The sequence below is a fragment of the Triticum urartu genome, chromosome 5 (genome assembly GCF_003073215.2).
Source record: "Triticum urartu cultivar G1812 chromosome 5, Tu2.1, whole genome shotgun sequence".
In the NCBI taxonomy this organism is placed as follows: domain Eukaryota; kingdom Viridiplantae; phylum Streptophyta; class Magnoliopsida; order Poales; family Poaceae; genus Triticum; species Triticum urartu.
The window spans coordinates 386,510,965-386,582,151 of record NC_053026.1 but is presented as its reverse complement, the minus strand read 5'-3'; the positions used below and the strand labels follow the sequence as shown (position 1 = coordinate 386,582,151).

At 45.6% G+C, this 71,187-nt stretch overlaps 5 protein-coding genes across 5 annotated transcripts in view; 3 read left to right on the top strand and 2 right to left on the bottom strand.

Moving 5' to 3' along the window:
* Nucleotides 1-18,338: 18,338 nt before the first annotated feature.
* On the bottom strand, nt 18,339-20,773 carry LOC125509206. The gene is made up of 3 exons (XM_048674119.1): nt 20,580-20,773; nt 19,853-20,055; nt 18,339-18,811 (listed from the first exon to the last, which is right to left on the bottom strand). The coding sequence occupies exons 1-3, from the start codon at nt 20,756-20,758 to the stop codon at nt 18,609-18,611; spliced, it is 585 nt and encodes a 194-aa protein (XP_048530076.1). The 5' UTR covers nt 20,759-20,773; the 3' UTR covers nt 18,339-18,608.
* On the top strand, nt 20,774-25,732 carry LOC125509204 (putative hydrolase C777.06c). Its single transcript, XM_048674118.1, has 12 exons — nt 20,774-21,212; nt 21,300-21,463; nt 21,584-21,696; nt 21,953-21,994; nt 22,075-22,130; nt 22,317-22,393; nt 22,590-22,709; nt 23,232-23,308; nt 23,396-23,459; nt 23,718-23,768; nt 23,845-23,893; nt 25,369-25,732. Exons 1-12 carry the CDS (start codon nt 20,789-20,791, stop codon nt 25,485-25,487), a joined length of 1,356 nt encoding a protein of 451 aa, XP_048530075.1. The 5' UTR covers nt 20,774-20,788; the 3' UTR covers nt 25,488-25,732.
* Nucleotides 25,733-25,970: 238 nt separating this feature from the next.
* LOC125509203 (protein HOTHEAD-like) lies at nt 25,971-30,796 on the bottom strand. Its single transcript, XM_048674117.1, has 6 exons — nt 30,572-30,796; nt 29,600-29,966; nt 27,703-28,016; nt 27,184-27,572; nt 26,292-26,866; nt 25,971-26,206 (listed from the first exon to the last, which is right to left on the bottom strand). The coding sequence occupies exons 1-6, from the start codon at nt 30,654-30,656 to the stop codon at nt 26,152-26,154; spliced, it is 1,785 nt and encodes a 594-aa protein (XP_048530074.1). The 5' UTR covers nt 30,657-30,796; the 3' UTR covers nt 25,971-26,151.
* A 28,409-nt stretch (nt 30,797-59,205) lies between these two features.
* LOC125556052 lies at nt 59,206-59,772 on the top strand. Its single transcript, XM_048718854.1, has one exon. It carries the CDS (start codon nt 59,297-59,299, stop codon nt 59,645-59,647), a length of 351 nt encoding a protein of 116 aa, XP_048574811.1. The 5' UTR covers nt 59,206-59,296; the 3' UTR covers nt 59,648-59,772.
* Nucleotides 59,773-65,253: 5,481 nt separating this feature from the next.
* LOC125509202 (disease resistance protein RPM1) overlaps nt 65,254-71,187 on the top strand; it is a 10,361-nt gene continuing 4,427 nt past the window's right edge. The window contains 3 exon segments of the mRNA XM_048674116.1: nt 65,254-65,616; nt 67,435-69,325; nt 69,327-70,166. Coding sequence (XP_048530073.1) covers nt 67,472-69,325; nt 69,327-70,166 — 2,694 coding nt within the window. The 5' untranslated portion in view covers nt 65,254-65,616; nt 67,435-67,471.

The window sequence follows — 71,187 nt, the reverse complement described above, 5'->3', positions numbered from 1 at the left end:
ATAAGTCTGAAACATTTGAAAAGTTCAAAGAATTTCAGAGTGAAGTTGAAAATCATCGTAACAAGAAAATAAAGTTTCTACGATCTGATCGTGGAGGAGAATATTTGAGTTACGAGTTTGGTCTTCATTTGAAACAATGCGGAATAGTTTCGCAACTCACGCCACCCGGAACATCACAGCGTAATGGTGTGTCTGAACGTCGTAATCGTACTTTACTAGATATGGTGCAATCTATGATGTCTCTTACTGATTTGCCGCTATCATTTGGGGGTTATGCTTTAGAGACGGCTGCATTCACGTTAAATAGGGCACCATCGAAATCCATTGAGACGACGCCTTATGAACTATGGTTTGGCAAGAAACCAAAGTTGTCGTTTCTTAAAGTTTGGGGCTGCGATGCTTATGTGAAAAAGCTTCAACCTGATAAGCTCGAACCCAAATCGGAGAAATGTGTCTTCATAGGATACCCAAAGGAAACTGTTGGGTACACCTTCCATCACAGATCTGAAGGCAAGACTTTTGTTGCTAAATTTGGATCCTTTCTAGAGAAGGAGTTTCTCTCGAAAGAAGTGAGTGGGAGGAAAGTAGAACTTGATGAGGTAACTGTACCTGCTCCCTTATTGGAAAGTAGTTCATCACAGAAACCGGTTCGTGTGACACCTACAGCAATTAGTGAGGAAGTTGATGATATTGATCATGAAACTTCAGATCAAGTTACTACTGAACCTCGTAGGTCAACCAGAGTAAGATCCGCACCAGAGTGGTACAGTAATCATGTTTTGGAGGTTATGTTACTAGACCATGACGAACCTACGAACTATGAAGAAGCGATGAAATCTGAGATGGGATCCATGTATGAGAACAAAGTGTGGACTTTGGTTGACTTGCCCGATGATCGGCAAGCCATTGAGAATAAATGGATCTTCAAGAAGAAGACTGATGCTGACGGTAATGTTACTATCTATAAATCTCGACTTGTTGCAAAAGGTTTCGACAAGTTCAAGGGATTGACTACGATGAGACTTTCTCACTCGTAGCGATGCTTAAGTCTGTCTGAATCATGTTAGCAATTTCGCATTTTATGATTATGAAATTTGGCAAATGGATGTCAAAACTGCATTCCTTAATGGATTCCCTAAAGAAGAGTTGTATATGATCCATTTATGTTTTGTCGATCCTAAAGGTGCTAACAAAGTGTGCAAGCTCCAGCGATCCATTTATGGACTGGTGCAAGCCTCTCGGAGTTGGAATATACGCTTTGATACTGTGAACAAAGCATGTGGTCTTATACAGACTTTTGGAGAAGCCTGTATTTACAAGAAAGTGAGTGGGAGCTCTGTATCATGTGTGATTTCTGGAAGAAGAGTTGTATATGATGCAACCGGAAGGTTTTGTCGATCCAAAGGGAGCTAACAAAGTGTGCAAGCTCCAGGATCCATTTATGGACCGGTGCAAGCCTCTCAGAGTTGGAATAAACGTTTTGATAGTGTGATCAAAGCATATGGTTTTATACAGACTTTTGGAGAAGCATGTATTTACAAGAAAGTGAGTGGCAGCTCTGTAGCATTTCTGATATTATATGTGGATGACATATTGCTGATTGGAAATGATATAGAATTTCTGGAAAGCATAAAAGGATACTTGAATAAGAGTTTTTCAATGAAAGACCTCAGTGAAGCTGCTTACATATTGCGCATCAAGATCTATAGAGATAGATCAAGACGCTTAATTGGACTTTCACAAAGCACATACCTTGACAAAGTTTTGAAGAAGTTCAAAATGGATCAAGCAAAGAAAGGGTTCTTGCCTGTGTTACAAGGTGTGAGGTTGAGTAAGACTCAATGCCCGACCACTATAGAAGATAGAGAGAAGATGAAAGATGTTCCCTATGCTTCAGCCATAGGCTCTATCATGTATGCAATGCTGTGTACCAGACCTGATGTGTGTCTTGCTATAAGTTTAGCAGGGAGGTACCAAAGTAATCCAGGAGTGGATCACTGGACAGCGGTCAAGAACATCCTGAAATACCTGAAAAGGACTAAGGATATGTTTCTCGTTTATGGAGGTGACAAAGAGCTAGTCGTAAATGGTTATGTCGATGCAAGCTTTGACACTGATCCGGACGATTCTAAATCACAAACCGGATACGTGTTTACATTGAACGGTGGAGCTGTTAGTTGGTGCAGTTCTAAACAAAGCGTTGTGGCGGGATCTACGTGTGAAGCGGAGTACATCAAGAGACGCTTTGTGACAATACTGGTGCAATTGCCTTGGCAAAGGAATCCAGATTTCACAAGAGAACCAAGCACATCAAGAGACGCTTCAACTCCATCCGGGATCAAGTCCAGGTGGGAGACATAGAAATTTGCAAGATACATACAGATCTGAATATAGCAGACCCGTTGACTAAGCCTCTTCCACGAGCAAAACATGATCAGCACCAAGGCTCCATGGGTGTTAGAATCATTACTGTGTAATCTAGATTATTGACTCTAGTGCAAGTGGGAGACCGAAGGAAATATGCCCTAGAGGCAATAATGAAGTTATTATTTATTTCCTTACATCATGATAAATGTTTATTATTCATGCTAGAATTGTATTAACTGGAAACATAATACTTGTGTGAATACATAGACAAACAGAGTGTCACTAGTATGCCTCTACTTGACTAGCTCGTTGATCAAAGATGGTTATGTTTCCTAGCCATAGACATGAGTTGTCATTTGATTAACGGGATCACATCATTAGGAGAATGATGTGATTGACTTGACCCATTCCGTTAGCTTAGCACTTGATAGTTTAGTATTCTGCTATTGCTTTCTTCATGACTTATAAATGTTCCTATGACTATGAGATTATGCAACTCCCGTTTATCGGAGGAACACTTTGTGTGCTACCAAATGTCACAACGTAACTGGGTGATTATAAAGGTGCTCTACCGGTGTCTCCGAAGGTATTTGTTGGGTTGGCGTATTTCGAGATTAGGATTTGTCACTCCGATTGTCGGAGAGGTATCTCTGGGCCCACTCGGTAGTGCACATCACTATAAGCCTTGCAAGCATTATAACTAATGAGTTAGTTGCGGGATGATGTATTACGAAACGAGTAAAGAGACTTGCCAATAATGAGATTGAACTAGGTATTGACATACCGGCGATCGAATCTCGGGAAAGTAACATACTGATGACAAAGGGAACAAAGTATGTTGTTATGCGGTTTGACCGATAAAGATCTTCGTAGAATATGTGGGAGCCAATATGAGCATCCAAGTTCCGCTATTGGTTATTGACCGGAGATGTGTCTCGGTCATGTCTACATAGTTCTCAAACCCATAGGGTCCGCACGCTTAAAGTTCGATGACGGTTATATTATGAGTTTATGTGTTTTGATGTACCGAAGGTAGTTCGGAGTCCCGGATGTGATCATGGACATGACGAGGAGTCTCGAAATGGTCGAGATGTAAAGATCGATATATTGGACGACTATGTTCGGACACCGGAATGGTTTCGGGGAGTTTCGGGCATATACCGGAGTACCGGGGGGGTTACCGGAACCCCCCGGGGAGACTAATGGGCCTATTGGGCCCAAGTGGAGAAGAGGAGGGGCGGCCAAGGGCAGCCGCGCGCCCCCTCCCCCCCCCAGTCCGAATTGGACAAGGAGGGGGGCGGCGCCCCCCTTTCCTTTCCCCCTCTCTCTCCTTCCCTCCCCTCTCCTACTCCCACATGGAAGGGGGGAGTCCTACTCCCGGTGGGAGTAGGACTCCTCATGGGAGCCCCTAGGGTGGCCGGCCCCCTCCCCCTCCTCCACTCCTTTATATACGGGGAGGGAGGCACCCCTTGGAGACACAACAATTGATCTCTTGGATCTCTTAGCCGTGTGCGGTGCCCCCCTCCACCATAATCCACTTTGATAATATCGTAGCGGTGCTTAGGCGAAGCCCTGCGTCGGTAGAACATCATCATCGCCACCACGCCGTCGTGCTGACGGAACTCTCCCTCAAAGCTCGGCTGGATCGGAGTTCGAGGGACATCATCGAGTTGAACATGTGCAGAACTCGGAGGTGCCGTGCGTTCGGTACTTGATTGGTCGGATCGTGAAGACGTACGACTACATCAACCGCGTTGTGCTAACGCTTCCGCTTTCGGTCTACGAGGGTGCGTGGACACACTCTCCCCGCTCGTTGCTATGCATCACCATGATCTTGCGTGTGCGTAGGAATTTTTTTTTGAAATTACTACGTTCCCCTACAACTTCGACCTTCTATTGCACCATCGGTACCATCAGAATCTGCATAATTATTTCGCTTCCGTTTCACTACTAGGGAAAAGCCTAGCAGTAGCACGGGTATTAGGTATAGCAGTAGCGCGGGCACCCGCACTACTGATACGGCGCTACAACTAACCTGTAGCAGTAGCGCGTGTCGGCCCGCGCTACTGCTATACATGCATAGCAGCAGCGAGCTCTACAACAACGCACTACTGCTAATAGCTGTAGCGCTTCATGTTATGCCACACTACTGGTAAGTATACGCTGTTGCTAACTTTACTCCCCTCGCTACTGCTAATTTTATTAGTTTTTGATTTTTTTTCCTGCATATTTGTTTTGTATTTGAACAGGCTATATACAATAATCTTTAGCACATACAAATTTCATCATCTTACACATACAAATGGCTGCGAGACCACAAATGTAATCATAGCTTATACATACAAATAGTCTCATCAAATCATGTCATCATCATAATCATCATCCAACACAAAGTGGCACTACAAAAAAAGACACATCCGTGACATTTTGGGCCGAACGAATTTTTTTGTCATGCTTATGACAGTTCTATGATGATAATGTTGGGAAACGTAGCATGCAATTTCAAAAAATTTCCTACGCTCATGCAAGATCTATCTAGGAGATGCATATCAACGAGAGGGGGAGAGTGTGTCCACGTACCCTCGTAGACCGAAAGCAGAAGCGTTTCACAACGCGGTTGATGTAGTCGAACTTCTTCACGCTTCAATCGATCAAGTACCGAACGTACGTCACCTCCACGTTCTGCACACGTTCAGCTTGGTGACGTCCCTCGACTTCTTGATCCAGCAAGACATCGAGGTATTAGATGAGTTCCGCCAGCACAACCGCGTGATGACGGTGATGGTGAAGTGATCTCCGCAGGGCTTCGCCTAATCACTACGAAAATATGACCGAGGTGGTAAACAGTGGAGGGGGGCGCCGCACACGGCTAGGCAATTGTCTGTTGTGTGCTAGGCGCCCCCTCCTCATATATATAGGTGGGAGGGAGGTAGGAGCAGCCATAGGAGACATCCAAGTAGGAGGAATCCTACTTGGAGTCCCTCCCAAGCCGCGTGCGCCCCCTACCATATATAACCGAGGGGGAAGGAGAGAGGGGAGGGGAGAGGGAAGGAAGTAGGAATCCTAATCTACACTTTCCTTGCCCTCCCCTCTTTCCTTCTCCTCCTCGTATGGTTGGCCTCTATAGGGGCGCAACGGGGCTGGTGTGTTCCCTCAATTGGCCCATAAGGCCCATATCTTTGCCGGGGTGCCCGAAACTCCTTTCCGGTGACCCGATAAGTACCCGGTACCTCTGGAACACTTCCGGTGTCCGAATACCATTGTCCTATATATCAATATTTACCTCTCGACCCTTTCGAGACTCTTCGTCATGTCTGTGATCTCATCCGGGACTCCGAACAACATTCAGTCACCAAATCACATAACTCATATAATACTATATCATCATCGAACGTTAAGCGTGCGGACCCTACGGGTTCGAGAACTATATAGACATGACCGAGACACCTCTCCGGCTAATAACCAATAGCGGAACCTGGATGCCCATATTGGCTCCTACATATTCTACAGAGATCTTTATTGGTCGAACTGTTATGACAACATACGTAATTCCCTTTGTCCGTCGGTATGTTACTTGCCCGAGATTCGATCGTTGGTATCTTCATACCTAGTTCAATCTCTTTAACGGCAAATCTCTTTACTCGTTTCGTAATAAATCATCCTGCAACTAACTCATTAGTCACCTTGCTTGTAAGGCTTCTTATGATGTGTATTAACGAGAGGGCCCAAAGATACCTCTCCGATACTCGGAGTGACAAATCCTAATCTCGATCTATGCCAACCCAACAAACACCTTCGAAGATACCTGTAGATCATATTTATAATCACCCAGTTACTTGTGACATTTGATAGCACACAAGGCATTCCTCTGGTATCCGGGAGTTGCATAATCTCATAGTCGAAGGAATATGTATTTGACATGAAGAAATCAATAGCAAAAAACTGAACGATCAATATGCTATGCTAACGGATGGGTCTTGTCCATCACATCATTCTCCTAATGATGTGATCCCGTTCATCAAATGACAACACATGTCTATGGTTAGAAACTTAACCATCTTTGATTAACGAGCTAGTCTAGTAGAGGCTTACTAGGGACATAATGTTTTGTCTATGTATCCACACATGTATCAAGTTTCCGGTTAATACAATTCTAGCATGAATAATAAACATTTATCATGATATAAGGAAATATAAAATAACAATTTTATTATTGCCTCTAGGGCATATTTCCTTCAGAAAACGCTCTACCTAGAGGATAAGGATATAGAAAAAGAAAAATGTTGAAATGAAATGAAAATAATAAATCCAAACAAATAGGTTGAAGATAGCGGGATCCCAACTTCCAAACGAAGAAATCAAAACTAAAAAATGACCATTCTGATTCTCCAAGAATAAGGTTGTGACACATGCTACCTCTTGAGCACTGCGTTGGATTTTCCCGAAGAGGAGAGGATGATGCAACAAAGTAGCGTAAGTATTTCCCTCAGTTTTTGAGAACCAAGGTATCAATCCAGTAGGAGGCTACGCGCGAGTCCCTCGTACCTACACAAAAACAATAGCTCAACGCAACCAACGCACTTAGGGGTTGTCAATCCCTTCACGATCACTTACGAAAGTGAGATCTGATAGAGATGATAAATAATATTTTTGGTATAGAGATGCAAGGTAAAAAGTAAAAGCAAAGCAATAATAAAGTGATAGAGATTGATATGATGAGAAAGAGACCCAGGGGCCATAGGTTTCACTAGTGGCTTCTCTCAAGAGCATAAGTATTCTAGGTGGGTGAACAAATTACTGTTGAGCAATTGACAGAACTGAGCATGGTTATGAGAATATCTAGGTATGATCATGTATATAGGCATCACATCCGAGACAAGTAGACCGACTCCTGACTGCATCTACTACTATTACTCCACTCATCGACCGCTATCCAGCATGCATCTAGAGTATTAAGTTAAAAACAGAGTAACACCTTAAGCAAGATGACATGATGTAGAGGGATAGTTTCATGCAATACGATAAAAACCCCATCTTGTTATCCTCGATGGAAACAATACAATACGTGCCTTGCTGCCCCTTCTATCACTGGGAAAGGACATCGCAAGATCGAACCCAAGGCTAAGCACTTCTCCCATGGCAAGAAAAGCCAATCTAGTAGGCCAAACCAAACTGATAATTCGAAGAGACTTGCAAAGATAACCAATCATACATAAAAGAATTCAGAGAAGATTCAAATATTATTCATAGATAGACTGGATCATAAACCCACAATTCATCGGTCTCAACAAACACACCGCAAAAAGAAGATTACATCGAATAGATCTCCACGAGAGAGGGGGAGAACATTGTATTGAGATCCAAAAAGAGAGAAGAAGCCATCTAGCTACTAACTATGTACCCATAGGTCTGAAGTAAACTACTCACACTTCATCAGAAGGGCTTGGATGAGATGTAGAAGCCCTCCGTGATCGATGTCCCCTCCGACGGAGCTCCGGAACAGGCCCCAAGATGGGATCTCGTGGATACAGAAAGTTGCGGTGGTGGAATTAGGTTTTTGGCTCTGTCCCCGATCGTTTGGGGGTACGTAGGTATATAGGAGAAAGAAGTACGTCGGTGGAGCTTCCAGGGGCCCATGAGGCAGGGGGCGCCCTCCACCCTCGTGACCGCCTCGTGGCTTTCTTGACGGAGGGTCCAAGTCTCCTGGATCTTATCTGATGAGAAAATCACGTTTCCGAAGGTTTCATTCCGTTTGGACTCCGTTTGATATTCTGTTTCTCCGAAACACTGAAATAGGCAAAAAAACAGCAATTCTGGGCTGGGCCTCAGGTTAATAGGTTAGTCCCAAAAATAATATAAAAGTGGAAAATAAAGCCCAATATAGTCCAAAACAGTAGATAATATAGCATGGAGCAATCAAAAATTATAGATACGTTGGAGACGTATCAAGCATCCCCAAGCTTAATTCCTGCTCGTCCTCGAGTAGGTAAATGATAAAAATAGAATTTTTGATGCGGAGTGCTACTTAGCATAATTTTAATGTAATTCTTCTTAATTGTGGTATGAATATTCAGATCCGAAAGATTCAAGGCAAAAGTTCATTTTGACATAAAAATGATAATACTTCAAGCATACTAACTAAGCAATTATGTCTTCTCAAAATAACATGGCCAAAGAAAGTTCATCCCTACAAAATCATATAGTTTAGTCATGTTTCATTTTCGTCACACAAGAATGCTCTCAGCATGCACAACCCCGATGACAAGCCAAGCAATTGTTTCATACTTTAGTAATCTCAAACCTATAAACTTTCACGCAATATATGAGCGCGAGCCATGGACATAGCACTATGGGTGGAATAGAATATAATGAGGGGGGTTATGTGGAGAAGACAAAAAAAGGAGAAAGTCTCACATCAACGAGGCTAATCAATGGGCTATGGAGATGCCCACCAATTGATGTTAATGCAAGGAGTAGGGATTGCCATGCAATGGATGCACTAGAGCTATAAATGTATGAAAGCTCAACAAAAGAAATTAAGTGGGTGTGCATCCAACTTGCTTGCTCACGAAGACCTAGGGAACTTGAGGAGGCCCATTGTTGGAATATACAAGCCAAGTTCTATAATGAAAAATTCCCACTAGTATATGAAAGTGATAACATGAGAGACTCTCTACTATGAAGATCATGGTGCTACTTTGAAGCACAAGTGTGGTAAAAGGATAGTAACATTGTCCCTTCTCTCTTTTTCTCTCATTTTTTGGGCCTTTTCTCTTTTTTTAATGGCCTTTCCCTTTTTAGGGGGCCTTCTCTTTTCTATGGCCTTTTTTATTATTATTCCTCACTTGGGACAATGCTCTAATAATGATGATCATCACACTTCTATTTATTTACAACTCAATGATTACAACTCGATACTAGAACAAAGATGACTCTATATGAATGCCTACGGCGGTGTACCGGGATATGCAATGAACCAAGAGTGACATGTATGAAAGAATTATGAACGGTGGCTTTGCCACAAATACTATGTCAACTACATGATCATGCTAAGCAATATGACAATGATGAATGTGTCATGATGAACGGAATGATGGAAAGTTGCATGGCAATATATCTCGGAATGGCTATGGAAATGCGATAATAGGTAGGTATGGTGGTTGTTTTGAGGAAGATATAAGGAGGTTTATGTGTGAAAGAGTGTATCATATCACGGGGTTTGGATGCACCAGCGAAGTTTGCGCCAACTCTCAATGTGAGAAAGGGCAATGCACGGTACCGAAGAGGCTAGCAAGGATGGAAGGGTGAGAGTGCGTACAATCCATGGACTCAACATTAGTCATAAAGAACTCACATACTTATTGCAAAAATCTACAAGTCATCAAAAACCTCGGCACTACGCGCATGCTCCTAGGGGGGTAGATTGGTAGGAAAAGACCATCGCTCGTCCCCGACCGCCACTCATAAGGAAGACAATCAAATAACACCTCACGTTTCAAATTTGTTGCATAACGTTTACCATACGTGCATGCTACGGGACTTGCAAACTTCAACACAAGTATTTCTCAATTTCACAACTACTCAACTAGCATGACTTTGATATTATTACCTCCATATCTCAAAACAATCATCAAGCATCAAACTTTTCTTAGTATTCAACACACTCATAAGAAAGTTTTATTATTAATCTTACATACCAAGCATATTAGGATTTTAAGAAAATTACCATGCTATTAAGACTCTCAAAATAATCTAAGTGAAGCATGAGAGATCAATAGTTTCTATAAAACGAATCCACCACCGTGCTCTAAAAGATATAAGTGAAGCACTAGAGCAAAACTATAAAGCTCAAAAGATATAAGTGAAGCACATAGAGTATTCTATCAAATTTCAAATCATGTATGGCTCTCTCAAAAGGTGTGTATATAAAGGATAATTGTGGTAGACTAACCAGCAAAGACTCAAATCGTAAAAGACGCTCCAAGCAAAACACATATCATGTGGTGAATAAAAATATAGCTCCAAGTAAAGTTACCGATAGAAGTAGACGAAAGAGGGGATGCCTTCCGGGGCATCCCCAAGCTTTGGCTTTTAGGTGTCCTTAGATTATCTTGGGGTGCCATGGGAATCCCCAAGCTTAGGTTCTTGCAACTCCTTGTTCCATAATCCATCAAATCTTTACCCAAAACTTGAAAACTTCACAACACAAAACTTAAAGTAGAAAATCTCGTGAGCTCCGTTAGCGAAAGAAAACAAAAGAACACTTCAAGGTACTGTAATGAACTCATTCTTTATTTAAATTTGTGTTAAACCTACTGTATTTCAACTTCTCTATGGATTATAAACTATTTTACTAGCCATAGATTCATCAAAATAAGCAAACAACACACGAAAAACAGAATTTGTCAAAAACAGAACAGTCTGTAGTAATCTGTAGCTAGCGCAAGATATGGAACCCCAAAAATTCTAAAATAAATTTATGGACGTGAGTAATTTATCTATTAATCATCTGCAAAAATAATTAACTAAATATCACTTTCCAAATAAAAATGACAGCAGTTCTCGTGAGCGCTAAAGTTTCTGTTTTTTACAGCAAGTTCAACAAGACTTTCCCCAAGTCTTCCCAACGGTTCTACTTGGCACAAACACTAATTAAACACAAAAAACACAACCAAAACAGAAGATAAATAAATTATTTATTACTAAACAGGAGCAAAAAGCAAGGAATAAATATAAAATTGGGTTGCCTCCCAACAAGCGCTATAGTTTAACGCCCCTAGCTAGGCATAACAAGCAAGAATAGATCTAGGTATTGCCATCTTTGGTAGGCAATCCATAAGTGGCTCTCATGATAGATTAATATGGTAATTTTATTTTCTTTCTAGGGAAGTGTTACATGCCCTTTTTTAATGGAAATTGAAATCTAATATTCCCTTCCTTCATATCAACAATTGCACCAACCGTTCTAAGGAAAGGTGTACCGAGAATAATAGGGCAAGAAGGATTGCAATCTATATCAAGAACGATAAAATCTACGGGCACATAATTCCTATTTGCAACAATAAGAACGTCATTAATTCTTCCCATAGGTTTCTTAATAGTGAAATCCGCAAGATGCAAGTTTAGAGAGCAATCATCAAAATCACGGAAATCTAGCAAATCACACAAAGTTTTGGGAATAGTAGAGACACTAGCACCCAAATCACACAAAGCATAAAACTCATAATATTTAATTTTAATTTTAATAGTAGGTTCCCACTCATCATAAAGTTTTCTAGGGATAGAAACTTTCAACTCAAGTTTTTCTTCATAAGATTGCATCAAGGCATCAACGATATGTTCGGTAAAGGCTTTATTTTGACTATATGCATGAGGAGATTTTAGCACGGATTGCAACAAGGAAATACAATCAATCAAAGAGCAATTTTCATAATTAAATTCCTTGAAATCTAATATAGTGGGTTTAGCATCATCTAGGGTTTTATTTCTTTTAATCCCACTTTTATCAATTTCACCATCAAGATCTAAATACTCCGAATTTTTAGAACGCCTTCTAGGTAAAGGTGGATCATATTCAGTCCCATCATTATCAAGATTAATATTGCAGAACAAAGATTTAATAGGGGGAACATCAATAACTTTTAGATCTTCATCATTATTTTCATAGGAATTAGAAGAACATGTTTTAATAAAGGCATCTTTCATAGCACGCATCCTAGCGGTTCTTTCCTTGCACTCATTAATGGAAATTCTCATGGCTTTGAGAGACTCATTGATATCATGCTTATGAGGAATAGATCTAAGCTTTAAAGAATCAACATCAAGAGAAATTCTATCAACGTTCCTAGCCAAATCATCAATCTTAAGCAATTTTTCTTCAATCATAACATTTAAATTCTTTTACGAAGAAATAAATTCTTTAATATTAGATTCAAAATCATAGGGCATCTTATTATAATTTCCATAAGAACTGTTGTAGGAATTACCATAATTATTAGAGGGATTACTAGGATAAGGCCTAGGATTGAAATTTCCTCTATACGCGTTGTTACCAAAATTGTTCCTACCAATAAAATTCACATCCATAGATTCATTGTTATTCTCAATCAAAGTAGACAAGGGCATATCATTAGGATCAGAAGAAACACTCTTATTAGCAAATAATTTCATAAGTTCGTCCATCTTTCCACTCAAAATATTAATTTCTTCTATCGCATGCACCTTTTTATTAGTAGATCTTTCAGTATGCTATTGAGAATAATTAACCATAATATTATCTAGGAGTTTAGTAGCATCTCCTAAAGTGATTTCCATAAAAGTGCCTCCCGCGGCCGAATCTAAAAGATTTCTAGAAGCAAAATTCAATCTGGCATAAATTTTTTGTATAATCATCCACAAATTCAAACCATGAGTAGGGCAATTACGTATCATTAATTTCATTCTCTCCCAAGCTTGTGCAATATGTTCATGATCAAGTTGCTTAAAATTCATAATATCGTTTCTAAGAGAGATGATCTTAGCGGGAGGAAAATACTTAGAGATAAAAGCATCTTTGCACTTGTTCCATGAATCAGTACTATTTTTAGGCAAAGATGAAAACCAAGCTTTAGCACGATCTCTAAGTGAAAAAGGAAATAGCTTCAATTTAACAATATCATTATCGACATATTTCTTCTTTTGCATGTCACACAAATCAACGAAGCTATTTAGATGGGTAGCGGCATCTTCACTAGGAAGGCCGGAGAACGGATCTTTCATGACAAGATTCAGCAAAGCAGCATTAATTTCACAAGATTCAGCATCGGTAAGAGGAGCAATCGGAGTGCTAATAAAATCATTGTTTGTTGGTATTGGTGAAGTCACACAATTTAGTATTATCTTGAGCCATCGCGACAAACAAGAAATCCAACACAGGAGCAAACAAAAGGCAAACGGGCAAAAAGAGGCAAATAGAGAAGGAGGATAGAGAGAGAGAGGGCGAATAAAACGGAAAGGGTGAAGTGGGGGAGAGGAAAACGAGAGGCAAATAGCAAATAATGTAATGCGGGAGATAGGGATTGTGATGGGTACTTGGTATGTTGACTTTTGCGCAGACTCCCCGGCAACGGCGCCCGAAATTCTTCTTGCTACCTCTTGAGCACTGCGTTGGATTTCCCCGAAGAGGAGAGGATTATGCAGCAAAGTAGCAAAAGTATTTCCCTCAGTTTTTGAGAACCAAGGTATCAATCCAGTAGGAGGCTACGCGCGAGTCCCTCGTACCTACACAAAAACAATAGCTCAACGCAACCAACGCGCTTAGGGGTTGTCAATCCCTTCACGGTCACTTACGAAAGTGAGATCTGATAGAGATGATAAATAATATTTTTGGTATTTTTGGTATAGAGATGCAAGGTAAAAAGTAAAAGCAAAGCAATAATAAAGTGATGGAGATTGATATGATGAGAAAGAGACCCGAGGGCCATAGGTTTCACTAGTGGCTTCTCTCAAGAGCATAAGTATTCTACGGTGGGTGAACAAATTACTGTTGAGCAATTGACAGAACCGAGCATAGTTATGAGAATATCTAGGTATGATCATGTATATAGGCATCACATCCGAGACAAGTAGACCGACTCCTGACTGCATCTACACCGCTATCCAGCATGCATCTAGAGTATTAAGTTAAAAACAGAGTAACACCTTAAGCAAGATGACATGATGTAGAGGGATAGTTTCATGCAATATGATAAAAATCCCATCTTGTTATCCTCGATGGCAACAATACAATACGTGCCTTGCTGCCCCTTCTATCACTGGGAAAGGACACCGCAAGATCGAACCCAAGGCTAAGCACTTCTCCCATGGCAAGAAAAGCCAATCTAGTAGGCCAAACCAAACTGATAATTCGAAGAGACTTGCAAAGATAACCAATCATACATAAAAGAATTCAGAGAAGATTCAAATATTATTCATAGATAGACTGGATCATAAACCCACAATTCATCGGTCTCAACAAACACACCGCAAAAAGAAGATTACATCGAATAGATCTCCACAAGAGAGGGGGAGAACATTGTATTGAGATCCAAAAAGAGAGAAGAAGTCATCTAGCTACTAACTATGGACCCATAGGTCTGAAGTAAACTACTCACACTTCATCGAAAGGGCTTGGATGAGATGTAGAAGCCCTCCGTGATCGATGCCCCCTCCGACGGAGCTCCGGAACATGCCCCAAGATGGGATCTCGTGGATACAGAAAGTTGCGGCGGTGGAATTAGGTTTTTGGCTCTGTCCCCGATCGTTTGGGGGTACGTAGGTATATATAGGAGAAAGAAGTACGTCGGTGGAGCTTCGAGGAGCCCACGAGGCAGGGGGGCGCCCTCCACCCTCGTGACCGCCTCGTGGCTTTCTTGACGGAGGGTCCAAGTCTTCTGGATCTTATCTGATGAGAAAATCACGTTTCCGAAGGTTTCATTCTGTTTGGACTCCGTTTGATATTCTGTTTCTCCGAAACACTGAAATAGGCAAAAAAAACAGCAATTCTGGGCTGGGCCTCAGGTTAATAGGTTAGTCCCAAAAATAATAAAAAAGTGGAAAATAAAGCCCAATATAGTCCAAAACAGTAGATAATATAGCATGGAGCAATCAAAAATTATAGATACGTTGGAGACGTATCAAAACACTTCGTACCTCTGGTGAGGATCTTCCCTGTTTTTCCTGTTCTGAAATATTTTACTGAAATCTTCCCATGCTGGCGATTTCCCAGGCCCACCTGATCCTTAGAGCGGCGTCACTGGTACACACATGTAGACAACAATCAAATTAGCAAGGCCACTTGTCCCTCTACAAATATGACAAGTAAGTGCAACAAATGTAGATTTCAGTACCTATGGGAACATCTTCTCGCAGTGTGTTGTTAGGCATGAGCTTTGTTTTCGGGCGGCATGAACTCCGAGAAATGTTTGATATCAAGCCTAATAATTAGGGGTACACTTAAAAGTTTTCCTAGAGTAGGGGGAGGGGGCGCAATGGTCCCCTTTGGCCCCATGAAGCTCCGCCACTATTTTTGGCCCTCGAAGATTTTACCCAAATTGATTTATTTTTTGCATGCCATATAAATTTTAGTTGCCAGATTATAACTGTTATAATCTATTTAGCTAACCATCAATTTTTCGAATGGTATTTAGCTAAACTTACGAGCACCGACAAAGTTTGGTCATATTTGATGTTGCAAAGTTTAAAAAAATTGATTTTTCCCCTTTTTTTGGATTTTACTATTCATAGATGGTGTAAGGGAACCCTGGAGCTGAAGAACCACTCTCGTTTGGGTATGTAAATTGGTGGGAGGGTAAACCCGTCTTTTGGAGCCAGCTCCTGCTGCGGAAAGCCTGAAATGGTAGCTACGGCTTTTGGGTCTAATTTTTGGAGCGCTCCGACCCTAGGGTCTTTGGAGCCAGCTTGGAAAATGGGTGTTTGTTTGGGCTTCCGGCTTTTCCGGGCCAGAAGCCATAGAAGCCCACTAGAAGGAGCTCAAACAAACACACCTTAAGAAGAGGAGATTCCGCCCTGAAAGCTGGCTATTGGCATCATGCGTCATGACGATAAATGGAGTTGTATTTTTTTCTCAAATACGCACGAGTGTGCGTGTTTTATAGTATTATAGAAGGAGGGTGAAGAGCCCTCATGCATCCATTTACATATTACAATGCCTATGTAATGTCCACTCCACCCAAGCTGAACTAAACAAGCATGGCTAACTCCTCCCGTTCACCCACATTGACAACGCCACAAAGAACGCTGTGGTATCACACATCTTCCACGGCTGTCCTTCATCTCGCATTCCAGTGTTTTTATAGCTCCCACATCACCAGCAGGAATAATGTCCTGACATCTTTCCTGCGGCCTTGTTTCCAGTTATCTCGATGCACCAGTCCTGAAGTGAGTTTACCATTGTCGGTGCCCATTCGGGCCTGCCCAAGGCCCAGCACAACACCATCCATGGAGTTGTATTCTTCTAACAAAGATGATTTCCAAGACAGAGTTGTTTCTTATGTAGGTAACTTTGATCTGTGCCTCGTTCTTCAATGGTGATAGATTTCTGCGATCTGTGCCTTGTTCGCCGTCCAAGTCTAGCACCATCATAGATTTTCGACAAAGGGTGGATTTTATTGACTCAAAATAAAGCATCAAGTGGACACAAACATAATGAGTACACATCCGGCCTCTGCACAATTAGGATGTACACAACCAACATGAACGCACACACAAAAAACGCTTCGGTAAAGAGCAAAGTCATACAAGACCAAAGCTATGCCTAGGCGAGAAAAAAACACATGAAGTGATCAACAAACTACAACGATGACCATATCCGCACCAACCATTTTTTGACACCATAAGGACTGTGAGATTCTTCAACAACAACACCTTTATGAAGGGAACGACGCTCAAGCGCCGCTGTCATCGGACCCAACCACCAAGCTGAATCTAGGTTTTCACCATGAAGAACATCCGAGCAATGCGACGATGCAAAACATCGCCATTCCCAGGTATAACCAACTCGGGCCAAACCTAGGTTTTTCACCTCGGAGCTTGAGATCAGGTACTTGAGAAGCACCACAAATCAAAGTCAATCATATATTATCGCCACCGCTTTTCCACGATCAGCAGCTATATGTGCTAGATTAAAAATCTCGGCACCGCCGCTGCACAACCATACCCTTTGTGTCAAGCCAACGTCCATAGATTGCATCTCACCTTACTAGCCACACATGGAGGCAGTGGCGGAGCTTGACTGGAATGTTTGGGGGGCAAAAGGGCAAAGTGTGCATGTTTTGGGGGGGAGGGGGGGCTAATGAGAAAATTTCTTCTAACTATGTCCCTCCAAAAAATATTTCTTCAGGAATTTTCATGGGCTGGGGGGGCCACAACCCCCTCAGGGATGCACAGAGCTCCGTCCCTGCATGGAGGGCGCCACCACTGGCCAGAGAGGTCCTGAACGGTCGCCCAACTGTTGCCTGCCATGACATGGACCCAAGGTGAAGAGCACCAAGTCGCAGCCATGGCGACCAACATTGCCGACGCAGCTGCCGGACATGGGGAAGCCAAATCAGGTCGCTCCCCATATCACAAGGCCACCGGTGCGTTCCTGCAGTGTGTTGTCGTTGTTGCATTGGATCCTCCATTGCCGGCTACTCTTGGGCTGCCCATTGGGCTTAGCAGCCCGGGATGCCGCGATATGGCGCGGGATCAGAGGAGAGCTGAGCCCAAAAGCAACAACGGCGGGGTCATGTGCCCGCGAGAAGTCATCCGATGCACCACCAATGGACGAATGCGGCCGGCCTAAAGATGAGATGTAGATCGACGACATGGGAGAGAAAAGGGGGTGGGGAGAGGGGAAAGTGGGGGCGTGGGGAGCCCCGCCGCCGCCATCAGCCTTGGTGGCTTCCTCCGGCGGCGGCAGGTGGATTTGGCGGTGGGGGAGATTGTTTTTGGTGGCGGCGGGGAGGCCTCCAGTAGATAACTTGCTACTTCCTTTGTAAAGAAATATAAAAGCGTTTAGATCACTAAACGCTCTTATATTTCATTACGGAGGGAGTACTATATATATGCTTCTATCAATATTTGAATTAGTGCTACACTGAACCTATACTGGTATGTGGTCTTGAATTTTGGTTTTAGAATTATTTCCCCACTAAGCCAAAGGCGGATGAGGATGGTCATCTTATGAAGGGGATCAGGGTGGCCTCGTTGTTGGATATACCCTGTCGCTGCGCTCTTTCCGAAAATCGACCAAACAAACAAGGCGACCAAGCTGCTAAAATCTCTTTCTTTTTCCCCCGCAAAAAATAAAATAAAATCTCTTTCTTTTTTCCCAGCTACAGTTCTGAGACATCGCCACACCATTGTATCAAAGCAGTGTTTCAACCAATGAAACCCATCCCATTTATGGCACCTAGAAGGTTTACGGTGTGCCCGAGCAAATGACAAAAGTGTCAAGTGATAAATTGCATAAAGCTTCTTGGCAATTCAAACACAACAAAGTAGTTGTACAGTCATGTCACATTTTATACAGCTTCTGCTCAACGTAAGCGGCGGCGATACGATGGAGCATTCAGCTCGTGCAGCGATAGAGTTTGGCAATGCAAAATACAAAGCTTGCATGTGGATATGACGCAAATAATGCATCCACCTGGACATAGCCCACATAGTTTTCACAGCCACTGAAAATTCTGAAGACACAGTGTACACGATGCGCCCGATCTTCACTTGTCGGATTCTTTCTTCGGATGGATGGCCTCAACGATAGCTTCGATCTCTTCCTTGGCACGTTCAAACACGCCCGGGCCTTTGACTTTGCTGACAGGCGTGTCCTCACTTATATGATTGCTTGTACCATGAGTTTCGTTCTCATGGGTCTTCTTATGCATGTTTGCCTCACTGTGTTCCTTGGAATCCTTGTGCAATTCTGCAGGTAAATCAGAGCGGTGGATAAAAATCAAGACGGGGTACTAAACAGAGCACTACCAAAGAACCACAACTACCATGTATGAGGAAAGTAACACAAAGAATCAGGAATAAAGGAATTGAACACTAGAGGTTTTAAAGGAGGTATGATTATCTATTATGCCCTTCTTGTATCCTTATTGATACATCCTTCAATCGAAATGGTAACTTGTAGTGAAGCTATATTTCCAAAACATCTTTTATACCTGATGAATTTTTGTCCACAAAGTTCTATTGTTTCAGTTTGGGTGATGTTAGGTTATAAACCATAAAATTGTATGCTCAAGAAGTCTTCATTATAACTTAGACAAAGCTGAAAATCCAAATGTTCTTGGTCTTAGAAATCCCTGGTACACAAAACAGAATTTCCAAACTCGATTTCAGAGGAGGTTCTATTATCCTTTGCCCTTCTTGCATATACTTAATTTCTCTTTCCTTCCATCAAAATGGAAGGCCTGCTTTGTATACAGCTTCTAGATAGGTGCTATTTCAGAAACATTTTTCATGCTTGAATTTTTGTACACAAAACTATTGTTTCAGTCTGGGTGATTGTTAAGTTATAAACCTCAAATACATATGCCCAAGCTACCTCCATAACACCTCGGACAAAACTGAAAATTCAAATGTTCCCAGTCTCAGAAGACAAAACTCCTTTACAAAGAACACTACTCTTCTCAACAAGGTGAAGTCTCCCACAGAAGCCTACAACAGCTTAATAGTTCATCACTGCAAACAAATTAACTGAATATGCAGAACAGGAACAGCAAACAGAAAGTTCCCGTGAGCCTATGTCTTAGCATTCAACACAGAAGCACTGTTTCCAGTCAAACCCTGTCAGCTCTCAAGAATTGAAAAGCTAAAACTTGTGGATACGAATGAGCTCTCAAGAATTGAAAAGCTAAAACTTGAAAAGCTACGGTGAGCATAACCTTAAGGTATGTAACAGGAAGCAATACTTGTCAAAGTTAAATTAGGCAAAATGACATCAACTTAAGTAAATTACCACCCTCCTTCCTGCGGGGACTGGAATGGTGCTCCATCTTATCGTGAACAGCCTCCACAAGAGCCTCGATCTCTTCCTTGGCCCGTTCAAACAGATTGGGGCCCCTGACCTTCTCCACAGGCGTGTTCTCGCTTATGTCGTCGCTTGTTCCGTGCGTCTCCTTTTTGTGGATGCTGCCTTTGTTCATTATTCGCACCACCACTCTGTTGAAATATGCAACAGCTTTCAGTGTCAGTAGTAGTGCACAAGAAACTAAAATGAAACAAGAGATTTGCACTCGACCAAAAATGCCTTTATACAATGAATGAATGAATGAATTGGAACAGCAACACGTGGCGCCAAGCTTGCTTTGCAGGAATGCGTAAGGGTTAACTGTAAAAAGCACCAAATACCCCGAGATCAAGAGGTTAAGCATCTACAGTACTTCGGTAACAAACAGGAAATTTCTAACTAACTGGTATTGGTAGGCTACAAGTTCAGAAAACCTGCACAAATCGACATGGTTAGCTTACTGCGGTCCCAGTTAACCGCGACGAACTACCCTTTAGGCAACAGCTCTCTCCACTAGAGACGGTAAGAAATGTTAATGATCCATCCGCTGATCCCATGTACGAGCGATCTAGCATATCCCGGGATCGGGCAAACACAGACAGCACGTGAAGTACGAGGATGGCAGGAAAGTTTTTGAAACAGAGCGGGATATGGAGAGAGAGAGAGAGATTCGCGCCTGTGGGGGTGTGTCGTCGCCGGCGAGCCGGCGCGGCCAAGTCGATCTCCTGCGTGCTCCGGCCTCCGGGAGGGGGAGAGATGAGGACTGCGGCAATTGGGAGAGGACACGATAGGACAGGAAGGGAAGTGGGAGAAGAAAGAGACGGAATTATTCCTCGGCCCAGGCCGAAAGCCCATGTAAAGCCCACTTATGGTCTGTTGACCCACATGTCAGTGGTCAGGGCTCTCTGGACTATTGGCCCACATGTCAGTGACAGGGCCGTCGGAAGAGCCGCGCGGCTTTCCTTGAGCGTCGGGCAGGGAACTCGGGCCCACTTGCCAGCGTCGCCCCCTCCCGCCGCGAGGACGACAAGTGGCCAGCGTCCGCGGAGACCCCGTCGTTACCGACTCGCCGGCCGCCGCCGCAAGGCAGACAGACGCATCCGCGCTCTCCCGATGTCTGGAGCAACCGCCGCGGGCGCGATCGCCGCTCTCCTGCGCGCCCACCGCTTGCCCATGCTGCATTCGCCGTTCGCGTGCTCGCTCGCCGCGGCCCGCTCTCTGGGCGCGCATCTCCCTCTCCGCGCCCCGGCGGCCGCCGCGCCGCTCTCCTCACGCCTCCCCCTCGTGCGCCTCCGCTCCGGCGCTTCGCGTACGTATATACAATCGTAATTGCATAGTTTACTGGTTGCGCCTCGGCTGTTCGACGTAATGCCTGTACCCCTGGTGAACCTTCCAGCGCGCTTCTTCTCCTCCTCCTGCGGCGCCCCTGGCAACGCTGTCTCTTCCTCGGCGGCGGAGCATGATGAGCCGCGGAAGTCGGAGCTCATCTTCCTCGGCACTGGCACCAGCGAGGGCGTCCCGCGCGTCAGCTGCCTCACCGACCCCTCCAAGACTTGCCCCGTATGACCCTCCACCTGCATCTCGTTATCAACCGCCTGTGGACCCACTTTGTTCTGCTTTCTCACAGTGCTCGCCGCTCGGTGTGATGTTGGCTGTTTGTTTGTTATGTCCTGTTCGCAGGTTTGCACCAAGGCAGCAGAGCCGGGGAACCGGAACCGAAGGCGCAACACCTCCATTCTCCTGCGTCATGTCACGCCGTCTCGCACTTCTAACATCCTCATCGATGCTGGCAAGTATGCGCTACTTCTTGCACTGCCAGTTGCTTCTTCTCCCTTCCTCAACAAGTAACGGATTATCATACTTGAAGCTAGAGCTATGGGTAGGAATAGTAGAAAACACCCAGAGTATCACTGTTTTGAAGCAGAGTACCTGAAAGTTCTTCCATTCATAGTAGCTGATATAGAGGCTATTTTTTGTAAATAATGTGCATCTACAAAGTAAAAAAATATTAATGAGTTATCACACCCTGATGATTAGTTCTTCTGTCAGGTTTTTCTACCATTCCGCGCTCCAGTGGTTCCCTGCTTTTGGGTACTGAACTGTTCACATCCTCTATTAGTATTTATTTTAAAGGAACGTAAGTGTTGTTAACGTTTGGTGCTGATCTTCAGGTTGAGGGAGATTGATGCTGTCATTATTACTCATTCTCATGCTGATGCAATTGGAGGTCTGAGTGGTTCCAACCTTCTCAACTCCTATGCACCTTATAATTGAATCCTTGTACCATTTTTAAAAGTCCCGTCTAGTGTAAATGCTTTCTGCAACACAATTTTGTTTCTATTAATCGAGACGAGAAACCCATCATCCTTGTGGCCTTTTCCTTTCCAAAAAGATAACAGCATGAATGGTGCAGGCCTTGATTGTCTTCGTGATTGGACGAACAATGTCCAGCCCTCCATCCCAATTTATGTGGCACCGCGTGATTATGAGGTTTGAAAATCTTGTACTTAGTTATGTTGTATGTTATTTTTTCTAGTATTACAGCCTCAGAAAATTTTATGGAATACATGAAAATCCATTATGCCATTTTATTAAAAAAATCACGGCCTTCCCATTTTTGGTTTATACTATATCTTTACAGCTGGCTCAGTTTTCTTTCCTTTCCCCCTTTGCTGGTTTGTATCAGGTGATGAAGATGACACACCACTATTTGGTCGACACAAGTACGGTTATACCTGGTGCAGCAGTTTCAACATTACAATTCAACATTATGAAAGAGGAACCATTTACTGTTCAGGATCTTGAGGTTTGTAATCTGAAACAACAACTTCAAAGCAAGAAGTGGACTTATACTTCTAAGCTGTTCGCTTACAAATTACAAATGATATTCTCCCTTAAGACTCAGTGAGATGTAGTAAGGAAATAGTCCATGTAGTCAGGTATACAAATATGCATTTAACTCCTTTATTTTGGTCAGTTATAATGGGATGGGATCACTTAATTGATTGATAGTGTTGTTAGTAACAGCCAATAGGGCAATTTACCAGCGCAATTCAGACAAGATGCCTTCCAGTAAGTTTGAGTAAATCTGTTTTCATTGATGGCTCGAGGTAATATGGAGAACTTTTGGGTAGAAACATAATACGGAGAACTTACCAACCTGTGGCTGTGGAGCTAAGTAAACCTGTCATGAGCTCAATTTTTATGTATCCTGCTCAAATGCAAAATTACTTATTCATTAGGTTCGTATGTGTTGAGTATACTTGGGATTCATTACAGATTCTCCTATTCAATTTATTTTGCTAAAGATGTAATGTCTACATTTCAGGTAATTCCTTTGCCTGTATGGCACGGTCAGGGTTACCGTTCCCTTGGTTTCCGTTTTGGTGACATATGCTACATAAGGTAGATTGAGTTCACTGGAAGGCCTGTTTATTGTAACGACTTGTGTTGTTGGTAGGCATCTTATCTGAATTGCTCTGATGTTTGCAGTGATGTCAGTGATATACCTGACGAAACCTATAAACTTCTGGAAGACTGTCAACTTCTTATATTGGTATTCCTTTTTTTTTCTTTTCTTGTTTTGCATCTCTGGTTGTTAAATCATGAAATTGTTTCATTTGACTGTTGTACGCAGCTAACTTTGTTTTCTTGCGTATCTCTGATTTTTGAATCATGAAATAGTTAGATTCATCTGAAAGATGTACATTTCTTATGCTGCTAACTTTTGTATTGAGCTACTTGTGCATCTCTCTTGAGTATTCACTGTTGACTATGAATTGGATTGATCTTGGTTTTATGTAACTTACTACAGGATGCTCTTAGACCTGATCGTTCTTCTTCAACACACTTTGGATTACCTAGGGTAAGTTATAACACATTAGTTCTACCTTCTTACTATTTCACTGTATCAAGTTATGATATATTCTTCAACTATACAGGCCCTCGAGGAAGTCAGGAAAATCAAACCAAAAAGAACGCTGTTTACCGGTATGGCCTGACTAACCAATCATTTTGTTGCTTCTTTTTATACTAATTTATAGTGAACGTTTTTTCCCCTTACAAAATAGCTCAGGAGTTGTATTGAGATTAGGGCACATGAGATCTGTCGTTTAATTCCAACTCCTTTGTTTGGTATCTAATGGGAATTATGTGTGGGAAATTGACAGAGAAGTTTATTCCGTTATTTGTATAGTGGGAATTGATGCAAGATTAGACAAGCGATGATGACATAAGTCATGATGAAGGGGTTAAGATGTCACCACTAAAACAATTCCCTCCCAATTCCCATCCCCTCCCTTGTTAATAAAACGGTGGGAGTTGGACTCTAACTGTCATGCCTAATTCCTCATCAATTCCCATGCCCCTAACCATACGATGGATTTAAAGTCTCATACCCCTTCAATCCTCACCCCCTAGCTCTAATTACACCCAACCAAACATGCTGTCAGTGTCAGCTCTTAAGTGCATTTTTGAGTTTCTCTGGATCCACAAAACATAACGCACTCTTAAACAGACTGCACAGTTTGCAAGAGAAAAGTTTAACATGATTTTAGTTTACAGTTGAGAAATGTCACCTATCTGTTGTTTAATGGACATGATTTCATCTAGAAAAGTAACAAGGACAACTATTTGATCTCCTTAGGGAACTGTTAAGCAAAACTCTTAACACACGTTGACATTGTTATTTCTTACTCTTGCAGCTTTTGATGTTAGATATTAGTCCCTCCGTTCCTAGATATAGGGTGTATAGTTTTTTGCTCGAATATTAACGCACGGGCTGGGAAGGCAAATTCCGTTGCTTTTGGACGTAAAAGCCCCTAGGCGGACCATGTGAGGCTAGATGGAAAATAGGTAAATCGGGGGATCCTCTCTCTCCTGATCAGATTACTTCCATATAAATATCGCCCTTGCGTTAATATTTGAGCAAAACACACCCTATATGTAGGAACGGAGGGGGTATGATCTGTTAAGAAACGCGAAATAGAGAGAGGTACCGAGAGAAATTAACACGATCGGCTGGGCATGCAAGCTACACGATTTGTTAAAAGGAGAAAAAAAAAGAATATTGATTCCTAAATCTAAGGGATTTCATGCGTGGGAGCTGATCGGTGGAGGGGTAAAATTGACAACAAAGGCAATACATCCTCTATTCCGGATTTTTTTCTCAAAAAACTATACACCTTATATCTAGGAACGGAGGGAGTAGTATATCACCTCTCAAATACTTGTCCAAGAAAGTAATAAATTGCGCCTGAACACATTAAATCTCAATATTTACGTCGAACACAGTTCATAATTATTGATTCCAGGAATGGAGTCTTGGAAACTTTATCGCAATATTTTCTTCTTGACATGGAACTATGGGAAGCTTATAGCCTTATTTGATCAAATGGCATGTGCTCATCTTCCATTATTTTGATTATATTGCTATTGTTTTAAACTGGACTGAATGGTATCTTCAGGGATGATGCATTTAATGGACCATGAGAAAGTGAACGATGATCTTGCCAGGCTGATGGAAACAGAGGGGCTTGACGTCCAGCTTAGCTATGATGGTCTCAGTATACCTGTAAGGCTCTAGAACTATTGGACACACACGATATGTTATCTTTTGGGCACTGTTGAACGGTTGTTACAGATTTTCTGTAGTTTCATTTCAGTAAAATGGTCACAACATGTAATCCGTTGAACTCCTCACGTCAAGCTTTCCTTTTACTTATCTTTCTCCCCCCCACCCATCCTCATCAACAGAGGAATTATATGTACTAGCAAATTTAGTCCTTACATCGATGATGAAATAAAGTTTCAGCACAGTGGTTTGTTTCATACTTTCTGTAGTTGAGACTTTTTTTTTTGGTATACTGCACCACTATTAATGGATTTAAATAGTGGATCCTTCCCCGGACCCTGACACCCTGCGCAAGCGGGAGCTACATGCACCGGGCTATTAATGGATTAAATAGTTCTTGTAGATGTTTTATCAAACCATTCAAGTAAGATTAGGGACCGTATACTGAAGCAATTCATCAGGGCTTGTGTCTCATACTCTACTTAAGAAGAAAAGGAAGAAAGATGAGTTGATAAACAATTTAATGGGCAATATCGTACGTGACAAATAGTTAATGGGTACAGATGAAACTCCTAGAATGTCTTACATTGGTGATTCACACTGGATCCCAGCAAAAATTAGTGATTTCTTTTCTAGGTCACACACACATCATAAAAGGCAGGTGTTCAGGAATCTACTACACTCCAGCTGCTCGTCCTAGCCGCTGCCTTAAGATCTTCACTCCAAAGTACCTGAGCATAAAGTATGATTAGAAGCCATTACAGTTTAAAATTGAGCATTTATTTTGCCAAGAAAGTTATGTTCTGCATTAAGTACCTGCCCATCATCATGACCGTGGCTTGAGGGTTGGTCCCTGGTGACCTAGAGAACGTTGAGCCATCAACAACCCGGAGCCCTGAGACTCCAAGCACTCGGTGCTGCTGGTCGACCACCTTCCCTACATGACACCCACCATGGTAGTGCCAGATGGTGATTACCGTGTCCTTGCAAAATTGCTCCAGGGATTCTGTGGTATTGGTATGCTTGGGTATCAGATTCACGTTAGCCCGCACGCTCATGTTGAGCACCCTTTCTATTTCATATCCAGCATCATCATCAGGAGTCAGATGAGCGAAACTGTTTGTCTTCAATATTTTCTCAATGGTCTTGATGCCATAGACACAACGACTGAGATCTTGTGGATGGCTGAAATAGTTGAAAGTAACCGCCGGGTTGTTCTTGACATCAGTGTCTGCAAGGACAAGATGGCCTGTAGACAGTGGACCATCGATCTTCTCAAGGATAAAGCCACCCTGGAACACCTCTTTGGGTAGACTAAGTTTGTTATGTGCATACTCCCTGGCTAGTTCCAGGCTTCTTTGCTTCGGAGGAACTGTGGACAGCTGTCCAATCTGTATTGATAGGAATGTAGTATGGTGCATTGGATCAGCAACGGCAAAAAATAAGATAAAGGAATAACTTCACATGATTAATTATGCATGCAATGATGACATAGTTATACTTGCATTTCAAGACATAAGTTTCATTTTGACTCATAGCGAATGATATAGTTATAATTTAAGGCTTCAATAACTTATGTTGCATACCCAACTACCCATCTTAATTCTAGATTATCAAAAATAAAGCTTCATACAGTGCAAATCTGAATCTTGTGGTGATATTACATAATTTGGAACTATGCAAGTAAGTAGTAAGATTGGTGCCAAACCTCAGCAGACATGATTCCGTGGTGGCAGTGGATGCTATCTTCTGACTGGCCAAAACCACTGCTAGCCTCGATGAACACACCGGCTTCAGTTATCCCGACAGTCTCAATCAGTGACTGCCGTGGGGGGCTTTTCGTAGGTATGAAGATGGAGTTCATGGGGTTGTCAGCCATCCCTTTCCCCACATACTTGTTGTGGAGAACAACAGGAATGTTATGATTCTTAAGATCATTCTTTGGCCCAATCCCACTGAGGAGTAGCAGCTGGGGGCTGCCAATTGCACCAGAAGAGATGATAATTTCGCTATCTCTGTTGTTGTTGAGGAGTGCCTGGTGGAGTCTCCCGTCCTCATCAGCAAATTGTACCCCGATAGCCCTTGGTCTCAGTCGTCCTGCATAGGAGTTCATGTTATTGAAAAAGGGTACATGATGGCCAATGTCTGTTGTAGTATCTACACTTTCTGTTGTAGAAATTCTAGAGTGTTTTGGAAGAGAAGTAAGCTTTTAGGAGCTTGGATGTACCTTGTTGCGAGTCGAACACTATCTTGTGCACACTAGCATGAAGCAGGACCCTCAGGTTGTTACGGTCTCCAGCTGCGAGCAAGTCGGCTGCTGTGTGGCGGTGGCCATTTGCGTCGAAGATGGTGCCGCCAACCTTGGTCCCAGAAACATGGTCATAGGTGTACCCATTGAAAGGGGATACACCTGCTTCAACAAGCCCATCCCGCAGTGCAGCCTGCCAAGGCGCGATCTTAGGCCACTGGACAACCTTATCCTCTACCCAAGGGTAGGACTCATTCACCAGGTCTTCTTCCCAGCCAACATCCTGCACGAAGCTGTTGGTCCAAGAAACACAAGGTATGTAAGTATCAGGTTTGATGGAATAAGTAAATTGCCTTCAGCAATAATACTGAGATGATATTTCTGTTTTTCTGAAAGACACTATGGCATGCTTATCAATTACAAATGCATGTTTGCTAATTCATCTTCATGGGTTTCGTTTTGCTAATGCGATATGTCAGAAACTTATTCTCGGTTCAAACTTTAAGTTGCGCTGAACTGTACTGCGGTTACGGTTATCTCTTGGGCTTTGCTTAGCTATCATAGTTACCATGGGCATCAAAGAATTGTTGATATGCCCATGTGATCTTGTTTTGTTGCCTCCTTCAGTAATACACCCTCTGTTCCTAAATATAAGACATCTCTGCTGTTCAAATTGAACTATATAGCTGTATGATTCCAACAGGAAACATGTGACAGTACTATATTTAGGAACGGAGGTAGTACTATATAGCTGTATGATTCCAACATGAAACATGAGTCATTTTTGTATGATTTTAATTCTGTGAGAGAAACAGAGCATGTGTTACTGTCAGGGCCAGTTATTACTTTGCACTACCAAAGCCGAGGCACTTGAATGCAAATTAATGCAGTACCTTCTTGTTTTTCTTTATGTTATCAAGTTGCCCACGAGTGCCAATTTGTACGCAGGTACTCATTGTTAAAAACGCTGCCAGTTTTGCAACTACACTGAAATAATAACCAAAATATAAGTGGAAGAATGTACTACTGACATAACCCAAATTACTGAAGTGGATAAAAGTGAATGACAATATTCTTCTCTGCTTTACTGAGAGGGGTCGGCCCCCTTTATATAGCAGACAGGACTTGACCGACAACCCGGCAAGTCTATTCAAACTCTAATACGATATCTGAGCTGATTGTACTCTTTCCTAACAAACTTGCTTAATCAACTAGGACTCTAATTAATTAAGGCTCCACGTTTGATGATGAATGCAATATCTAAACTGACCGTACTCTTTCCTAACAAACTTGCTTAATCAACTAAGACTCTAATTAAGGGACAAGACTCCATGTTTGATGGGCTGGTCCACATAACAATAAGGTCATGGTCCAATCGAGAGCGGTGTCGGGTATGGTAATGCAGAGCATAAATGATTTTGGCAGGGTAATCTTAGTACTTTGGGGAGAAATTTGAGCTTGTTATTTTGTGCATGTAAGAACAGTTGCTCTTGCTGTCCATTTCAGCAATCTGCAAATGCAGAGAGCTGGTTATAGCAGCATACTACATTGCTAGGGTGGCAGCACTCAAGCAGACCTCTGCATTTATTTCCTCCTGGCGCTATCACTGCTCACTGCCCTGCATTTACCCTAGATCTGACATTTACTGGCCCGAAAGGGACACGTCTTGTGCTGCTGCATAGACTGAATCATGACATGGCATTTTACCTAAGCTAACTTGATTCTGGGTTAACATGAAAGGGGCAGTGTTGTTGATTTGGGGTTAACTTGCGTAGACTGCTTTCACGTTTATCATGCGCAGAGACAGAGGGAAGAATGATGATATACTACAACTCTTAAGAATGATGATACGGAACCTCAGCAATGCATTGCGTACCTTGAGCTGGCTCGGCTGTAGAAGCCAGCATTGATGCAGGTGCCGCCGCCGAGCACCCTTGCCCGGGCGTTGATGACGCCGTCGGTGGAGACGAAGGCCTGCGACGAAGAGTCCGGCGCCGTGTTGCTCAGGCCAATGTGGAAGTTCTCCATGTAGGAGACGTTGCGGTTGCCGTAAGGGGACCCGCCCCTCTCCAGCACGAGCACCTTGTACTTGAGCGACAATGTCGCCGCCAGGGGGCAGCCGGCGGTGCCCCCGCCGACGACAATGTAGTCGTAGCTGTCGTGGCGCATCGCGGGGAAGCTGCTCGCCTTCTCGAGGGGAGGGAGGTTCCTCAGCGTGAATGGCGGCTTGGCCGTGCCCCTGCCTGCAGGTACAAGTGTTCCATACTGTTTGTTATTGCTCGCTTTGTTTGTTGCTGGGCTCTAAAGTTCGCAAGTTCTAGTTTGTTCTTTTGGCAAAAGAATGTCCCAATCTAGTGGTTGAGCACTTGGGCTAATGTACTTGTTAACTATTTCATCAGTGTCTGGTCTCCTGGTATTATGCTACATTGCTACTCCAGATAAACAGGTACACCTTTTTATAGCATGATATACTCTGTCCATTCCTTTGTGTACTCTATTTTCTACTAGTAAATAAAATATATAAAGATGTGAATAGTGCATGGTCCTCTATCTGTTACAAAAAAGGAAAAACATAATCCGAGGGCACAAGATAATGACCGGAACCAAAATGTCCGAGGAGAGAAGTTGATCCACTGAATCTGAATGAGCAAGCGACTACTAGGAGAAGAAGGAAAACAGAAGCTGAGAAGCGCAGGTGCAGCATTGCTTCTTGCTAAGCGAGCAATCAATCTCCCAGGCAGCATTGCAAGTTCTTCACCGGGAAGGGTGGAGCAGAGGTGTTTGGATGGAAGCAGAAACGCTCAAGAAACACGGACAGCATGCATGGAGGCAGAGGTGAGGCCCGCACCTTGGGATAATCCGAGGAAGCAGAGGCAGGCCACGAGCTTGATGCAGAGCGAGGACGCCGCCGCTCCCTTGCTGCTGGAAGCCATGGAACCTGAGAAGCACCTGCCAGGCTAAACCGTGGATTGGTGCCGGTCGACGGTGGTGGCTGGCTCTACGCCTCTAGCTGTCCACTACTTCCTTCCAGCTCGCTGTGGAGCTCTCCAAGGTCGCCCGCCGGACTTGACCCGTTTATGTAGGCGGCGCCGGAGGGAAGGACCGGAGGCCAATGGAGTAGCGTGTGCGCATTGAAGAGAGCTCACCAGCCGCAGTAAGTGCCATTGAATGCGGAGGGAGCACTGCCCCGGTACAACTGTGATTTATGGGCTTCATCAACCAACCAACCAATGCAGGGCTGCGCCGGATACAGGTACGTACCCACACCCACACCACCCCCCCTCCATTTACAAGAATGAATGACTGTCGCATCCATCCTTCCCAGTTTTCTTATGCTTCTCTGCGCATGGCACTCGCCCAACTGGTCGCGCCAGCGCGGCATTTTCTGTCTTCTTGGCAAAGAATATGTGTGGATGCTGCATTTCTTTTCTTAATGGCGACAGTCCTGTTCTGTAGCAGATGATGGCGTGCATGAATGCCCGTTATTCCATAGAAAATGGCCGGCTCTAGAAAATGCACTGTGCTGTTTTTTATACCGGTTGCAGAAAGGGCGTGCTGCTGTGAGTCTTCTTTTTTTTAGCGGGGAAGGGTGTGCTGCCATGTTGACGCACCATGCTGACGTACGTATCTCCCTCTAGGTGGCTTCAATTCCGAGACCATGGTTCCGATGAAGATAATCCATGGTGTTAAGTTATTGACTTCTTGTACTACTCCAGTTCATCGGTGCAAACAAGTTAGTGCCATCCCTGAAAAACCAAGAGTTAAGAAGCACAATATAATCTATTCCCTAGTGTTTCTCCTTGCAAAATACTTCCTCCGTCCGGTGTAGTATTTTTTGTGACAATATGATGCATTTTACAGTAAACTAAAGGCAGAACAGATTTGAAGTGACCAATAGTGGTGTCCAATCTACAGTAGACCAGTAGTACTACAAGGATTTATATTGGTACCGGTGTACTGACGGCCATAGCAAGAGAGCAAGCGATGTTAAATGTCGTGTCCATCATCTGGTTAGGGAGCAGTAGTACATACACCACACCACACCACATACTGTAGGATAACCAGGATCGACATGCCCAGGCTTGGTACAATGCTGGTATTGTAGAGGATTGTACCTCCATGTCCATTTTTGAGGTGGTCACTTGAAGTATTGTGAAGAAACAATTAGACATCCACGATCCACCTACGTTCTTGAACTATCTTATTAAGAAAAGCAACTATTAACTGGAAAGCAAATGAACAGCAACCGCCTCTGTATTCTGCAGCAAAACAATTGGCACACAAGAAAAGAGTGAAGCCTAAAGTATCACAGCTACCCCGCAGCTGCAGGCTGCTCTCTTTCCGTTCGCCTGCTAGCATGGAACCTGTGAGCTGCTGTTAGGACTTAGGACTGAAACATAATGCGCCCTACTGTATACAGACGTGCCGCCTGCGCTAAGCCGCTCTCTCTCTCTCTTTTCTTTCCCTGGGAACATATGACCTGAGAATCGGGAAATGATGACCGGGAAGTAAGTACTACTGCCATAGTTGTGTGCTGCGGCTATGTGAAGCTGCAAGGTTTGGGGTGTGTTTTCCTTGCTCCCGTTTGCCTGCTGGATCTGTTTGTTTCTGAAACTGGGTGTGTTAATCTGTCTGCAGATTTGAGGAAAGAGACGTCCGTCCTACTCTCCTCTCTGCTCTTTAAAGCTCCCCGCAGCCGGAGGACACGGAAGGTCTGGAATGGTCATGTCTCTCCATCGTCATCACTTGACACCCACCAACCTGATCAAGGCACTCTTTGTCATGTGGTACGTACGAGTTTACAGGTAAATACAGGTACGCCGCGTCAGTTCACTGTAATTTTGTACTGACCGTTTCACCCCCCCCCCCCCCCCCCCCCCCCCCCCCCCCCCCCACACACACACACACAAAGTGGCTGCAGAATTAGCAGCAGAGCAACGGACAAAGCCTTCAGACTTCTTGCCAGCCATGCAGCTCACACTGACTGAGTGACTGCCTGAGTCCTGACTGGTGGTGCCGCCAGGAGATCTGGTCCAAATGAAATGGTGCAATCAAACCAGGATGCTCGAGGTCAAGGCCCTGCCCCTCGCTTACTGTACCGTGATGATGCAGGAGGATGCTCCCCCTCTCCCTGATAAGAGAATGAGATCCCAAATTCTCCAATGGTATGGATCAATCATGAAGAAAGAATGGTATGGATCAATCGTGAAGAAAGAATGGTATGGATCAATCATGAAGAAGGAAGCATCATGGATTCATGGGGGCGACAAACATGGGTATGTATATATAGTGCATCATCTTCCCTTGTTTGACGACGCTGGCCGTCTTGTTTTCGTGTCAACAGTGCTTAAACAGGATCCTAAGATAAGAGTGGCATGGGCAAGGATGATGGATGTCGCCCCGTATTAACTGGTGTGGGGTAATTTGCAACCTCCTCCCTGCCGTGGACTTGAATGGGGATCATGAGATGCATATGGACGGCCAGCCATCGCCATGGCATGGGGACCCCGGCGAGCTGCGCTCCAGTGCCTGTCGCGAGCTCTGCGCCCAGGCACCTACCAAGCAGTCAGAGCCAGTCGACCACCGCGGCACCAACCTACGCCTGGTCGCGCGCCCACGGAGTTGAGTGAGCTGCTGCTCGTACGAACTGGTCCATCCGTCGTCGGCGTGGTCACCGCCAACAGTAGTTGCCGCTGCCGCGCCCGGCGCCCGCTCGGGCGGGGCCATGGGCTCGGGCGATTGATTCACTGCGCGGCTGGCCACGGCACGGCTGGTGGTCGATCGTGAAACTGAAGTGGCTGCCCGTAGGCGGGGGGAAGCTGTCTGTCGACCGATGGGAATGAATGGCGGCAAGTGGCAGCGGGATGCTTTGCTTAGCTGTGCGCGCTTGAATGAGGCGGCAGAGCAGCACATGGGATGGCGGGGTGCAAGGGAGGTTTACGGCTGTGCGCCCCAGCTCTGGCCGCTTGCCCCCGTCCTGGACGCAACCGCGCGTGACCCCCGTGCGTGGTGACCGCCCCATCCGAGCGACTCCCTCGCCGGCTCGGCTCACGACTGTTTACGGTCTCGGTAACCCAACATGCTCTCTCGGGAATGATCGGCTGATTTACCGCATGCTCTCTCCGTGGGGACGAACTCTGACACAAAGTTAAACTACTCATAATAGGAGTAACATAAGATATGTCATTTATAGTCTACCTCTTTCTATATATGGAAAGTCAAAGAAATTCTCATCGAAACATCGAGAAATTGTGCATATAGAAAACTCTAAAGGAAAAAAAAAAGAGACCCATGCCATGATTTTCAAAAAAAAATTCGAGAGTACGCCAATGGCGTATCATATTTTTATAGAAGAGAGCAAACATAATTACAAGAGGCTAGGCATAGATGCGAACATCCTGCTAGCGGAACCCACTCAACACCTAAAGGAAAAAAGACTTGACTACTCACAAAACGGTGTATTCTTCCGACTCCGGCTTCATCCCATTCTCTAAGATCGTCAAAGATTTGGTGCATCAATTGTCTCGGCCTCCTCTGTTGCTCCAGTCGCCCAAAAACTCTGGCATTTCTTTGTTTCCATATGGACCAAGCGACGAATATGACAATAGTGTCAAAACCTCCTCTATCCCTTGTCGCAATTGCACTCGCACTTGAAGCCACCATGCCTCAAGTGAATCATCAGGTTGCGGCTGCCTAACGGTGACACTGATTTGTGTGAAGCATAGATGCCAAACCTCTCGAGCGTAGGGGCAATGGAGAAGTATGTGATCGACCGTGTCTTCCTCTTGTAAGCATGTGTAGCAAGCAGCCGTACTATCCTGCAGGCCGTGCCTAGCTCGCCGATCCGAGGTCCAAAGTCTAGCTAGCCATGCAAAGATTTTGCATTTGAGGATCGCCCCACTCCTCCAAATACACTTATACGTTGGAGAAGTCGCAAGCCCAAGATGGAGAGCCCGATACACCGACCGAGTTGTGTACTGCCCCGAAGCGTCCCAAGGCCATGTGAACGTATCCGGCGCTTGAGGGTCACGATAAGCATCCATAGTAGCCACTCTGAGATGCATGAGCTATATAAGGGCCATAAAAGGTGGCTCTCCATTAATATCCATCTCCCACCTGCTATCCACCATGGCCTGGCCGACCGTCCGTTTATTTTGCACTCTGGTGGGAACCAAAGGTAAGATGGCCGGCGCAATGTCTTCCACCGCCAAGCCGTTCATCCATCAATCCTTCCAAAAGAGCACTCTGTTGCCGGCTCCCACCGTGATTTGCACTAGTTAGTTGTAAAGCTGCCTCGCTTCTTCATCGACCAAGAACGGGATGCCTTGCCAAGGTCTATCCAAGTCCGTTCGCCTCAACCATTCCCATCTCACCCGGAGTGACAAAGCTTGCAACTTCAGATTCTTAACTCCGAGGCCTCCAAACCTTGTTGGGCGACATATGGTGTTCCACGCCACAAGGCATTGCCCGCCGTTAACCTTATCCTTCCCAGCCCAAAAGAACGACCGCATCCAGGCGTTAATTTCATAGAACACCCAATCAGGAGCATTGAGCACCATTAGCTGATGGATAGGTCTCGCCGCCACCACTGATTTGATGAGAACAAGACGTCCTGGCCGTTGAATAAGACCTCGTTGCCAGGACGGGAAGAAACTCCTCACTTGATCGACGAGAGGCTGCCAGTCCGCTCTGGACAGTTGATGAATCGCCAGGCGAATGCCCAGATACTTGCAAGGGAACTGCCCAAAGTCACATTGCAGATGTGCGGCAACTCTGTGCTGGTCGTCCTCCGTGCCGCGAATCAAGATCGCCTTTGATTTACTATAATTCACCTCCAAACCTGATGCATGGCCAGCTCGCCAGCGCCTGCTTGACAAAAATCAAGTCCATCTCCGTTGGTTTGATGAACAACGCAACGTCATCCGCATAGATTGATAACCTTTGTGTCGGAGAGATCCCAGTGAGGTTGCTAACCACCCCTTCCTCAGCGCCTTTCCTGAACATCACCGTTAGGGCTTCCATCGCGATGACAAACAGTAGTGGTGAGACGGGGTCCCCTTGGCGAAGGCCACAAGCGTGCACAAAGCTCTGTCCCGGACATCCATTCACCACCACCTTTGTGCTAGCGGTCTGAAGCAAAATGGCCACCCACCTGACCCACGCCTCCCCGAAGCCCTTCTTTCTCAACACTTGGAACAAAAACGGCCAAGACAAGGAATCAAACGCCCTCGTAATGTCGAGCTTCAGGAATACTCCGGGCGTTTTTCTGGCGTGCAGTTTCCTCGCGATCTGTCTGACCAGGAGATAATTGTCGTGCAAGCATCTACCAGCGATGAAAGCCGACTGGTTTGCCCGGACAATTTCCTTCATTCGTCTCCTAGCCCTAAGAGCCAGAGCCTTGGCGAAGAGTTTCGCAAAGCTATGCGTCAGGCTAATCGGGTGATAGTCTCCCACCGAATCAGCATCCGCGCGCTTAGGAATGAGAGTGATCAGCGCCTTGTTTAACTTGCCAAACCCGTGGCTGTCTCTGACATATAACTTTATGATAGCTGCCATAATATCATGCTTGATAATAGGCCATGCCTTCTGGTAGAACATGCCAATAAATCCGTCAGGCCCCGGCGCGCGATCAGCCGGAAGGTCGTTGTGGTAGTCTAAGTTTTTTGATGAGGATAATTAATTCGGTCGCTGTGGTAGTAACATAGCACAGTTTAAGAAAATTGTGCTTTGTGGCATGTAGTTAATGAGGAGAGGGGTGTTTAGAGTAACATAATATGTTACTGTAATATAGCGCTTCCCGAAAAAGGATAAGTCTACAAGCAAATAAATGAACCCAGCTATGATACTACTATTATGTTATTTTGCACTATGAAGGTAATAATTTAGACTAGTGTCATATGCATGACACTAGTATAAGGCTACTACCAATGCAAAGGTGCTTAGATGAGATGCTAAGTGCATTAAATACCTTAGCAACCCAACTCCCCAATGCATAGGTGCTTAACTTGTTGTTGTTAAGCACACTTTATTTAATGAGTTAGCACCTAAAGTCTTTCATGCATTGGTCAAATTGTTTCATTTAAGTGGTTTGCCTAGGTTCTCGCGCTTGGCATTGGTTCTTCCAGATGTCACCAAAGTGCTCTCTCTTCTCCTTAAATGTAGTGCCATGTCATTTTTTTTGCTTATGTGGCATGCTTAGCACCTGTCCATGGTGGAGCACTGGGAAGGGCCTAAGTTACTCCCCACTATGGCCGATGCTACTCACCTGGCTGGTTAACCAGTAATCTCATCCTGTGGAAGTAATTAACGTGCGTCCTTTTCTTCCACGTGGATCCAAAACGTTGGAGAAACACTCGCAAAGTACTGTACTTGAGTCAATTTTGAGTAAATAGTAAGACTTTGGATCGCAACATTCATAATGTTGCATCTCAAGCATCTTTTTCCCACTGCTGGCTCATAAATTCGCCTTGGTTTCATCGGAATTCGTTTATTTCGTTCATTAATTTGTTCTGATAGCTACGCAGAGGTCTTGAGACGTACGTTCGCGGGTGCAAAAACCATCATCATAGCTCATCTGATTGCTGCGTCCCAACGGACTGGTGTCACCATTTGGCGAGGCGTTTGAAATGGGTGGCTTGATTAAGTTCACACTTCACACCATCGCCGTTGACAGGCTAGTAACAAAACACACTAGATGAAATTGATTACCTGATGTTAGTTGCTCAGTACTTCAGACTTCAAATGGAGGCCATGATTTGACAAGTTGTTAATAACGATAGTACGACCTGACCATGACCGACTCCCAAATTTCCTTCCGCCTCCGTTCATGGACACAGGAGGACCAGTCCGGGGACTTTGATGCTGAAGGCCGACATCTAACACTGCCCGCATACATTTCAACAATTTTTTGAATCAATCGGATGAAATTCATGCATAGCGGATGGATTTTGGTATAAACCGAAAGAGATTCATCCAAACACTGTGGATTTCATATGAACATGAAGAAATTCATTATATTTCAGACATACTTTAACTAAAAGCGGAGCTCGTCCAACTCTATAGGTATAATATAATATACTTCAACTAAATGATCATCGGCGCCCATTCCCCATGTTTGGCCAAGATCCCCGATAACTGAAGCTTCACCATCTCCAATTCCGTCTTGGTGCTCTCCAGCTCCGCCTCCGTAGGCGCTCAGCTCCGACTGAGCAAAGGACAAGGACCTCCCCCCCCCTCCCCGGGCGGCGGTGCCGCGCTGCACCGGGGCCTCCCCGCCGGTCTTCCTTCTCCCCCGGCGAACGACCCTCCCGCCGCCGCCGCCGAGGGCATCACAGTCTAAGCCTGCGGGCCGCAGCGGTGGCGGCGGTAATGTTCCTCGGCCGGCGATCGGATCTGGGTGGCGGCGACCCACTCCGGCCGATTCAAGGGCGGCGGCGCAGGCCGGCGGCGACCAGGGTTGTCGTGCTGGCGGCGGCGACGAAGAGATCACGCCGGCGGCTAGGGTGCCCGATCTGGATCCCATTCGGATTTGGATGGTGGTTCGTCGAGCCGTCGCGCGCATCCTTTGTTCCGGCGCGGCAAGCGGCCTCTGGACTAGGTCCGCGACACGAGGACGTCGGGGGCTCCGGCCCTAGGCGTGGAGGTGGTGGCCATCTTCTTTGCCTGAGGTGGTCGGCTAGACGGTTGTGGATTCTCGCATCCAGTCCCGGCGTCGAGTGGGGAGACGAGGCTGCCGGTGAAAACCGTGCTATGACTTGGGTCATGGCAGGCGATGGCGGCGTTTTCACGTCGTTATCTTGTTAAAGACATCGCCACTGCAGCTTCTGTCGACTTGCTTGCACTGCTCTGGGTGAAAACCTATACCCGGAGTTTCCAGATCAGACGATGGCGGTGCTTTTGGCGTCGTTTTCCCTCCTGGAGGCATCATTTTTTGAGCAGCGGCTGGATGTAGGACCAGAGGACGGATTCTTTGGTGGAGCGGTGCGGCATCACACTCATTGATGACGACGGGTCTCAGAGGCATGGCGCTGTGGTGACTCTGCGTCCGATGCGCGGAGATGGACTCGCGCAGGAGGGTGACGCGGTCTGGCGTCGTGGTGGCGTCGACGGCAGCTAGACCTGGGCAAGGTCGATGCAGCAGTACAGCTTTGAAGATGGATTGGTGGCAGGTGGTTGCTGTGCCCTCAGACCCGGTAGGCGTCCTGGTTGAGGAGTACGCCGGACTGGTAGGTGCCCCATACCCGGCAGGCGTCCTGGTTGGGACCTCAGGTCTTAGATGTTAGGTTTGGTTGTGAGGTCTGTTTGGTACTAGGCCCAGACTATCAGCATCCCTTCATCACTTAGATAGGAGTAGCGACACTTTTGTTGCCTAGACGGCGGCTTCAGTCTTACTGTTGTACTCCCTCCGTCCCCAAAAACATGTCGCGAGGTCATTTTTTTCAGTTTAGTCCTTGTCGTTCTCCTGACCAAACCCGCGGTCCTCGTCCTTCCTCAGTCTTCTCCGACGCCGGCCGATTTGGTCGCCCCGCCCCCGCCGCCGCACGCCGCCTCCGCCTTGCTTCCCTCCCGCCTCCCCACACCGGCGCCTTGTTCCCCTCCCCTCCGATCGCCGCCTCGTTCCCCTAGGCCCGCCGCCTTGTTCCCCTACGCCCGCCGCCCGCGAAGGTTCAATTTTGGAGACCACCGTCTGCAGTCCTCGCTCTCCTTCCGCCTGCGCTCGTCGTGAATCACCTCCTCTCTGTCGACCATGAAGCTCGCCCCTCCATGGACGTCGTCGACCCGAGCACTGGGAAGCACGGGTGCCCCTTCTCCAATCCGCAGACGGTGCCTTCCACCAGCGGCGCTCCGTCCGACGGAGCCGTCCTTCCCCGAGGGTGGCGAGTCGGAGCTGGCACTGCCCTTCGTTGACCCCCTCCTCGCCGTATGGCTGCCTCGCCGCCCAGCAGCCACCACCACTGTCCACCTGGCCATCAACCTCATCCACTACTACAGAGCGAAGGTGAGGATGCTTGCCTGGATCCCCAAAATGTCAAAAATGAAAATTTTAGTATTGTACTCACATGTGAATCACTCCATTTTGGGCAATTTTGTGGAATTTTGAAACATTTACTCCATTTTTGGACACACGCAGATGGGATTCAGTGTACTCTACGAACTGCTTCAAAATGTAGGGCATTTTGGGACACACGCAGGTGTGCATTTTTGTGGAATTTTCCGTTTGTAAAACTGGAGTATTGAAGAAGTGTATTTTCCATTTTGAAACTGAAAATAAACTGTATGTTCTGCATTCTATATGTTGATTATCAATTCTGTTTCCACTAAATTTTGATTAGTGACTATAGCACAATATTCAGTTTCCACTTTGTAAATTCAGTTAACACATTTGCTCCTTTGTAAATTCAGGTAACACATTTAACACTTGGTAAATTCAGTTAACTCAAGGCTAAAGACAATCTACCAAGGCTAAAGCATATACTGACATGAAACGACAATAATGGAGCCATGGAGCAGCAGCAACTCAAGGTCATGGATCATCTCTCTTGCCTTGTGCAGCTTGCTCTGTTTCAAAGCATCTAAATTTTCCATTAGTTGATAGCAGCACGAGTCATGAGTCTCATACGATTTTCATCATCCTAATAAGAGTATCTGTCAACTGCTTGTTTGTGCCCAAGTGTTGCCATTTTCTTCAGATTCTTCTTCAATTGCTTGCTTGTGCGCAACTGTTAGCAATTCTATTTTCATGGTTATCTTGTCGCCACCCATGCAGGTCCTTTGAAAATCAAATCGTCCTATTTGCAATATCATGGGCTTTCACAAAGACAAGTACTCCCTCTGTAAACTAATATAAGAGCGTTTAGATCACTACTTCAGTATTCTAAACGCTCTTATATTAGTTTATGGAGGGAGTATAACAAGGATTCCAATGAGAAATAGCGCCTAAAGAACAAGGTATGTGAGGGAGTCCGGGATTAGGGGGTCTCCAGACAGCCGGACTATATCCTTTGGCCGGACTGTTGGACTATGAAGATACGATATTGAAGACCTTGTGTAACCCTAGCCCTCTCCGGTGTCTATATAAACCTTCTTGGCGTGGAAGGAAAACTAGGCAATACGAATATGGATATCTCCTTCTTTGTAACCGACCTTGTGTAACCCTAGCCCTTTCCGGTGTCTATATAAACCGAAGGGTTTTAGTCTGTAGGACAACAGATAATCATACCATAGGCTAGCTTCTAGGGTTTAGCCTCTTCGATCTCGTGGTAGATCAACTCTTGTAATACTCATATCATCAAGAATAAATCAAGCAGGACGTAGGGTTTTACCTCCATCAAGAGGGCCCGAACCTGGATAAAACATCGTGTCCCCTGCCTCCTGTTACCATCCGCCTTAGACGCACAGTTCGGGACCCCCTACCCAAGATCCGCCGGTTTTGACACCGACATTGGTGCTTTCATTGAGAGTTCCTCTGTGTCGTCGCCATTAGGCTTGATGGCTCATACGATCATCGATAGCGATGCAGTCCAGGGTCAGACTTTTCTCCCTGGACAGAACTTTGTGTTCGGCGGCTTCGCACTGCGGGCCAACTCGCTCGGCCATCTGGAGCAGATCGAAAGTTACGCCCCTGGCCACCAGGTCAGGTTTGGAAGCTTAAATTACACAGCCGATATCCGTGGAGACTTGATCTTCAACGGATTCGAGCCCCTGCCTTGTGCGCTGCGTGGTCACGATGAGTATGACTTAGCTCTACCATTGTCGAGAAATCGCACCGGCAGTCGCTCCGACCCTCAATTCGGAGCCAATTGCGCCATCCATGGACGGGTGGATAGACCCCGCCACGGAGGCCTCATCCTCAGCGGCGATCGAGCCAAACATCGACCTTACCCCACATGAGAGCCGTGTTGTCAAACTGCCGGACCCTTCTCCGGCCACGGACTCCGAACGGCCTGCGCTTGTTCCTATCGAATCCGATTGGGCGCCGATCATGGAGTTTACCTCCGCGGATATTTTTTAGCACACGCCCTTTGGCGACATACTGAACTCATTAAGGTCTCTCTCCTTGTCAGAAGGATCCTGGCTGAACTGCGTCCGGCAGGATTGGGATGTGGATGACGAAGAAATTCGCCGCCCACCCACCACCCACTTGGTAGCCACTATCGACGATTTAAGCGACATGCTCGACTTCGACTCCGAAGACATCGACGGTATGGACGACGATGCAGGAGACGAACAGGAACCACTGCCCACAAGGCACCAGACGCCCACGTCATCACATGACGTATACATGGTGGACACACCAAAAGAAAACGACGACGAGGAACAGAAGGACACAACGAAGGGTTGTCCCCTCGAGAAGCAGCCAAAACGGCGGCGTAAGCGCCGCTCCAAATCCCGCCTCGACAGAAAAAACGATCATATGGACCTAGCGTTAGAGCAGGGTGAACCATCGCCGGACCACGGCAGCACGGAAAATCAAACCGAACATCCCGACTCTGTCAAAAATAATAATCCGGACATCACACCGGACAGACACCCGGAGCAACAGAATGCCCATCAAAGGCTTGTTGCCACCGCGAGGAGTCTAAAAAAGCAGAAGCAAAGGCTCAAAACTGCACAAGACACACTCAGAATCAGATGGAGTAAAGTACTCAACACAGCAGTGAAGTACGGCGGTAATCGCCACACCAAGAGCTACCCGAAGCGGAAGTTGCTACCTGAATTCGATGAGGAGGCCCTAGATCCCCCGTAACCAAAAATTAAAACGGCCATCTGGCTGGATAGATGACCTCACGGCCAACACAGAGCGGCAAACAACGCCGCACATAAGCCAATACGCGATCCACGCGAGGGCTCGCATCCAAAGGACGGCACAACCAGATCCATTTATGGACCACGCAAGCGCGCTCCAGCATACGATGCAACACAACAAATATCCGAACACCACGGTACACCCAGATACAGGGGTGCCGCACACCCCCTATGTTTCACCGACGAGGTGCTGGACCATGAATTTTCAGAGGGATTCAAACCCATAAACATAGAGGCATACGACGGAACAACAGACCCTGGGGTTTGGATTGAGGACTATATCCTCCATATCCATATGGCTCGAGTAGATGATCTCCACGCCATCAAGTACTTACCCCTTAAGCTCAAAGGGCCAGCTCAGCACTGGCTTAAAAGCCTCACCGAAAGCTCCATTGGAAGCTGGGAAGAGCTCGAAGACGCTTTTCGGGCGAATTTTCAAGGAACGTATGTCCGACCTCCGGATGCGGACGATTTGAGTCATATAACTCAACAGCCCAGAGAGTCAGCCCGAAAACTTTGGAACAGGTTTCTTACTAAAAAGAACCAAATAGTCGACTGTCCGGATGCCGAAGCCTTGGCAGCCTTTAAGCACAACGTTCGAGACGAATGGCTTGCCAGACACCTCGGCCAAGAAAAGCCGAGAATAATGGCAGCATTAACAAGCCTCATGACCCGCTTTTGCATGGGCGAGGACAGCTGGCTAGCCCGATGCAACACCAGCGACCCAAGTACGTCCGAAGTTAGAGACGGAAACGGGAAATCACGACGCAGCAAAAATAACAAGCGCCGGAATAAAGAAGACAGCCTGAAGAGCACGACAGTAAACGCCGGATTCAGAAGCTCTCGGCCAGGTCAGCAAAAGCCTCCCTCTAAAGGTGCCAGAGATGAACTGACCAGCTTAAACAAAATTCTGGACCAAATATGTCAGATCCATAGCACCCCCGATAAATCTGCCAATCATACCCACAGAGAATGTTGGGTCTTCAAGCAGTCCGGCAAGCTCAACGCCGAACATAAGGGGCAGGATACAGCAAGCGAAGACGAGGATGAGCCTCGCAAGCAAAACACTGGGGAACAGAAGAAATTTCCACCAAAAGTCAAAACAGTAAACGTGTTACACGTGATAAATGGGAGAAACAAAGCGTCACTCCCAGATAAATATGCCCAAAGGCCTATCACCGCGGAGTTCTGCCACTGGCGGTCTCAACCGATCACCTTTGACCATCAGGATTACTCAGCAAGTATCCGGAGCGCAGGATGGGCTGCCTTGGTATTAGATCCAATAATTGACGGATACCACTTCACACGAGTCCTGATGGATGGCGACAATAGCTTAAACCTGATATATCAGAACACAATCCGCAAGACGGGGATAGACCCAACGAAAATTTGCCACAGCAATACTACCTTTAAAGGAGTAACACCAGGCCCAGGGGCTCATTGCACGGGCTCCCTGGTGCTAGAGGTTATATTCGTCTTCCCTGATAATTTCCGTAGCGAAAATTTAACCTTCCACATTGCTCCGTTCCAAAGTGGCTATCAAGCACTATTTGGACGCGAAGCTTTTGCTCGCTTTAATGCAATACCGCATTACGCTTCCCTCACGATTAAGATGCCCGGTCCACTTGACATCATTACAGTAAATGGAAATATTGAGTGATCCCTGCGCGCCGAAGAGAGTGCGGTTGCCTTGACAGCCGCACACTAAAACGGCCTCGCCAATTAAAGCATTCGATAGGTCGTCAAGACCACGGACACGGTTAGATGAGTCCGGCGCAGCTATATGTAATTCACACAGGTTTGATGGCCGCACCCCTATTACAAACGCAAGGGGCTCAACGCGCGCAGACAAGTGGCAATTTTTACTCATCTTGAACTGTACATGGTTTCTTTAAACCTACCTTTTTGCACGATAAATTTTCACCTAAGTTCCTCTCTTTTACAGATGACCATCGTGCTACACCCGTCCAGGATACGACACAACGGAGACACAGGCGCAGACGTGCAGCAGGGACCCGTTCCAAGGATTATTTTTAGATTAAGACCCTGCGTCAACCTTTTTTACTGTCTCTTGTTGATACACATCCCTCGGTTTTCTCAGTACAATTGAGAAGGATGCTGACGTCTTGGCATGTGGCCACGTCAGAATAATGCACATACCTGGACACCAGGGGCTTCTTACAAAGGGCACTGTTTAGGCCCGGCTTACGCCATAAAGACCGAATACCTTCGGGAGTGTTCGGCGTCGCGAGTTTGGCCTTATATGCATCAGCTCCGAATCATGTCTTTAGTCAAATGTTGGGTTTGCCCGGCTCCTGTGTTTTGCTGCCTTACGTTCCGCTCTATCGGCTAAGGCGGCACCAGGAGAACTACTGCGATTGTGCCCTGGTTCATCCGGACGAGCACCTTAGTAGAGAAAGCCGAAAACTGACTGTCATGATATAGCACGAGACTGGTCAACCACTCGATGACCTATCAGAATCTTAGAATTCCCCCGCCTTAACGAAGGGTCGTTTCCCGGCCAGGCATGTGCGCACCCCGAATTCGGGTGAGTGCGGAGCCACCAGGGGCTATATAGTAGCCCCACTGTCAAACTCCTCTGGCTAAGTGAAAGTGTTAAAGCATCATAGTCCGGTTGCCTAGTTCGCTACGCTATCACCTCCTTAATAGGACCAAGACGTTGGATTAACTGTGAACACGTGTCTTCTGCGAACACCCCCGCATTATATGCGAGGGGGCTGAAGCCGACGACTGCAATCTTTCAGGATAAACGGCCGCACTGGAGGCATCATATTACTTTCGGGCAAAAGTATAAATACAGCCTCAATAAATTTAATAAAATATTGTTCTTACAATGGGAATACATGTCACTTAAACATAATATTCTTCGAGCACTGGGCCTCTATCAAACGAGCACCCTCAAGAACTTCAAAATAGTGCTCGGCAGCCACTCGGCCTATGGCCGAACCCTGCGCCGCAATAGTGGTAGCATCCATCTCCGCCCAGTATGCTCTGACACGGGCAAGCGCCATCCGTGAACCTTCTATGCATGCCGACCTCTTCATCGCATTGATGCACGGCACCGCACCAAGGAACTGCTGCACTAAGCTAAAATAGTTGTTCGGCTTCGGCCTTTCCGGCCATAGCTGATCCACGACAGACCTCATGGCGAGTCCGGACAGCCTATTGAGTTCGGCCCATTCGGCTAGCCGATCATTCAATGGAAGCGGACGCTCTGCAACGTTGAACTGTGACCAGAACAATCTGCCCACTTCACGATCTGTTTGATTTTGGAAGTATTCAGCCGCATCGACAGCGCTCGCCGCCAAGTCCATATATGCATCTGCCGAACTCCACAGCCGATCCAGAGGGGCATATCGCGGATCTCCGAACTTCCTCCGCAACACAAAGGGCTTCCCAGCCACAATATCCCCGGCTTCACGCAGTTCCTCCTTCTTCGCTCTCATGGCAGAGCGGGTGTCTTTGGTCACCATTGTGGCCTTCTCGAGGTCCATCGCCTTCGCTCGGTTTTCTTCTTCAAGCAACTGGCAACGGTCAGCAGTGTCTTTTAACTTTACAGCCATCTTGGTCATCTTCTCTTTGCTCTCGCAATGCGCAGCCTTCTCGGCTCTTAACTCTTCGGCCGCCTTCAAAGTAGCCGCATTACTACTCCTTGCTTGTTCTTTGGCTCGGGCAAGTTCCGCCCGAAGGGTCTCAACAGTGGTAGCTCCATCTGAAGTCACAACATATTAAAGATACTGGCATCACAGCCGCTCTTACTATGTGACATTCACCAGAAAACATCACTTACCCTATGCCTCGTCAAGCCGCTTGTTAACAAGCTCGATGTCGGCATCTGCCGCATCCAGTTGCCGCTTTAATTCGGCAAACTCATTAGTCCGGCTAGCCACCGGAGCTTCCACCACCTGCACATAAAAGCGGTATGGTTATTACCTGGGACTACGATCCTCTGTTTGCCGTCGTTTTTGGTGACAAAAAAAGTCTCAGGGGCTACTATCTACATAGGGCACACCTAAAAATGTGCGGTACTATCACAAAGGTATATCATTTTACGTACCTCAAAACCCGTTAGTAGACTCATAAAGGCATCATGCAACCCGCTTTCGGTGGACGAAATCCTTTCCATCACCGTACCCATCAACGTACGGTGTTCTTCCGAGATGGTCGCTCGCTCCAGCAGATCCCTAACGCGTCCGACCGCTTATCGGACGGCGCCGGACTCTTTTGTTTGCCCTCTTCAAGAGCCGGATACTGGGGACTTCAGGTGACCATAGGATTATCTTCTGGCCTCACCAGACCCGAGGAGGCCCTCCGTGACGACACTTCAAGGTCGCCCGCTTCTTGAGCGGGGGAGTCCGGAGGAGGCGTTTCGCTCTCCATCGTCTCCGGAAGAAGGTCCCCTAAAGACGAGCTCTGTTGAGAAGGGCTAAGATCTGAACTGCAAGATAAACACTTCGGTTATTTTCCTCGGAAGTAAGGTAGAATATCTTTACTATTAAGTAGATTTTGATCACTTACGACTCGTTAGAGGGTTGATCCCCGTGCGGACTTTGTACGGCAAGAGCATCTTCCAGGGCAGGACCCTCTGCTGGAGACTTCTTCTCCCGTTTGGAAGCCTTGGTTTCTGGATCTTCAGAGGCAGTCCTCTTCCTTCCCCGGAGCGAGAGAAGGTCAGATTATTCCCCTTGGTTATCCTCCCTCAAGGAGGCGCTCATTCCCTCGGTTGGAATTGGTAGCGATGGAGGCCCGCTTTCGCCCTCATTATTCCCCCCTTTATCTTCCTTCGAGGGCTCCGGGCAGGGTGCTAGCTCGAGCATCTTTTCCAGTACCGGATTGTCCAAACCCTCTGGAAGGGGGGCCCAACACCGAATCATCTTCGCCTTTGTTAGCCAGTCCTGGTCAGAGAGCGATTTCTCAGAATGACGTCATGATAAATAAAAGACGGTGTGTTCGGCTAGAGGATTACTTACTTGGTCGGCAGAGCGGTTGCTGCTCAGGACCACGTCCTCGGTAGTATCTGGACACTCTGTTTGGGGTCCGAAGAATGATTTATACACCTCCTTGTGCGTCAGGCCGAGGAAATTCTAAATAGTGCGCGGTCCTTCTGGGTTGAACTCCCACATGCGGAGGGGCCGGCGTTTGCATGGCTGGACTCGACGGACCAGCATGACTTGCACCACCATAACCAGACTAAAATCTCCTTCGAAGAGATCTTGAATGCGGCTCTGCAGTGTGAGCACGTCCTTAGCTGGACCCCAGCTCAACCCTCTGCTAATTCATGACATCAGTTGTGGGGGAGGGCCCGAGCGAAAAGCAGGGGCAGCTACCCACTTGGCACTTCTGGGAGCTGTGATGTAAAACCACTCCTGTTGCCATAATCCGGATACCTCTGGAAAGGAACCCTTCGGCCATGAAGCGCCAGCGATTTTGCTTATTAGAGCGCCTCCGCACGCTGCGTGGTGCCCTTCAACCATCTTCGGCTTCATGTCAAAGGTCTTGAGCCACAGGCCGAAGTGAGGGGTAATGTGGAGAAAGGCCTCACAAACGACAATGAATGGCGATATGTGTAGGAGGGAATCCGGGGCTAGATCGTGAAGATCCAGCCCGTAATAGAACATAAGACCCCTGACAAAGGGATCCAGAGGAAGGCCTGGTCCTCGGAGGAAGTGGGGGACAAACACGACGCTCTCGTTGGGTTCGGGAGTAGGGATGACCTGCCCTCGGGCGGGCAGCCTGTGCGAAATCTTGGCGGTCAAATATCTGGCCTCCCTCAACTTTTTGATGTCCTCCTCCGTGACGGAGGAAGGCATCCACCGGCCCTGGAGGTTGGATCCGGACATGATTGGAGATCTGAAGCACCTACCTGGGCTTTGGGTGTTAGAACTCGAGGCGGGGGAAGGATTCGATTGAGCACGGGAGGGAAAAAGTAAAGGCCTTGTCCCTTTATAAATAGGATGGATATCAAGCGTCCTCTCCGTAGTCGTTTGGGACTTGCCTAAGATCTAGGAGTCCTAGGTGCGGTTGGGTTACCCACGCCTGTATTGATGAGAATCCCGTAATAAGGGGGACACGATCTCTGCTTTGACGAGACGTGTCAAGAAACCACCTCGCGTTATGTGCGGGGCTAGTTAAAGAAAAACAGTTCGAATAATCGTCGGGCCATGGCATGATGTCATGTTGCCAAAACATGTCAGCAGATTAGATTTGTGGAAATATTATTCGCTCTACGGTGGTATGTGGAACTTATTTTGCAGGGTCGAACACTATCCTTTTATTCAAACTCTTCCGTGGTGTATCCGGAGGAGGAACCCGCCTTGCAATGCCGAAGACAACACTGCGCGCCGGACTCATCATCATTGAAGCCTGGTTCAGGGGCTACTGAGGGAGTCCGGGATTAGGGGGTCTCTGGACAGCCGGACTATATCCTTTGGCCGGACTGTTGGACTATGAAGATACGAGATTGAAGACTTCGTCCCGTGTCCGGATGGGACTCTCCTTGGCGTGGAAGGCAAGCTAGGCAATACGGATATGGATATCTCCTCCTTTGTAACCGACCTTGTGTAACCCTAGCCCTCTCCGGTGTCTATATAAACCGGAGGGTTTTAGTCCGTAGGACAACAGATAATCATACCATAGGCTAGCTTCTAGGGTTTAGCCTCTTCGATCTCGTGGTAGATCAACTTTTGTAATACTCATATCTTCGTCCCGTGTCCGGATGGGACTTTCCTTGGCGTGGAAGGCAAGCTTGGCGATGCTGATATTCAAGATGTCCTACCATTGTAACCGACTCTGTGTAACCCTAACCCTATCCGGTGTCTATATAAACCGAAGGGTTGTAGTCCGTACGCAATCAACTCCATATACAACAATCATACCATAGGCTAGCTTCTAGGGTTTAGCCTCCTTTATCTCGTGGTAGATCAACTCTTGTAATACTCATATCATCAAGAACAATCAAGCAGGACGTAGGGTTTTACCTCCATCAAGAGGGCCCGAACCTGGGTAAAACATCGTGTCCCCTGCCTCCTGTTACCATCCGCCTTAGACGCACAGTTCAGGACCCCCTACCCGAGATCCGCCGGTTTTGACACCGACAGTATGTGTGATAAAATCATCGTGCTTGGTGCATTTGTTGTCCCATCACTACTGAAGCTGAATTGAAATTCTTAGAACAAAGCCCACGTTTGTAAATGTGGCAGATCATAGCTGTCAATGGTGGAGCTTTAATTATTTTTGTTACCTTGCAGCCCAGGATTATACTGCTGTGCTCTGCTATTTATCAAACTTCATTGCCATGATGTAGTATATAGTCATGCTCACTCACTCTTCTCTCTCTACCATGTAATGGCACTGGCACTGAAATTATTCAATCTCTGTATAAAAGGACTCACCAGTATATAATCCAGTGCTACTCCTCTCATTATCTAATCTATCCATGCTATGACTGCATATTTATTTACTGTACCAAACATGTCCACTGCATATCTGTTTTTGTTATGCCAATAATTTCAGTAAATTAGAATATACAGTAGTACACCTCGTGACTATTCTTGAGATGGTCTTTCTTATTTTAGCTGATCCATCCCATGTGATATGCTAGATTCTTGCCATTCACTGTCCTTTTATTTGTTCCATGCCAAATGGACCTCTCATTAGTTGATGTAGTTGTCAAGCAAAAATTTTGGTCCACTAACCCAAATTAATTCAAATAACTAAAAGTAATCCAAATCAATTCAAATAATTCAAATAAATCCAAATAACCCAAATTAATTCAAATAACCCAGATAATTCAATTAATCCAAATAACCCAGATAATTCCAATAAATTCCAACAAGGAGTTGATATACAAGGATTAGACAATGCATACACAAGGACATGCCATAAGGGCATCTTTGTCCCCTCTTGACACAAGATTACACAAGAGATACACAAGGAGCACCTGACTACATGACATAAGGGCCTCTTTGTCCCCTCTTGACTACATTCTTTTCCTTTCTCTGGCCACTTCTTCCCTTCCCTTCCCTTTACTTTTCTTTCTTTTCCCTTCTCTAGCTAATTCTTTCCTTTCATTTTCTTTTCCTATTGCAATTTCCATTTCTTCTATAACGGCCCTAGTATCAACAACTACCCGACTATCGCAATATACACCAGTTATTTCCATTCCAGCATTCTGAACGCGGTCCTTGTGCCAGTGGGGCAACTTATATTGATTTCCTCCTTTGTCTTTCATAACTTCAAACATAACTGCTTCTAATGTGATAAAGCTTCTGTGCAACTTGTCGGGATCGTAGTTCTCGAATTCCTCTTCCACACCCTGTACCAGTTCCTGGATGTTTGTAGGTGACTTGCAGTCGGTTAGAGACTGGAGAGAGTTATGGAAGCAAAGGTCCAAACAATTTAACTCAGGGCTATTTGGGGGCTGTTGTAGCAATCGGATGTCAACATCTGTTTGTTCCACAGCTTCTCGAAAAGATACATCATTGGGAAGGACATGAGGCTTTTGCGTTATCTTGTTGGATGAATATTGTTGCTCCCTCATCATCGTCAGGCCACTTATCCTGAATTGCCGGGATAACCTTATTGATTAGATAATCTCTGCACACAGGTCTGGTTACTTTCACTGATGTCAACACTTTTGTTCCCTTTGTTCTGTTCTGACTTGTTCGCTTCGCCTCAGTCTCTTCGACGAATGCCCAAATGCCGATCTTCCCATCGAATGTTAGCTCCCCCTCATTGTTATATCAAGGCCTGGCAACAACTGTTAGGAACATTACCTTCCCAATGCTGCGAGTGTTTGACACAGTGCGCTTCGGTTCAGGTTCTCCTGGAAGTACATAGTAACTATTCTTCACTCTCGTCATGTCAAACCACTTCTCATCGATGTGAACCATATTCATCATTGGTTTGAACATAGCCCGAGAAGTTGAGATCGAATTGTCATCGACCATGGACATACAAAATTTCAATCTCGCAAGCTTGTTCTCTAGCTTGAGGTGAGGCTTCACGGTGCTTGTGATGCGGTTGAGCTCATTCAACTGGAACCTCTTATGTAGGGTCGATCGGGCCACACCTAGAGACCGTGCCAGAGATCGAATTGTTCTTCTTTTATTCAGTGGGATTGTTGAAGTCCTCTCTAGATCTAGCTCCTTTCTCTTTCGGCCAGATCTTCCCGGCTTCTTGCTTGAGACATCTACTTCTTTGCCATCGGCAATTTGCTTTTTGGCGTCTTCCCAGATTCTTTCAACAGATCGTACACTTATGTCCAACGGGTTTGAGACTAGCAGCTTGTCGTCTGGTTGAACAGACCCATCTCTGAGCTCGATTACCAGCAAGGCGAAGTAAACACCATGCCTCTCCTTATCTAACAATTCTCTTCTCTTCTCTTGAAGTATCCAATTCATAACTTCATCCTCTTCCTCTTGAGCTTCATCCTCTTTCCCTTCATCTTCTTGAGGCATCCAATTCATATCTTCATCGTCTTCTTCTTGAGGCATCAAGTTCAAATCCATAGCTACATTCTCTGCCACTTGAGGTTCCTTCTCTTGAGGCATCAAATTCAAATTAATACCTTCATCGTCTTCCTCTTGAGGCATCATGTTCAAATCCATACTCCTGCTATCAATGACAAAAGATGAGTACATCATGGTACCATAACAAGGATATACACACAAAAAATGAGTAGAATGACAGGAGCCTTGCAAGCATTACAAAATGTGAACTACTGACTAAGAATGAGTAGAATGACATGAGCTTTCGTATTGCCTAGGTGACTGGGTATATATAGTGGAAACAAACTGAAAAAGAGGAAAAAATGCATTCTATGCAGTAGGCATTAATACAGAGGATACTTCAAGAGAAGAGAAGAGAAGAGAAAATGCATTCTATGCAGTAGGCATTCTATGCTCTTCTCAACTTATTACAGTTGGATGATGGCTTGGAGTTCTCCTTCACTGATAAGAGGCGTTTTGCAAAAATACGATTGCTTGACAACGTAATATTCTTGTGATTCCTTGAAAACAAAATTTGTTCTCTCAATATGTGTTTTGTACTCTGTCTCCGTTTATTTCCACTATATATACCCAGTCAGAAGCTGTCTCTGTTTTTATATTGCTTGACAACGTGATGGCTTGGAGTAATTTGTTTTTGTTATTCTGTCTCTGTTTAATAGCCAAAAGCTGTCCCTCGGACCAGATGCCCTACGCGAACCAATGCAGCTTGATGATTTTGTACAATCTTTTGGTAGAAAGAATGCGCCAATAAAATCCCTTTTGCTTGATCAGGTATAATCTTAAGCTCCATACTTTGCTCAAACTGCTTGTCTGAAGCAGAAGGGGTTATCCATATTATATTCAGATATCATATAAATTCAGAATTCAGTTATGAGCTTATAGCAAAGTGTTGTTAAATAACTGAAGAAATTTCTTGACTTCATTTCCAAATATTTCTAAACCTCAAGCACCGGTTAACATTTTTTACCAGTTAATTTATAGCTTGTGGTTTAAGATGATCATGTAGTTGCCTCAGTAGCACACAGGCACACACAGTCATCCCTTTCATTCTTATTTTCAAGGTAATGTTTAGCACAAAAACCTTTTTATTTATGCCAATTCTTACACCCCCTTTTGTTGAATCATCTTTGTAGAGCTTTATGTCAGGAATCGGCAACTGGATGGCAGATGAGGTGCTTTATCAGGTATGTTTCCCTGACAATGCTAAAACTGCTTTGCTAAATAAAATTATAAGAGGCGTTAGTCTTTTAGTTTATCTATCCTCTGTATCATAGTTCTACTCTAGTGAGGTGGCTTGTTATATGCAGAATTTGTTTTTATCTCTGAACTTGTATGATATGTGAACCCCAAAACATGCATCGTCAGACATGTGTAGGTTGATGCCCCTCCATTTTTCACATCACAGGTGATCATTTTCTTTTTAAATGCTAGGAAAAGGGGAGGTGTTCACCATACTATAGAGAGCAGAAAGATTGATGGCTAGGGAAACTCATGGAGAAAAGAAGACAAAGTTCTTCAGTTAACATTGACTGACTGAGTATCTACTGATTTTTTTAGTTAACTCATGGAGCAAATCCTTACAGTACCTTCTTCCTGATGAATGTATCTCTGGCGGCAGCACGGGCACACGAGCAGCAGCAGTACGGGTAGACGAGCAGCAGCAGTACGGGTAGGAGCTCCACCGGTTAGTTCCTTACTCGCTCGATAGTTCTAGAACCTGACAGATAGAAACTGCTGTTTCAGAAGGAAATGAAACAGAAACAACTAACCAAAGGGAAATCAGAGTGCCTTGAATCCCAAAATTAGTTTTCCTTCCATGTGCAGAGATTTGTGTTTGGGTGTGGCCACGATAAATTAGGATCACGACGCTGTGTGGGTGTCAGATCAGTTCAACTGATTCGGTTGACAGGAATAATGGGGACATTGACTCAAGAATGCATTTTAAAAACTGCTTTGTTGCCTATCATCTTCTCTGATCCCCTCCTGCCATGGCTATGGATTTTCTCAATTAGCTCCAATGGTGGTGTCTGCAAGACATGGAAGTGTGCAATTTTTTTGTATGTGATCTCATATTTTTGCTCATGCGTGCTTTTTTCAGAGAAGGAGCACTACGGCTGCGCATGGGAGCTCGACGAGGACTCGCGGGAGACCACGGAGGGCGCGCGCGAGCTGCTGTCCACCGGATCGTGGAGGCCGGCTCCGGCGATGCCCGTAGTTGGATCGCGGTGTCGCACGGGAGGCAGCTCATGGTGGACTCGCGGGAGCTCGAGGACGATGAGAAGGAGCTCCTGCTCCACCGGATCGTGGTGTCAAATTCCGGCGACGCCCGCAGGTAATCGCCGCGGGAGGGGATCGCGGCGGCGCAGGTCTGGGCGGCGGTGGCGGAGCAAGTACTTGGCGACGGCGGCGGCGTTGAAGGTACTTGGCGGCGGAGGCGGAACACTTCCTTGTGGGCGGCAATCACGCAGCTTGGCGGCGCCGGCCCCTGGAGACGCACGGGCGACGGCGGAGGAAGAAGATAGGGGTGGAGGGACTTGTTTGCGATTATTCTGAAACTACGAGGGCTTTTTTATAAAATTGTCAATGAACTACGCCTGCGATGTGTTTTTCGAGACGGAGGGAGTATGACTTTGTAAGGTCTTGTGTGAATAATTAATAAAATGGCTGCATGCATCGTCCAGATGCAGAGGCCGGGGGTCCTCCATTTCTAAAAAAAAGCTCCACCTCCGTAACCTCCTCCTCTGGAGCCCCGAGAAGTGAAGGTGTCTGCTTTCATGTCGCCGCCAAGCGGCTAACCGGCTAACGATGTTCGACCAACTAAGCTTGGCTTCAACGTGACGGTGGGAGCAGTGGCCTTCTTGCACTACTCTTTTGTCGACGACACCTGCAGACGTGTCGGCTTCGTGGTCGTGGCGGCGGGGCGCGGCCTCGATCGGCGAAGCCAATGATGTCCTCATCGTTGTCGCTCTTGCCCCACATCTTATTCGCTGCTTCGTCAAACTCCTTGTAAGCGGGTCTTCAGTTTCGCCTGACGTTAGCGGTACCGCCAGCGGGCGAGGCAGATCTCGCGGACGGAGCGGTAGGACTCGAACAACGTAGCCTGCTCCGCCACATCCGCGTCCGGCGTGATCTCCCTGCCGGCGTTGAGCTCCTCCTCCGCTTACTGGTGCTCCTGGAGGAGTTGGAGGTTGTAGGCGATGTCAGCCTGCGCCTCTCGGAACCGCTCCCCCCGCACCATGTCCATGTAATGGGCATGAGCCTCACCGATGGTCATGATGCAAATTCACCGGCTAGGAGGCTGGTGTCGGCGAGTCCTTGGGCGCGTCCTCCATTGGGACGTCATTGGCCTCTAGTTTCTTGCTAGTTGGCAGCAATGCCGACCATCTCCTTCTTCTGCTCCGACGACAATCCATCCCAAAGAGTTTTGGAGCACGAAGAGGCCATGGTGGGAGTGGTACGGAAGAAGAGAAAGGGATCAGAGGAGGATGAATGCGGCTATGGCCGGGGCTGCATTTTATAGAGCGGGCGAGGCGGCAATGGTGGGTGGCAAAGGGACCCATAGGTGACACCGGAGTAGCTTCCCGAGCAACAACGTGTAATTAATGTGGGCGGCAGACGGACGGACGGACGACCATGGTCTCGTTTGAACGCGGAGCAGTCACGTGCACTGGGAAGCGGCGCTCTCTGGACCAACGCGCCACTTCAATGCCGACGCCAATAAGAGGTCACGTCCGCTTTGGCCCAACATAAATGCGGCGCTGACGCTCTGGAGCAGTGTTGATCGTTTTGAGCGAGAAGCATGCGTTGGCGAGAGAAGGGTTTGGATGCGCCAGGCGGTCAGACACGGGCGTGGCAATGGTCCGGACGCGCACAAAGCCCCAACATTTTCTCTGGTTTGCGAGAGAATCTGCGTCTGGACCGCTTGACAGACCGATACAGTCCCGCGTTGAATGACACAATATATCCGACCACACAGTCAGGGCCGGGCCCATAGTAATGCAGACTGTGCGGCCCGCACAGGGCCCATAAATTTTAAGGGCCCCAAATTTTTGTATAGGCCCCCCGTTCCTGGGCGCTGGGCCGCTGGCGCGTCCGCGCGAGTTGAGGCGTCGAGCGTCCGCAGGCCGCTGCTCGATCGGAAACGAGATCCTTGGATCCATTGCGAAAGCCACTCGCGGCGCTACAGCCTACATGAATCCTGCCTCTGGCGACGAGCGACACGGTGAGTCGGCGACAGTTCCTCTCCTCTCACCAAAACAAAATCAACCATACCCATACTTCGGAGCGCCGGCAACGGGCGACACGGCGATAGTTCGTCAGTTCCTCTCGCCAAAATACGTAGCCTCCGGCTGGCTAATCCTTCTTTTTAATTAACCTCGACTCCTACTTTTAATTCCTAATTAACTTTTGGAACGCAAGCACGTTCCACTGCCGCACAGGCGTTTCACCACCATAGGGTACAAGAAGACAAGGACCTGCTGCGCGAGCCCGCCAGGAAGCCCATGGAGCTGGCGCGGTTCGTCGGGCTGTCTCTCCGCCGCGGAGGGGGATACATCTCACCTGGAATCATTACGACGGGCAACTTGGATCCCCTCCGCCTGGTCAGTTCATTCTTGGCATTGATTCAGTCTTGTTGATGACGTACGAGTAGCACAGTGATTCAGTATTGTTGATGGTGTCCAAAATTCATTTCTCTTGCTATGCAAATTCTGTTTATGTACTGTCCAAATTTCAGTGTTTTGTTGTCCAAAAATTCATTGTATGTGCTGTCCAAATTTCAGTGTTTTGTTGTCCAAAAATTCAGAGTTGGTGTTAGTTATCCAAATTTCAGCGCGTAGATAGACTGTCTAAATTTTAGTTTATATGCTCTCCAAATTTCGGTGTACTTTCCCTGCTATTTTACTGCCATTTATCAAATGGTTTGCTGCCTTTCATCTAGTGATTTCAGTGTACCAAGGTTGACTTTAACCCTCTTTTTTCCTAAGCACCCACGAGCTTGCATTGTTGCAAGGACGGATATGCTGATCTCGTAATCAATAGAACAAAAGGTACTGAGTATTTAATATTTCTATTGAAATAATATATTTTTTTGCAAATTACTGAAATACTACTATATACGATTTCAGAAAAATAATCAGGTTTCTCATTTAGTTTAGTCCACCTATTTATTTTTCTTTGTAGCTCCGCCACCAAAAGATGGACCCCAGTTTAAAGTTTAGCACAGGGCTCCGGATATTGCCGGCCCGGCGCTGCACACAGTTTAAACGTATGCGGACGGTTTAAGAGTCCCATGCTCTAACTCCTCAGAAAACTATCAACTGCGGAAGCGCCTGCCTACCTTCACTTTTTCCATTTAGTTAAAATGAGCTCCATCAGTTCAGGAACGGTGCACACCAAGGTTCCTCGAAACGCATTTCGCTACTTTCACAAATGCCAACAGATCAGAGTGACCAAAGAGTTAAACCCTTGCCGGAGAGTCTTGCAAACCGCATCCTTGATCACTAGCCATCAACTTCTAAGGCCTCGTACAATTCTAGATGCTTAGAAAAATAAACTAAATTTTTCTAACGTATTGATGCCTATTTCTAAATGAGAGACGTTTAATTAAATATTTACCCTCTGTAAGTAAACATCGATACTTAAAAAAAATTGATTTATTTCTCTAAGCATCTTACATTGTACAAGTCTGAACAAGTCTGTGTAAGAGGGGTCAACAATATTTATACTTGAAGCCGTGAAGCAACGATGCCCGACCTCCCTAGATGACACGCATTGCATGAGGATGCGATCCACCGAGGTCGTCTCCTGCAAGCAAGTGAAACAAACCGACACCTCATCCTGGAGCCCATGTCTTTGCCTTCTGTCCGACACTCAGAGCATGTACTAAAAAGGCATCGACAGAATTTTTTTGCACTTAAGATGTGACCAGCAATTCCGAATCCCATATGCAGCCTGAAAGCATATCTTTCCATGATAGAGAGCTCGATAGACAGAGGCAATCGAATAAGAACCGGATGCAGTACTGACGCTGACGTTTATATATACGCACCTATCCCTATGTGCACTTTCAAAAGACCGAGCCGATACAACATCTTATAAAATTAAAGAAGTCACCGCAAATACTTTGTAGTCGACAGAACATCTCCTTCTACTGAACGAACATCGTTGGACGGGCTGAAATAAATTCATAAAAATGGAAACACCAATGCCAAATCTAGGAATTAAACCTTGTGGCCAGGTTACATCAAAAGAACCTAACAATTTGAGATAGACTCAGTTCAGTCTTATTACTTTAGTTAACAAAGAGGAGGAATCGTTATAAGGAAGTGGGAACTTTTGTTTTCTTTTCAGGGAAAATCTAGCTTTTTCCATTAGCGGTGGAAAATCCAAATTGCCCACCAAAAACAGATGAGAAAGGTGTGGCTGCCCCTCCAGGGGCAGGTGCATCCGCATGAGCAGTAACTTCAGAAAAGAAAAATACAAAAAGAAAATTGAAAAAATAAATCTGATTTTGTCTTTTTACATCAAACAAGATCAAAGGTTTTTAGCTTCTTACAAAATTTCGTGAACAAATACCATTCAAGGAGCCCTCACAGAAAAAACAAAGCCACTTCTCAAAAGTGAACGAAACATTGAACACTGATTTTGTTATTTCTGGTGAGGGTGCCTCGAATGTTATTTGTGTACGAAACTTTGCAAAAAGCTAAAAGTTGGGATCATGTTTGATATCCAAAAAATTCAGAATTTTCCGATTCTGTTTTGTATTGTTTTCTTCTTCTAAATCCACTCAGTGTAGGTGCAGCCGGGAGTATAGAGAATCCAATCTCCAAATGAATACAAAGGCACGCGTTTCAATCATCATCCTATATCGTCAACGGCCATACCATGGGCGAAACAGAAACTTTTTTGTATCGGAAGTAGCGAAACAAACGGGGCTTCATGTTCTTGCTGCAAAAGAAATCGACTCAGAGCCGTCCCTTTTCCGATCATGCCAAGGAACGGGGCCACAGCTCGATCGATCCGAGCATCACACGTACTACGTTCTCTTCCCACAGGCCGAGTCGGACCTGATCCCGTGTCGTGTGTGGCGCGCACCCATATATACATACGCGCACCACCCCTCGTGGCGCCCAGCGAGAAAAACCAACCTAAATCATCGCCACCGCAACTTTGGAAGCCCCGCGCACGCAAAGCCCTAGCTAGGTGGTAGCGAACTCAGCGAGGGAAGGATAGTGCCGATGGCCGAGGAGGATCAGACGGTGCTGGTACGGTGCGAGGACCTCGTCCGGGTCGAGCTGCCGGCGTTGCTGGCGCAGCGGGCGGGGCGCGTCGCGGCGGCGCTGGAAGCCGGGGAGCGCGTGGTGGAGCTGCCGCGAGGGGTCTCCGGCAAGGGCCTGGCGACGGCGGCGGCGTACTACGAGGCCCGCGCGGAGGCGGAGGCCTGCGGCGTGGACGGCGGCGAGTTCGACGGCGAGTTCGTCCGCGGGCTGACGCACGACGCGGCCATCGACCTCATCCACGCCGCCCACCACCTCGGCGACCAGGCGCTCTTCAACCTCTTCGCAGGCTACAGGGCTAATCACTTCTAAGTACAGTAGTAAAGCTTTTTATACAGTCAGTTTATGTTTTTTTTGTAGGGAATTCGGTTATGTTGATCGGCTGAATTTGACTTGTATTGATGCTACCTTGATTAATCATTATGCGATATATGTGGGCTTGGAAGAAACAAATGATCCGTAGTACATTGTTTTTCTTTTTGTGAAACAGTTCACATTGTCTTGGTTTTAAGGTCGTGTTTTCATGCACATACCATGACAAAACTGACAACAAAGCTTTATATAGCAGCTCGATCAGTTTCGTTGTTAAATATAAGAAGACGACACACATCCAACGACAAAAATTTGAAGCAAGTCTTGCGATGCACAAGGACGCCCAAGCACCAGCCACGGCGAATCTTCCAAACAACGGAACACCGAACACGCAGGGAGCAAAAACATAAGACTCACGAAAAACACATCCTAGCACGCACGCGAATTTCCTGATGCGACCCAAACTGTACTACACAATAGAACAAGGAAAGAAGATGTGCATAGCAATCGGCCGGCAGAAATTATGGATGCACAAAGGGCGTGAATCATGCCGTGATCTCTTTTAAAAACGACTTTGCAGCGCCGAACATTTTTTCAAGGCAAAAAACTTTTTTTTTGCGAGGAACAAGGGAAAAAACTTTGCCAGCCCATTTTTTTTTGCGCAACTAAGGAGTTTTATTCATGAATCAAAGGGTTACAATCGAGTGGCAATAGATCCTCACAACATGGAGGACATCTGCTCATCCACACCGCAGTACACGACTCGGCTCGGCTATAATTTGCCATACAATCTGCTACCCTATTTTGAGCTCTACTGATTTTCTGAGGAATAAACTCCCTACCAATCATCATCGCCTTGATTTCAGCAACTAAGTGTCCATAAGCTGAACGAGACCAATTATCACCTACGAGTATTGAGAGAACCTCTAAGGAATCCGCTTGTACTATCACTGAACGATCCGTATGTTGTGCAGCAAGGGCCATACCTTGCAAAAGTGCATGTATCTCCGCCTCAAGTGCCTCATTGCAGTGAAAAATAACTTGGTATGCAGAAAATATAACCGATCCATCCTCTTGGTGTAGGATCATACCAACTCCTGCGCTACCATCCTGCCGGAGAAGGAACCATCGACGGGCAAAGCTGTCCATCCTGATGGTGGCGGTGGCCAAGGGGCAGGAGGCACCACATGATGCACCATCTGACGTGGTGTCTCCTCTTGTAGTAGCATTTTACCTTTTATAATCTCATCCATACTATATTTCCTCGTGAGACCAAGAGATTTATAATAGATATCCAGAAACTCCTTGGTAATCTCAATTGATGGTACATCCTTGCCATGCACCACATCATTTCTTAATTGCCATATCCTCCAGATTAGAAGAATTACCAGGTCCCGTGATTGATCATTGCACTTTGCTAGAACATGTAGAAGCCATTCTTTCCCACTATCCACGTTCTAGCCTGGGCAACACTCATAACATAGGTGGAAATAGCCTGGGCAACCGATTTTATTAAAATTTCCTTGTTATCTGTAGACATATACTGCTCGCTCCAATCTACCAGCCTCTTCCTAAGGCTATCTTGGAGAGTTTCAAATCTCCCTTTATGCATCCTTCCTTCCGGCACAGGAAGACCCAAATACTTTGGTTCAAAAACTTCTTTTGTTATATCCAGAGTTCTCTGGACCTCAGTAGCCACTTGCTCAGAACAATTATCAGAGAAAAGGATGAAACACTTTGAAGGGTTGATGAGTTGACCCGTAGCTTCCTCATAAGTGTTCAACAAACCTCTAATCACTGTAGCTTGTTGTTCTGTAGCCCGGAAAAATAATAAAGAATCATCCGCAAATAATAAGTGTGATATCACCGGAGCACGTCGACATATCTTCACACCATCCAGTCGCTCCTCCATAATTGCTTTGTTGACAGGAGCAGACAAAGCATCAGCCACAAAGAGAAATAGAAACGGAGATAATGGATCACCCATTAAATAAGAAGTTCCGGGGAAACCAGACTAAAAACCACAGTTACAACCATAATTCAAAAAGAATATGGCGTTTTGGAGAACGAGCTCCATAAAGCTCTTTTTTATGAAATATTCAAAAATCACATTTTTTAAGTTCCAAAAATTCTAAAAAAATCTACACTTTCATATGGATGTATTCTACATGTGTATATAGTCTGAGAATGAAATACATTATGGTGTGAGCTAGACAAAAAAGACAAATTCATGCATTTTTAATAGGGAACAGTGGGTGTACCATTAACCATTTTCAAAATCATGATTTTTCTTTTAGTGTAGCTCTCACCATAATGTATATCATTTTTTAAATTTTACACTATATGAATGTGTATGATTTTTCTAGAATTTCTTAAAGCTTCAAAATGTGATTTCCATTTTTTTAACAAAATAGCTCCATGGAGCTCGTACTCCATTCCTCATTTTCGCCTAAAAACCACAATCTAGCCAAACTAGATCCATGGCACGACAAGCTGATGCAGCCAAGACGACTCAAACTCAACGCCTCAAAGGAAGGGATTCAAAGAGTCCATGCACGCTAGCCAACCCACACGAAAACGACCAACAAACTCTGACCTTGGGGATGAGATCTAAGAGCATCTCTAGCAGTTCCCCCTATCTTAAAAGTGCAAAATCTTCTCCCTATCCCATTTTCCTAAGAAAATTTAGGGAAATCGTTGTTGCTCATATAGCAAATCCCCTATCCCAATATTTTAATTTTCGTCAAATCTTACGTTTCAAACTTACATACCTGATTAGTTTTCTTGCTACATACCTATAAAGATTTGTGCAGCCGAGCTTCATGCGATCTAGTGACATGATTTGTTGTTGTCATCTTTCTTTTTAGTTTTCGGTTGGTTTGAGTGTGTTGCTAATTTTTTTATTCTTCATACTACCTTCTTTCTGGCTTATTAGTCATACGTGTATCCATAAATTAATGATTTTAGTAACAAGGTATGATTTATATATCACATGAATATATCATTAGAAACTTTAAATGGTTTATTTTCTAGTCATATAAATTTTGGGATCTATTATATTGATTAAATTATCAATTAGGGATACGTGTGGGCCTAATACCCCCAAAAAGGAGGTAGTACCTCTCATCGACTCTATGGTTATTTTGAGCTTAATAATTGTGGATGTATGCATCGTCAAATGCAGGGGCCAAACGAAAACCCTTGTTTCCCGAAAAAATTATTGATTTGCACATCCCCGCCTCGCAACAACACCAAAATAATGTAGGTTTAATAAGATTTTTCCATATATTTGGCTCTTCTCTGCCATGGGTCTGCGCAGATGCCATTGACAAAAACCATACCTGATCATGGACAGCCTTACACGTGCCCGACCCAAAAAAAAGACAACAGACTGGGTCGTAAAGTACGTAATAGCTTTTGTGCAACGTCAAAAGGTTCTTGATGTACTCCCTCCTTTCTGGTTTACTGGGCTTATCTTGTAAATCACATTAAGGAAGGCCTATTTAAGTGCTAAAATATATTAATGCTACATGCATGGCCCTCTCACCCCTCATGCATTGGTTGATTCTACATTGAGAACATAAATTTGACAGAGTTTAATGTGGACATAGCTATATTTGCATGTTCCCAAGATAGTGAGCCTTGCAAATTGAAATTGAAATTGTTCGGGGCCGGGCTCTTCTTTTGGCCCAGGCTCGAATTTCATTTTATAGCCCAAAAGAGAATTCAGGCCAAGCTCGGGCTTTTCTATTTTTGTGGTTTTTGGGTCGGGCTTGCACGTGCGTGGCTAAAAAGTAACGTTTGGTCTGGTCTTTTGGGCTTTGACTTGCTTTTGAGGCCAGGCTCGTGCTACCTTGCAGTCCGTGGCCACATGTATCCTCCTTTCATAGAGATCATCTGAGAGATCTAGTGCTTCTCTGATTGCAACCGCCTCCAAAGTCTGTAGTTCTGCAATAAAATTGAGGACCATTACAGAAGCTCCCAAGAATGTCCCATCCGCACTACGGCATACTGCCCCAACAACACCACACTTAGCTCGTCTCAACACCGCAACATCAACATTAACCTTAACACATCCCGCTACCGGTGTTTGCCACTGGTTCGGTCTTGGGATGGCCGCAGGACTCACTTTTGGTATTTTTGCATTGATTGCACTAACTTCAACCAGATAGCTTGTGATGAAACCATTTATGGCATGCGGTGATTGATATATATCTTCATAGATCGCTTTTCTCCTCGCTACCCAAATCGCACACATGGTAGCAATCAGCCGTACAAAGCACTCCTTATCAAGACGGTCATGAAGGGCAAAAAGCCACTCCCTCGATCCTTCCTCCTGTCTTTCCATCAGAAAATAGCTATTTTCGGGCTTCAGGTCAGGCTCGGGCTTGTAGTTTCAGGATCGAGCTTTTACAATTCCGGCCCGTCCTGATGTATGATCAAGTTTAACAAGAAGTCTTTCCTTCTCTTTTTTTTTTAAATCAACCATATGGACGTGGTGTCTCTGAGCTTGAGCTCAAATGAGCTCACGGTGAACAGTAAAATCTGAGAAAATTGAAAAGAAACTCAAATAATTCTATTTTTTTTGGATGCAAACATTTACAAATATTCTGTGTGCTCACAAAAATTCATAATGAAATAACATTTGTGGAAGTCGTGAAAGAAAAAATTGACGCTCCAAAAGTGTTATTTTCAAAAGCATTTTTGAGTGCTGATTTTTTTTTTGCCAGGACTTTCACGAATATCATTTCAGATGAAATTTTGCAAGCACGGGAAACATTTGTCAAAGTTCGTCTCAACTTTTTCAGAATTGTTTGAATTTAATTTTTCACTTTTTGGGTTTTTATGTTCATCAGGAGCTTAAGATGACTTTCATGCTCATGGATTGCCTTTCTTCGAACCCTTTCCTTCTCTCGAGGAGTGTTTTTTTTTGAGTAACTCCTTCTCTTGAGGAGCAGGGGTTGAAGATACAGCTCCTTTTTTTTTGAACTTACAGCTCCATTTTTTAGTGTATGTAGAGCTACTTTTCACGGCAACTCCTATCCTGCGGCATGGGCTGACCCACTCAGGCTCCCTGTGGTTTGGTTTGGTTCTTTTTGTTTTGGAAAGGTTTTGTCTGTGTTTTTCTCTATGCTTTTCTTTATTGGATTTATCGGTTTTCTTTTAGTTTTTTACTTTTCCCTTTTTTCTTGTTTATATTTTATCGGATGTCCCCGAAGGGACAACTTATTTATATTTGATTACATGTTTCTATTCTATTTTTTCATTTTTTAATAAATTCATAAAACATCCTTTTAAATTCTTGAAACATTTAAAAAAACTTGAATATTTTTAAAAATTTCGTGAACATTTTTTAATTTCGTGATTATTTTGTAAAATTTACAAAGATTTTTTCTAAATTCATGAATATATTTTAAATTTGTGGGTATTTATTAAATTCACGAATAAAAACTTTTAAAGTTCATGTACTGCTTCTTTTGAGCTGCTTACATTTATTTAAAAAATTACGAAATAAAGACATTTTCCGATTTTTTTTAATCTGTTTAAAACCTGGGTCGAGTGATTCGCCTCTGTAGCTATAGCCTATAGAGTAAACGCGCACCCGGGAGAGGCAGAGTGGGCACCTTGTTTCAGATCGAGTGAATGCGGCCGCCTCCCTCTTCTCCGCGTACAAGGACGACTTTGTGGGCAGCGAAATCAACGCAGCAGCAGCGCGCAAGTCTGCGCCGCGGCTTCGCTCCCAGCAAGGTCGCAGCGCGTGCCCGCGCAAGGAGGAGGAAGCTGCAGTGTGCGGCTTTGGCTCGCGTGCCGTGTGTTTAGCTTTGAGTTGCGCAGCATTCTTCCGCCCCCATATTCCATGATTCGGTGCGCCCTGGTCCATGGAGACGCATCGCATCTCGGAGACCTCACCAGCAAATTAGCCGCGTAGCGGCGGCTTAGAGGTTGCCGAAGACAGCGGATCGACGGACGTGAGTTCTCTCCTCTCTGTCTGTTTTCTTGCTATATCTAACATCTTTCCTTAGCCTGAATATGTATTATTGTTGTGCACTGATGTTATTGATAGCACATCTGAATGGCTCTGCTCATGTGAACAATTGTCTTAACAGCTATTAATAGTGACCAGTTGGACATCGACCTTTATTATTTGAGCTTTGTTTCTCCTATCCGTAATCTGAATTTTGGTAACTTCCGTTACTGAATTCTGTTAGGTTCAGATTGTAGCCTGAAAGGTGTTCACAACTTCAGACAGCTGCAAATTTGATCTTGAACCATTAGGAAACAGAGACCCCTCCTCCCGACCCCGTGCGGCGGCCGCCGGGCCGCACCGGGCGGCCACATCCCAACCTCCCCTCAACTCCCCGTGCATCCCCCTCCCTTCGCCGCCGCCGGCAACGTCGCTGGGCGAAGGCCCCGTGGCACGGCGGCGGCAGACCTCCTCTGGCGTCCCGAGATCTGAGGCGGCGGCGGCCTGATTTGGATCTCCCTCCCGACGAGGATGGCGGGCAGCGGCGGCCGGGGCGCGGCGGGGGGTTTGGCTGCAGCCGGCGGGAGTAGTACGAGATGGCGGCAGCGGCGGCCGGGGCGCGTCCCGGGCTCGATCTAGGACCTTCGGGTCTAGGCGGGCGGCTGCCGTTACGTCCTCAAACTGCCGCATCTCATCGGATTCGGCGACGGCTCGCTGAAGCACTCCGGGTCTGTATCGCATCACGAGGACTATGGTGGTGGTGGTCATCTCCTACGTCGGAGGTGGTCGACCTGAGACTGGATGATCGGATCTCGAGATCTGTAATCTAGTCCCGGCTGCGAGTCGGGGAGACATAGTTGCCGGTGAAAACCGAGCCGATGGTGGACGATAGCGGCGTTCTGCGCCGTTACCTTGATGAAGGCATCGTTTTGTAACTATTGTCGACCCACTCGTGCTGCTTCGGGGGAAACCCCAGGATTTGGTTTTCCAGATCGGACGATGGCGGCACTGCGGTGTCGTTTCTCTCTTGGGAGCATCGTTTGTGGAGCAGCGCTGGAAGTCAGAGGCAGGAGGTGGAGCGGCTTCGTCTTGCATGGAGCTTCGGCGGAGATGTCAAGTCATGCCTGACCGACAGGTGCTACGCTTTGTCATGCCTGGTCGGCAGGTGCTACGCACGACAGATCTTCCAAGGACTTCAAGCTGTGTCGGCTGGTGGTACTTGGCAGCATGGCGCTGAGGTGTATCAGTGGCGACCGCGACGTGCTCAGCTGTTTGCGCGCAGGGAGGAGGTGCCGTTGGGCGCCGTGGTGGCGTCGACGATAGCTAGACCGAGCAAGGTTGATGCATCAGTACAGTTCTGAAGATGGAGCGGTGGCAGTTGGCGGTGGCGGCCTCTGAGAGCACGCCGGACCAGTGTGTGCCCCAGACCCGACAAGTGGCTAGGTTGGGGTCTCAGGTCTTAGATGTTAGGCTTGGCTGCGATATCTGTTTGGTATTAGGCCCAGGCTATCTGCGCCCCTTCATCAACTGGATAGATGTAGCGACAGTTTGTTGCTTAGATGGCGGCTTTAGTCTTACTGTTGTATGACTTTGTAAGGTCTTGTGAGAATAATTAATAAAGTGGCCGTATGCATCGCCCAGATGCAGAGGCCGGGGGTCATCCTCCTTTTCTAAAAAAAAGAAAGCCAACATTCATGTGATCTCATCTGTTAAGTTAAAAATCATCTTGGAAGAAAAACGAAGATAAATTATATGACTTTTATCTTCGAGCACTATAATCCCATGTCAAAGATGATCTGCTATTGACCTTCCATTATCACAGGAAGCAAGTTCCCAAGAACCACTTGCTGCTATTAGGCATGGCAGAAGGCATTGTTGCCTCACTGATGGTCAAGCTGGGAGTGGCCTTAGCAACTCAGGCGGCAACATTTGGTGGATCATGCATCGCTCATGAAGTGACTGCTTTGAGAAGGCTCTTCAGTGAGATGGAGGAGATCAAGGATGAGTTGGAGTGCATGCAGACCTTCCTGCAGGTTTCTGAGAGGCTCAGAGACCACGACGAAACAATGGCAACATTTGTTAGGAAGGTACGGACGCTTTCCTTTGGCATCGAGGATGTTGTTGATGAGTTCAGCTGCAAGTTCTGCGACGATCATGGTGGAGCCGCTTCCAGGGCAATACGGAAGCTCAGGCGCATCAGGACATGGCACCGCCTTGCCTTTCGGCTTGTGCGAATCAAAGCCAGCCTAAAAATTGCCGTAGAAAGAGTTAAGATGTTCAACACAGAAGGAATTAGCAAGGTACAACAACCTCAAGCACAAGATAAAAAATTGGGACCATCAGAATCTGCTGGCCTTGTAACAGCTGATTGTCCGGTTGGGATTGAGCATAACAGGGACTTGCTGATTGGATGGCTAACAGATGAGATCCAGCAGAACATGGTGATCTCTGTGTGGGGCATGGGTGGAGTCGGAAAGACTACTCTTGTAACTCATGTTTACAACATTATCAAGCCAAGATTTGAGAGACATGCATTCATTACAGTTTCACAACACTGTAGGTCCGTTGATTTGCTAAGACAGATACTGAAAAAGTTCTGCAAGAAGGATCACAATGTAACACTATCTGAAGGCATCGATTCCATGGATCGTGAAAGCCTAGTCGAGATTATGCAAAGTTATCTTCATAGTAGAAGATATGTCCTCGTCTTGGATGATCTATGGGATGCTAATGTTTGGTTCGAAATCCGTGATGCGTTTGCTGGTGGAGATGGTTCCAGTAAGATAGTTCTTACTTCAAGGATCCATGACGTCGCATCACTAGCAAAAGACAAGTACATAATTGATCTGAGACCATTAGAAAGCCAGCATTCATGGGATTTGTTCTGCAAAGAAGCATTTTGGAAAATGGAAGATAAAAGTTGTCCTCGAGAACTGGAAGCATCGGGTCAGAAAATTGTAGAGAGTTGTGACGGCTTGCCAATAGCTATTGTGTGCATAGGACGCCTCTTGTCCTTCAGAAGTCAGACTAGTTATGAATGGGAGAAAGTGCAGAAAGATATTGAGTTGCAGCTAACGAGCAATTCGATCCTTGATATGAACCTCATTTTGAAGGTTAGCTTGGAGGATCTGTCACACAATTTAAAGAACTGTTTCCTGTTTTGTAGTTTGTTTCCAGAGGTCTACAGGATCAGAAGGAAGAAGCTGATCAGATTCTGGGTATCAGAGGGATTCATTAAAAGAACTGAAACAAGAACAGAGGAAGAGATTGCCGAGGATTACCTGAATGAGCTAGTTAACCGGTGCCTGCTACAAGTTACTAAGAGAAACGAATTTGGACGAGTTCGTGAATGTCGAATGCATGACGTGGTCCGTGTTCTTGCTCTATCAAAATCGAAAGAGGAGATGTTTTCTGCTGTTTATGACTGCTCAAAAACAACCTCTTTACTAGGCAAAGCACGAAGGATGTCAATTCAGAGTGCTGATTCTACGCTTTCAAGTCATGAGATGACACATGTGCGATCGTTACTTGTATTTGACAAATGTGTCCCTATAGATGCTCTAAGTGCTTCACTCACATCACTCAAGTTGTTGTCAGTTTTGGACCTACATGGCATTCCAATAAAAAGTATACCTGTTCAAGTGTTCAGCCTGTTTAATCTGCGATTTTTGGGTTTGCGAGGAACTAAAATTGATGTGCTTCCTAAAGAAATAAAAAAAAATACAGAACTTAGAAGTACTGGATGCTTACAACACAAAAATTACATCACTGCCAGAAGAAATGACAAGGCTCCGGAAGTTGAGGCATCTCTTTGCATCTGGAATCCGAGATGATACTGACAGCAATGTCGTGGTATCCACTGGTGTAGCTGCTCCTCGAGGCAAATGGCATTCCACTAGTCTGCAGACCCTTCAAAATTTTAAAGCAAATGACGAGATGTTGCAGAGCATTGCATGTTTGTCCGAGTTGAGGACGCTTGGCATTACAGATATAAGATCAGGCCAGTCTGCAAGCTTGTGCAGTGCCATCTCCAAGCTGTCTAAACTTCAACATCTTTTGGTGTCCTCGAAAGGTGATGAAGCGCTTCAGCTTTCGTCTGTTCAGCTGCCCCAAACAATTCAGAAGCTCGAGGTTGGGGGTCTGCTGGGGCAGGCGACAGCACATAACCTCTTCACTTCCATCCGATGCCTTGAGAACATCACTCATCTCCATCTATGGTTCTCAATGATAAATCAAGATCTCTTCCGCTACCTCCAATCAGATTGTTTGTTGTCGCTCTGTATTCTGCAGGCGTTTCAAGGTGAGGATATGTCGTTCTCTGCAGGATCATTTCCCAAACTTCAGTCGCTTGTGGTACACGGTGCATCACAACTCAGGCGGATTGAGATAGAAGAAGGCTCTATGGTGAACCTGGTCCGCCTTACGGTAACAGGTTGTCCAACACTGAAGGAGCTGCCTCAAGGTGTTGAGTTCCTCCACAAGCTCGAAACGTTGCAGCTCGAGATCACGGTTGATGACTTTCTTGAGAAGATTCAGTCAGAAGAAGAATGGGAGGTACACCAGAGCAAGATTAGTCACATCAAGAAGGTTTATGTTGGATTTTCAGGAAATGAATAAAGTACATTCCACTAATGGGTTCTTACCTCGTTTTTCTAGGCTGGACAAGAAATATGTGCTAAATAGGGTAGGTATTGCGTCTGGCCTACCTTTATCTCAAAATGGTTGTAACAGATTGTATGTTTTTTTGGCAAAAATAGTTGTAACAAATTGTATGTTCTGTATACTTTGATGACTATATTGGAGTATATAAATATCGCGATTCATTCGTCTTTTCTCATCATGAAGGTGACTTTCTATTCTCCAAAGAATTGTATCACACATATGGAAGACAATAGATGGTTACATGTAATCAGTTGTGAATACTGAAGTTTACAAGTTGGCGGTTAATTTTCTCATAAAATAGCTATATGTTGCATCTCAACCATGCACCTTAGCCATGGCAGTCAGTGGCTTGGTGCCGACGAACCCCTCCCGTCAAACCCTCCCAACTTCTTCCTTCCGACCACTTCCTCTTCACCTCTCATATGGTCACTATCAACTTCAAGGGCGTTAGATCTGTCATTGCCTATCCAAGTGATGCTGGCAGCGAGGAAGTTAGCAATTGCATCCTCTCCAAAAGCTTTCTTGCCTCCACGAGATAGCCCCGGATCTACTCCTCCCACAACAATCTTGGCTTCTTCTCTCGGGCATATGGTGTGAGGTCAGCTAGATTGGCGGAGCGAGTCACCATTGATTTGTGTGTCGATTATAATGTTCATTTCTCGTGTTTGCCTTGTTGTCTCTAAAAAGTGGATTCGACTTGCACATGTTGTATCGATTTTCATCTGTTTTCTCTATTAATTTATTAGGCAACCAACATAATTACTTTCTCCGTCCGGGTTTATTGGCACCCCTCATATTTTGTATCTAAGTTTGACTATAGATTTAACTAACAAAATATAAGTTGTATCTCACAAAAATTGTATTGGTGGATTTGTATTTGAAAGAAAGTTTTCAATAATATTGTTTTTTGGTA

Excerpts from the sequence above, each read along its gene's own strand:
- LOC125509203 (XM_048674117.1), bottom strand. The coding sequence starts at position 30,656 with ATGGCTTCCAGCAGCAAGGGAGCGGCGGCGTCCTCGCTCTGCATCAAG. Across the intron at positions 29,967-30,571 it reads CTTCCTCGGATTATCCCAAG|GCAGGGGCACGGCCAAGCCG; the intron begins GTGCGGGCCTCA and ends TTGTACCTGCAG. Across the intron at positions 26,867-27,183 it reads ACGGAATCATGTCTGCTGAG|ATTGGACAGCTGTCCACAGT; the intron begins GTTTGGCACCAA and ends CTATCAATACAG.
- LOC125509206 (XM_048674119.1), bottom strand. The coding sequence starts at position 20,758 with ATGGGCTTTCGGCCTGGGCCGAGGAATAATTCCGTCTCTTTCTTCTCC. Across the intron at positions 20,056-20,579 it reads GCGACGACACACCCCCACAG|AGTGGTGGTGCGAATAATGA; the intron begins GCGCGAATCTCT and ends ATATTTCAACAG. Across the intron at positions 18,812-19,852 it reads TCCCCGCAGGAAGGAGGGTG|AATTGCACAAGGATTCCAAG; the intron begins GTAATTTACTTA and ends ATTTACCTGCAG.
- LOC125556052 (XM_048718854.1), top strand. The coding sequence starts at position 59,297 with ATGGCCGAGGAGGATCAGACGGTGCTGGTACGGTGCGAGGACCTCGTC.
- LOC125509204 (XM_048674118.1), top strand. The coding sequence starts at position 20,789 with ATGTCAGTGGTCAGGGCTCTCTGGACTATTGGCCCACATGTCAGTGAC. Across the intron at positions 21,995-22,074 it reads CAGTGGTTCCCTGCTTTTGG|GTTGAGGGAGATTGATGCTG; the intron begins GTACTGAACTGT and ends GCTGATCTTCAG. Across the intron at positions 22,394-22,589 it reads TGGCACCGCGTGATTATGAG|GTGATGAAGATGACACACCA; the intron begins GTTTGAAAATCT and ends GGTTTGTATCAG.